Genomic DNA, 72089 nt, shown 5'->3' with positions numbered 1-72089 from the left:
CCAATCTCCCCCAACAAACAAAATTTCCAATAATATCACCCTTATCAGTCTCTTGGACTGGATAGGGATCTCAAGGATAAAATCTGCATATAATACACTTTGATGACTCACGAAGTAGGGAGCATCATACACTCTGATAATTCACGAAGTAGGGAGCATCATACAAACTGCAGTCGAGTCACTTATGATTGTTGAAAGTTCAAAACGATGGTTCTCTAACTCAGTCATTCTTTTGTTTCACAAATGAGTGATATAGGGCGAGTCAAGTTTCACTCTGATAGTGCAATGAATTCCCTTTGAGCTTGGCAAAGCCAATATATGTGATAGGAAAGGTCGTTCATAGAATATAGAAGCAAAGTGTATCGATCAACAAATCATGTACTGGCCTAAAGAGCGCCTGTTTAACACTCTTGGACATCGCAAACACCTGAGCATTACCATTTCAGGCCCAAGCAGCCCAGACTGTGATCACACTGGTAAGGAGAGACCATCAGTTGTAGGTATGAAAGCAATGACGAGTCAAGAAAGAGTAGTAAAGGAAAACACAGCATCGATATGTCCTACTTGTGTCGTGTTTTATTGACAGAATCATCTCTTCCCATAATTATGGATTGCACAAGATCAGAAATTTCTTATTTTAGGCAATATTGACAGAATCATCTCTTTCCATTCACATAATTATGGATTGCACAAGATCAGGAATTTCTTATTTTATGCATCTGTTATAATAGCATATTTTTCTTATATTTCCATTATTAGTTTCATTGTAAACTTATATATTCTGTAAAACAGAACACAAAAAGTAATATACAAAATTATTCAAATTCTTCTCTTTTTCTTTCTAACATGGTATCAAACTAGAACAAGGTCTGGCAACTCCATGGCTGAATCTTCCAACCCAACTCTCCCTTCCCTTCCTTCCCCTTATCTTCTTCATCCCTCAGATTCACCAAGCTTAACTCTTGTCAATGGACTTCTAACCGGCGACAACTATCCCAAATGGCAAAAAGCCATGACCCGAGCCCTCAATGCCAAAAATAAACTTAGTTTTGTTGATGGTACCCTCAAACCTCTTGAACCTAACACACCCGAATACACCCAATGGAACCAAACGAAGGATATGGTTCTTACCTGGATTCTCAATTCAATCAGTCCCTCTCTTGCCAATTCTCTTGAATATCATACCAACCCACATGATGTTTGGTTTGATCTTTCCTCTTGGTTTTGTCATGGCAATAATGCCAGAATTTACCAACTCAAATGGACTCTCTCTTCCCTACACCAAACCACAAATTTTGTCCATGATTATTACAACTAAATCAAACAAATTTGGGATGAACTCAGTTATCTCCAATAGAGCACTGACCTCAAAGCTTTAAAGCAGCAAGCTGATGATGAACATGTGTTCCAGTTCCTCCTCGGCCTCAACGATTCCTTCGCCTCCCTTCGCACTCAAATCTTAGCTATGGATCCACTCCCACCCATAAGCAAAGTCTTCTCTATTTTGTTTCAAGAAGAGCAACAAAGGCTGCTCAATATTCGACCATCTTCATCGGAAACCATGGCCATGGCAGTCCGATCTGGTGGACGCCCAAAACCTTCCTTCAAGTGCACTGCTTGCGGCAAAAACGGACACACCCGATATCATTGTTGGACTCTTGTGGGTTATCCACCTGGTCGCAACCTGCAATCCAAGACCCAACCATCCATTCTCGGTCAGCCCCCATCCAACATAAACCAGATAGCCACTGCTCCGTCGGACTCAAGTTCGGTACCTGGTTTGTCATCGGAACTCTACCAGAAGTTTATTAGCTTGCTCGCGCCATCTTCCTCTCCGATTGAGTCCTCTATTAACTTCATTGGTAATCTCTTCTCCCCTAACCTTGATTTTCCTCTCAATCGGCACCTTCATTAGGTGGTAGACAGTGGCGCGAGCCATCATATCTGCCACCACAAGGAAGTTTTCACTGATCTCCAACCTCTAGTAGCCCCCCACTCCATTCGACTGCCCACGGGTCAGGATATTCCTACCGAGGGTCTTAGCACATGTGTTCTATCTCCATTTCTAACCCTAACTCAAGTTTATTTTGTTCCTCTTTTAACCTTCAATTTATTATCTATTTCCCAAATTGCCCTTCACAACTCTTGCATTATTACTTTCTCTTCTAATAATTGCTTATTTCAGGACCTACAGTCGATGGGCTGTATGTGTACCGTCCTGAAACCCCTATGATTTTTGCTGCTCAATCCACTGCTAATAAGACTCTATGGCATCAACGGCTAGGTCATCCCTCCAATTTTATTATTCTTAATGTTTTAGATTCCCCTTGTGTAGACACCCCATTTTTGTATCTGCCTAATTCGACAATTCGTCACCTGATTATCGTGAATTCCTAATGATGATCACAAAGAACTCGAAGGCTTGTGAGTACTGTCATTGATTCCCTTCGTTTCCACTCTTTTCATCTCCCCTACTCGTTACGACTCGACATAGAAATTTACGCACGCTTAGGATCGCCATACGTCACACCCGATTTAGCAAGCATGTACGCTTAGGCTCGCCACACAGTTCGATAACCTAGAGATCTTGCCACGCTAGAAAAATATGAATTTGAAACAGAGAAATTTAAGAAAAATCATAAAAATGACCGAAATACCCCTCGACCTCCAAACTCAACTTAGAAATCTCGATCCTTAGGAAAATATAATAAAAATTAAAATCAAATAAAAAATTAAACAATTAAAACTTAAAAGTAAAACAAGTAACATCTAATTCAAAATTAAATAATTAAAACTTAAAATTAAACAAATAAAATTTAATTCAAAATAAAAAAATTTAAAATCTAATTCACAATTAAACAATTAAAATCCAATTCAAAGCTAAACAATTAAAATTTAACATCCAATTCAAAATTAAATAATTAAAACTTAAAATTAAATGATTAACATCTAATTTGAAATTAAATAATTAAAACTTAAAATTAAAAATTTTAAATCCAATTCAAAATTAAACAATTAAAATCAAATCAAAAGTTAAACAATTAAACTAATAAAATTCAAATTAAATTCAAATCAATAAAATCTAAAACAAAATTTTTAATCGAAACTAGAATAGACCAATCACAAGTTGAGGTTATTGTGCTACGAGTAGCGGGGGATCACGCCACCACCATCCTCTCAAAGGAAAGGACGCGTAAAGAAGAAAAAATTAGAAAGAAAAAAAAAATAGAAACTTACTTTCTATTTAAAAGGGAGATCGTCTTCTCTATTGGGGGTCAGTTTGGGGGGGGGGGGGGGGGGGGGGGCTCTCTTGGAAAAAAAGTTGAACAGCTTCATTATCTTCTTCCTCAATGTCTGGATGCTCTCTCTCTGTGTTTTTTGGGCTGAACGGCTGGAGTTCTTTTTCCATGTCTTCCCCTCCAATGGCTCCACTACAGCACATCAACTGCACTCACGTTTCATGAAACAGCAGCTGCACTTCACCTTTTCCTTCTACACTTCGTCTTCCTCTCAGCCACAACAGCACAGTCCTCTACAACACCTTCCTTCCTCTCCATAACAGCCACAACAGCAACACGACCTGGTGCTCTGAAACCCAACGCCCCAACACTCCCTTTATCTCCCTCACAGTAGCCACCCTTTCTGCGTTCATTGTAGCCAACGCCCCATCCAATCTTGCTACAGCCCCTACACATCACTTTTCTCTCACATCTCTCACAGCAGCTACGTCATCCGTACTGAAGAACCATCACTATTGTTCGATCCTTCTCTCCAGCACTCCTCCTTTCCATCACGACAGTCGCGACAAAAATTCACAAGTCTTCGCTTGTACCTGAAGGAATCGAGCCACTATTCTCGGACTAATAGGTGAGTTTGTATTTATTTTATATTTATCTATTTGTATTATTTTTTTTATATATGCATTCTACGTTTTCTTTACGTTGCTAGTCCTATACATCGTTTCTTTTTTTTTTTCTTCTTTTTCCTTTATTTATGTTTTCTTTATTTTCATATTTTTGTCAATAGGATTAGGAAGATATTTATTTTATATTCTTTTTTAGTTTTTTATTTTTTATTTTCTTTACATAGGTAGGACTACGAGTTTTTTTTGTTTTTTGTTGTTATGTAGTTTTTTTTTATATATTTCTCCTATTGATAGGGTTAGGATATTTTTTATTTTCTATTCTTCTCTATGTTTTATATGTTTTTTATTATTAGGAAGATTTCTTTTTTTATTTTGTAGTATTTTTCACTATTTGGTCGTCTTTGTATGTCAATGGCGTTCCCAAGTGTTCATTGTGTATATTTGCTTTATTTTTTTATTATTTTTTATTTTTTTTGTGTCGTTTTTTTTTTTTGTCGTATTAATAGGTTAGGGAGATATTTTTAGGTCTAATATTGCTTGTTTTTATTTGTTAGTCTTTATTTTATTTTATTTTTATTTTCGCATGTTGATAAGATTATAGGATTTTTTTAGCATGGTTATTATGATCGAGTCGGATGTGCACGATCTATGATGATGTTCGAGTTCTTTGTATTATTTTAAGGTTTTTCCATGTGATCAACGTACTTCTTGAATTGATAGTTATGCATGTTATTGAATGATTACTATTTTGGAAAGATTGAAAATCGTGAATGTATGTCCGTTTGATTATTTTGAGAATTGGTTGAATATTGGATTCTTTATTATTATTTTGTTAATTTCCAATTTGAGGATTCATCATAAATTCATAATTCCCTGATTTGGAAACTCCTATTTGTAATCCCATTGGCAAATTCATATTTGGAACTTTCTGATATAGAAATTGCATAATTGTCTATTTAAGGAAGGAATATATTTATAAATTCCTATTTTAGGAATTTTACATCTCAACAATTTCTAATTTAGATGATTTTGCAATTTTGTATTTAGAAAGTTCATGAATTTAGAAATTTTTAACTCAAAATTGTGATCTTTGAAAAATTTCTATTTTGGGAATATTCTATTTTTTAAGAAATTTCTAATTTGGGAATTCAGCATATATCTCTTGAATTTTGGTTTAGGAAATTTTATGTTCCTAATTTGGAAATATTATAAGTCCCAATTTGACAGGTTTCTATTTGTAAGTTTCCTATTCAGAATATTCTCATGATTTTCTATTTTGGACAGTTTAAGGAACACTTGCAGGTGGAGTTTCTTAATTGATCTCAGGTCATGGAGTTAATTAGGGCTTTTAAAAATCTTTCCATATTTTGTGGAATTCAAAGAAGGATCATGTGATAATCGGGATAATTTTTTAGTTATAGGATTTGGTTGGAAAACCCAACATAAATTGATGATGATGACTGGACTGTGACCTTGACTGTAATTTTTGTATGTTGACCATAGGATGATTTTGGATCATAGTAGAGACCGATCATCTTGATCGGGCGGGTTCGGTGCCTAACACCTTCCGAAACCCGTAATCTGACCCCTTACCCATCTCTTTGATCCGTGGATCGACCCATATCCATTTGGAGTTATTTATGGTTCCTAGACCTAAACTAGGTGGCGACTTCTATTTTCAAAAGTCCCCCATTTATAAATCGGACCCCTATCCACTATTGAGTGAAAACGGGTCGAGGCGATTTCACCTTGTATTCTTTCTGATTGTGATGTTTATGCTCGTTCTAAGCACACAAGATTACCCTTTCCAAATTTTGCTAATAAAAGTGTTTTTGCTTTTAATCGAATTTTTTGTGATATTTGGGGTGGATATCATACCTCTTCCTTATCTGGAGCATATTATTTTCTTACAATAGTGGATGATTTTTCCCGCACAACTTGGATATATTTAATGCGTTTTAAATCTGAAACTTACACTCATTTAATGCATTTTTTTGCTCTTGTCCAAAATCAATTTAACACCAATGTTAAAATCATTAGAACTAATAATGGACAAGAATTTCTCTCTCATCAATTTCAAACTTATCTTCTTAACCACGACATTATTCACGAACGTACCTGTGTTGAAACTCCTCAACAAAATGGTGTTGCGGAGCGTAAACATCGGAACCTTCTTAATGTTGCTCGTAGTCTTCATTTTCAAGCACACTTACCCCTTCCTTTTTGGGGTGATTGTATTCTCACTGCTGCATACCTCATCAATCGCACTCCCAGTCGTACTCTTCAAAATAAATCACCCTTCGAGGTTCTCTTTAACAAAATACCCAACTATGATCATCTTCGTGTGTTCGGGTGCCTCTGTTATGCACAAACTCTTCGTGCTCACCGTGATAAATTTTCTCCTCGTGCTACTAAATGTGTTTTTCTCGGCTACCCTAGCACTCACAAATCATACAAACTCTACAATCTTGATACACGGTCCATTTCTTATTCTCGTGATGTCACCTTCCATGAACAACAATTCCCTTTTCAGGATATTTCTGACACCTCCTCCTCACCTTCTTCATCTCCAATCATTCCTCTTCCCGTTCCTGAACTCATTTTACTTACTTCTCAAACACCTCTAAACCCTCCTCAAACTCTACCCTCTTCATCTTTAGCTCCTCAAAACCCAACCCCCTCATCTTCACCTCCACCTATCTCTCATCCCTGCCGCCATACTACACGGCCTCCCTATCTCCATGACTATATATGCCCCACCTTACATACAGAGCTCGCGGCGTCTTCACCTACTACAACGACTTCAGGTACTGCTAATCCTTTATCTGCTTTTCTTTCATATTCTCATTTTTCTCCCTCACATATTACTTATTTAAATGCTCTCACCTCCTCATTGGTGCGAGGCAATGTCCACCGAGCTCCAGGCTCTAGAAGCTAATTCCATTTGGACTCTTGACCATCTTCCACCTGATAAGAAACCCATTGGCTATAAATGGGTTTTCAAAATCAAACTCAAAGCTGATGGATCCATTGAGAGATATAAAGCCCGACTGGTTGCTAAGGGCTACACTCAAGTTGAAGGACTTGATTATCATGAGACTTTTACTCCGATAGCCAAAATGACAATTGTTCGCTGCTTATTGGCCATTGCTGCTACAAAAAAATGAATCATTCATCAGCTCGATGTCAACAATGCCTTCTTGCACGTCGATCTTGATAAAGAAGTCTACATGAACCCACCTCTTGGCTATTGCACTCAGGAGGAGACTCATGTTTGTCGACTCGAAAAATCCTTATATGGTCTCAAGCAAGCCTCCCGCAACTGGTTTTTTCAAACTAACTATTGTGCTTCTTGATATGGGTTTTCGTCAATCTCAGGCTGATCACTCCTTATTCACTCTTGTTACTCACACAAACATCACTATTGTTCTTGTATATGTTGACGACATCTTAGTTGCTGGCAATGTTCTTTCCCAAATTGAGTTTTTCAAGAATCATCTGTCCACTCACTTCAAAACCAAGGATCTTGGATCTCTGAAGTTCTTTCTTGGCCTCAAAGTTGCACGTTCTTCTGTAGGTATTTTCTTGAATCAGCGAAAATATGCTCTTGATATACTTTCTGACAGTGGTCAACTTGGTGCCCAGATCGCTTCGTTTCCGATGGAACAACATTTGAAGCTTTCCAATGAAGATGGATCTCTACTTCCTGATCCTAGCATTTATCGTCGTCTCATTTACTTGACCATCACTCGACCCGACATTGTTTATGCCGTCAACATTCTTAGTCAGTTTATGCATGCTCATCATGTTCCTCATATGACTGTTGCTACACGTGTTCTCCGTTACATCAAAGGAACCCCTGGCCAAGGCATTTTTTTATCCTCTTCCAGCACCACTCAGGTTACAGCTTATATAGATTCTGTTTGGGCCAGTTGCCCCACCACCCGTCGTTTCACCACAGGTTACTTCATCTAGCTCGGTACCAGTCCGATCTTGTGGCGTACAAAAAAACAGACTACCATTGCTCGTTCTTCCGCTGAAGCTGAATATCGCGCCATGGCTGTCACCACCTGTGAGCTCACTTGGCTAAAACAACTTCTCACTGATCTTGGCATCCCTCATCCCGAGCTTTTCCATCTCTACTGTGATAATCAGTCTGCACTTCACATTGCTTACAATCCAGTGTTCCATGAACGTACTAAACACATTGAGATCGATTGTCACATCATTCGCGACAAAATTCGCTCAGGTCTCCTCAAAGCAATTCACACTTCTTCACATGAGCAAATTGTAGATATTTTCACTAAAGCTTTAGCCCATGATCTTTTCCATCATTTCTCATGCAAGTTGGGCATTACGGATCTTCATGTGCCAACTTGAGGGGGAGTATTGACAGAATCATCTCTTCCCATAATTATGGATTGCACAAGATCATGAATTTCTTATTTTAGGCAATATTGACAGAATCATCTCTTTCCATTCACATAATTATGGATTGCACAAGATCAGGAATTTCTTATTTTATGCATCTGTTATAGTAGCATATTTTTCTTATATTTCCATTATTAGTTTCATTGTAAACTTATATATTTTGTAAAATAGAACACAAAAAGTAATATACAGAATTATTCAAATTCATCTCTTTTTCTTTCTAACATGTTTTAAGCCTACTATGCACCCTTGCTGTTCCAATAAGATATCAAGTCCTTATTGGATTGAGAAATGATCAATCTAAATTTATTCCAGTAAGATATCAAATTGGATCCTTATCAGAATCTATATCATCGATACATACCTGAAATTATCGGATTGAAACAAATCCATTGATAGGCCTAGCAAGGAATGGTAGGATTGTAATTTTATTGATTTTTTATAAAAATGACCTTGACAATACTAAACTTAAATTTAAGCGTGGGGAAATGAGCATTTGCGAATCTATATAATAAAACACAACTATAAGGCCCCACTCATTTATCCCCCATCAGTTGTAGGTATAAAAATTGTGACGAGTCAAGAAAGAGTTATAACTGAAAGCATAGCCTCAATATGTCCTACTTGTGTCGTGTTTTAAGCTTATTATGCACCCTTGCCGTTCCAATAAGATATCAAGTTCTTATTGGATTGAGAAATGATTAATCTAAATTTAATCCAATAAAATATCAAATTGGATCCTTATCAGAATCTATATCATTGATGCAGATAAAAAATTATCAGATCGAAGCAGATCGGATTTTTGGGTATGATCTGATCCATTGACATGCCTATTAAGGAATGGTAGGATTGTAATTTTACTGATTTTTGATAAAAATAACCTTGAGAATGGTAAAATTTAAAGGTGGGGGAAACGAGCATTTGCGCATCTATATATGATAAAACACAAGTGGAAGCCCACTCAACTACCCACCCAACCACGTAGGTACTGAGATTTCTTCTGTGGATCTCGAGAATTTTATATAATAAAACACAATTGTAAATAGGGGCTGAGATTTAGCCTCAGTGCGGATCTCGAGATTTCTATTTAATAAAACACACCAATTTAAGTCTTTCCCGCTCAACCCTCCCACCGAACAATTTTTCTCTCTCAAGTCTCATCACACCAACTCATACTCTCCGTATCTCTGTCACTTCTCTCTATCAAGTCGCACCAACTCTCTCTCTCTCGCTTATGGTTGTAATTACATATAATTTTATTTTATTTTATTCGGGTCCCGTTCGGCACCCTAAGTTTTACCACACACTTTAACAAACGCGTTTTGTCTTATATGGGTTAGAAGTTTCGGAATGAGCTGATTTTTGGTGAGGATGATCTCTATGGTGAGGAGATCATCCTCACCAAAAATCAGCTCATTCCGAAACTTCTAACCGATCTCTATGGTGAGGAGATCATCCTCACCAAAAATCAGCTCATTCCAAAACTTCTAACCCCATCAAAATTAATTTACAAAAAATGGACGGTCCACGATTTTTCAACATGTAAACATGGGGCTAAACATTTCGGAGTGGACTGATTTTTGGGGAGGATGATCTTCTAATCATAGAGATCATCCTCACCAAAAATCAGCTCATTCCAAAACTTCTAACCCATGTAAGACAAAAAACGTTTGTTAAAGTGTGCGGTAAAACTTAGGGTGCTGAACATTTCCCTATTTTATTCTGGTAAGAAGTAATTATGCCTCTCTCTCTCTCTCACTCATTTGACCATCAGTGTTGGAAAGGAAAGTCCAATGGCACCTTCTCGATTAATTCAGCTGTTAAGAACTACATGACTCACTCTAACTCGCCCATTTGGGCCCATCTTGTTTGGAGCAAAGCTAGAATTCCAAGACATAGCTTCATAGCATGGCTTGCACTTAAAGGAAGGCTAAAAACATTGAGAAAGCTTAAAGATTGGGGGTTAAGAGTTGAGGCTTCTTGCAAACTCTGTGGCAACCATGAAGAAGACACGAACCACTTATTTTATGACTGCTCCTATTCTAGGCAACTATGGACTGAAATCCTTAAGAGATGTATGCACAATCGTACCTCGGGCAATTGGGAAGAAGAGGTGATGTGGGCCGCATCTAAATTCAAGGGCAACTCAACCATTCAAGATATCAAAAGAGTTATTTTTTGTGCCTTCATCTATCATTTGTGGAGAGAGAGGTGTAACAGGATATTTCATAACAAATTTAATAGTCACAACACTATTGTCTCTATGATCCAAGAAGAAATTCGGTTAAAGTTTGAAGACTCCTTGATAGAGATTGAGGATACAGACTACAATAGGCACTTCCTTCAAGCTTGGGAATTTAATGCGACCTTCTCTCAGCCGAGGAGAGTTTATTGCTCATGGCCAAAACCAGACATTGGCACGTGGGCACTCAACACTGATGGCTCATACTCAGAATCTCGTGGTGGTCTTGGAGCTATCATTCGAGACCATGAAGGTATGATAATTGCTGCTATTGCTCGCCGAGTGAACCCAGTCTCAATCATTTATCACGAAATTCAAGCTATTCTTGAAGGGCTCAAGTTGTGTATCGCAAAAGGTTGCCTCAACATTCAGGTTCAAGCAGACTCATTATTGGCTGTCAATATTCTTAACAACCGATGGAGTATTCCATGGAGTGTTATACACTTAGTCATTGCCATTAGAAGGCTCCTTCCTAATTTCCACAGGTACACCTTCTTCCATGTTTTCAGGGAAGCTAACCAAGCAGCGGATTATCTTGCTTCCTCCCAAGATTCTATGGATTGTTCTGAAATAGATAGTGGAGTTCTCCCTTGTAACCTCAGTTCTATCATTGATAAGGATCGTAGGGGTTTTCCTTTCTTAAGGTTGTAGCTGGTCTGGGTCTGCCTTAACCCTGTTGACCTTTCAAAAAAAAAAAAAAAACCATTTTCTTTTAGCGAACATAGCAAGATCGAAATGAGAGTCTACGTGAAAACCACCAACCAAGCTCGAACACAGCAAGATCCGCGAAAACAACAAGATCCTCTCGCTGTACACATCAAAGAGTAAGAATCTCTGATCTCTCTCCAATCCCCTTTAACTTTCATACATGAAGAAAAAAAGATGGGTTTTTTTTTTTAATAACATAGAGTTTTTGCAGCACTGGTTTATAAAACCATTTGTTACCCAAAAAACCTTGGAATGGAATCCCCGTCGTAATCTTCACAAGCTTACCCCCCAAAAAAGAGAAACCAACCCTATCGTTTCTCCGAGTTAAACTGCTTCCAGCAAGCTCAATTACATCGACAAGGTTATAAAAGGACAAAATTCTAAGAACTGTGAAAAATATTTAAAATAAAAGTTAATTTTTTACCGTTGAATTTTAGTTTCAAATATGGGAATTCGGTAGACATTCAACACCTTCAATAAGCATAAAAATGAGTTCTTTTTTTTTTTTTGGAATTTTAAAAAGTGAGAGAGAGAGAGAGAGAGAGAGAGAGAGAGAGAGAGAGATGCTGAGGTGTATGTGTTGCCCTACTTAGGTTTAAAAAATATAGAAGAAAAAGAAAAAAAAATATTAAGGAGAATTTATATGGAGTTTTCGTTCACAAAACCCGTTTCCTTGTCCAAAAATGAAAAGGAATGAGTTATTCTTAGGGTGTGTTTGGTCGAAATAAAAATAGTTTTACATATCTTGAATAAAATTTTCCTTGATCTTGCGGTGGAAACCCTTAGCCATATTAACTTCCATGCCATTTGTCTAACACTAATTTTGACGTGAGTCTAGTTTGCATATTCTTTGTCTAATAGCATTGGATCTCATTGGACTAGCATAAATGGTCATTCTAAAATCAAAATGTTTTTTTTATTTTTTGAAATTACAATTGAAATATATAAATAAAAAAGAAGCTCAACTAAGTATGTTTGAGACACTTAAAGATATCTTAATGTTAAAAATAATGATTTAATTTGGATGGATTAGTGTGAGAAAATTGAGACGAGTCAGGTTACTTTGACTAACTTTGTAAGATTTCAAATCTTACCAGGCATCGTGAGTAGATATTATGGTATCCAAAAACACATGATTCGTTGCTACAAGGACTTAGAGAACAAAATTTTAAGAGGTTTGAAAAAAAATGGAGTTATTACTCACCATCAAATTATAATTTTAAACTTCATAAATTAAATATGTGACTGGTGGGGGGGGGGGGGTGTTTCTTGATAAGATTTCAAATATTACTAAGAAAGATTCAACAACTAAAAGAAGGATCGATTCTTTGGGATCCTTCCTTTCTTCAAAGGGAATGAATAGAGATAGAATTAGATCGATTCTCGAAATGCCTTTCAGATATTCCTTAATGTCCCGACTATTCATGAAATGTGTGAAGCAGATGAATAATCATTTGCTTCCGGAAGAAATCGTAGAATTTCTCGGGGGCCCAAATGGTTTACCATGTTGGAAAAATATTACGTCATCCCTTTAGAGTTCATGGCATCTATCGAATTTAGAAAAACAATTAAAAAAAAAAAAGAATTGATTCAAGGTGAAAAAATAATTTTTTTTAGTTTCACATTGTAGCATCCAAAAATACGATACGATGCCACAGGGATGTAGAGGAAAACATTTTAAGAACTATGAAAAAAAAGTCACTTTTCGTCGTTGAATTTTAATTTTAAATTTGGGAGTTCGATAGCTGTACAATTTCAACATTATGATGAAGCTCAAAACATGCTTTTCTTGTTGAATTTTTTTTTTAAATATGAGTTTTTTGATGAAATCGAGAAAGTTAAGGTATTGGATTGTCAATGTGGTAATTCATGTCAGCCCAAATCTTACTAAGTTAGTGAGGAAAGTGTTTCTCAAATGAAACTAGTATGGTAAATAGAGAGACGTTATGTTGGAAAGGGGAATCCGTGTGTTTCGTGAGATTTCACTTTCTCAGATTTTCTTATTACGATAACCTCATGTGGGATACACAATTTTAATTAACTTTTAAAAACGTGTGAGACAAACACTAAAGCAACGGTTTAGCCAATCCGACACTGGGGTGGTTTATTGTATACCCTAGGTGAGAAGCCATACAATTTTTTGAGAATTATTATTGTCACGCCAATTTTTACTAACACCACACCAATTTTGTACAATTCATTTGAGGATTTACCTAGGAATTTGTGTGGCAATATATATATAGGTCCTGTTCGCCACCCTATACTTTATCAAACGTGTTTTGTCCTACATTGATTAGAAGATCATCCTCACCAAAAATCAGCCCATTCTGAAATTTCTAATCCCATGTTTACAAGTTAAAAAATCGTGGACTGTCCATTTTTTGTAAATCATTTTTTATGGGGTTAGAAGTTTTGGAATGGACTGATGTTTGGTGAGGATGGTTAGAAGTTTTGGAATGAGCTGATTTTTTGTGAGGATGATCTCTATGGTGAGGAGATCATCCTCACCAAAAATCAGCTTATTCCAAAACTTCTAACCCTATCAAAAATGGTATACAAAAAATGGACGGTCCATAATTTTCAACTTGTAAACATGGGGCTAAAAATTTCGGAATGGGCTGATTTTTGGTGAGGATGATCTTCTAATTATAGAGATCATCCTCATCAAAAATAAGCCCATTCCAAAACTTTTAACCCATGTAGGACAAAACAAAATTGTTAAAGTGTAGGGTAAAGCTTAGGGTGCTGAACATTTCCCATATATATATATATATATATATGGGTCCCGTTCGGCACCCTAAGTTTTACCACACACTTTAACAAACGCGTTTTGTCTTACATGGGTTAGAAGTTTCGGAATGGGCTGATTTTTGGTGAGGATGATCTCTATGGTGAGGAGATCATCCTCACCAAAAATCAGCTCATTCCAAAACTTCTAACCCCATCAAAATTGATTTACAAAAAATGGACGGTCCACGATTTTTCAACGTGTAAACATGGGGTTAAACATTTCGGAATGGGCTGATTTTTGGGGAGGATGATCTTCTAATCATAGAGATCATCCTCACCAAAAATCAGCCCATTCCAAAACTTCTAACCCATGTAGGACAAAAAACGTTTGTTAAAGTGTGTGGTAAAACTTAGGGTGCTGAACATTTCCCATATATATATATACATGGGGTTAAACATTTCGGAATGGGCTGATTTTTGGGGAGGATGATCTTCTAATCATAGAGATCATCCTCACCAAAAATCAGCCCATTCCAAAACTTCTAACCCATGTAGGACAAAAAACGTTTGTTAAAGTGTGTGGTAAAACTTAGGGTGCTGAACATTTCCCATATATATATATATATATATATATATATATATGGGAAATGTTCAGCACCCTAAGTTTTACCACACACTTTAACAAACGTTTTTTGTCCTACATGGGTTAGAAGTTTTGGAATGGGCTGATTTTTGGTGAGGATGATCTCTATGATTAGAAGATCATCCTCCCCAAAAATCAGCCCATTCCGAAATGTTTAACCCCATGTTTACACGTTGAAAAATCGTGGACCGTCCATTTTTTGTAAATCAATTTTGATGGGGTTAGAAGTTTTGGAATGAGCTGATTTTTGGTGAGGATGATCTCCTCACCATAGAGATCATCCTCACCAAAAATCAGCCCATTCCGAAACTTCTAACCCATGTAAGACAAAACGCGTTTGTTAAAGTGTGTGGTAAAACTAAGGGTGCCGAACGGGACCCTATATATATATAGGGTGGCGTTCAAGGGCCAACTTTTTAGCAAACTTTTTGGCAAAACATTTTTCAAAACATAGGTTAGAGGTTTTGGAATGGGCTGATTTTTGGTGAGGATGATCTCTACGGTGAGTAGATGATCATCAGCAAAAATCAGCCCATTTCAAAACTTCTAACCCCATCAAAAACAGTTTATAAAAAATGGACGGTCCACGATTTTTCAACTTGTAAACATGGGTTAGAAGTTTTGGAATGGGCTGATTTTTGGTGAGGATGATCTCCTCACCGTAGAGATCATCCTCACCAAAAATCAGCCCATTCCAAAACCTCTAACCTATGTTTTGAAAAATGTTTTGCCAAAAAGTTTGCTAAAAAGTTGGCCCTTGAACGCCCCCCATATATATATATATGGGAAATGTTCAGCACCCTAAGTTTTACCACATACTTTAACAAACGTTTTTTGTCTTACATGGGTTAGAAGTTTTGGAATGGGCTGATTTTTGGTGAGGATGATCTCTATGATTAGAAGATCATCCTCCCCAAAAATCAGCCCATTCCGAAATGTTTAGCCCCATGTTTACACATTGAAAAATCGTGGACCGTCCATTTTTTGTAAACCATTTTTGATGGGGTTAGAAGTTTTGGAATGAGCTGATTTTTGGTGAGGATGATCTCTATATAGGGTCCCGTTCAACACCCTAAGTTTTACCACACACTTTAACAAACGTGTTTTGTCTTACATGGGTTAGAAGTTTTGGAATGGGCTGATTTTTGGTGAGGATGATCTCTATGGTGAGGAGATCATCCTCACCAAACATCAACTCATTCCAAAACTTCTAACCCCATCAAAAATGGTTTACAAAAAATGGACGGTCCACGATTTTTCAACTTGTAAACATGGGGCTAAACATTTCGGAATGGGCTGATTTTTGGGGAGGATGATCTTCTAATTATAGAGATCATCCTCACCAAAAATCAGCCCATTCCAAAACTTCTAACCCATGTAGGACAAAAAACGTTTGTTAAAGTGTGTGGTAAAACTTAGGGTGCTGAACATTTCCCATATATATATATGGGTCACGTTCCTAAGACTCATATTGAGACTCACATTGCGACACACCGTTTTGTCTTATATGGGCAAAAATGTTTGGAATGAGCTGATTTTTTGTGAGGATGATCTCTGTGATGAGGGGATCATCCTGGCAAAAATATCATCCCATTCAAAAGCTTCTAACCCCATCAAAATTGATTTACAAAAATTGGACGGTCTATAATTTTTCAACAAAAATTGGACGGTCAATAATTTTTCAACAAAAATTGGACGGTTTAGAAGTTTCATAATGAGCTAATTTTTGGCAAGGATGATCTCCTCACCATAGAGATCATCCTCACAAAAAATCAGCCCATTCCAAATATTTTTGCCCATATAAGACAAAACGGTGTGTCGCAATGTGAGTCCCAATATGAGTCTTAGGAACGCTGTTCTATATATATATATATATATATATATATATATAGGGTCCCGTTCAGCAACAAACATTTTGACAAACATTTTGGCAAAACATTTTTCAAAACATGGGTTAGAGGTTTTGGAATGGGCTGATTTTTGGTGAGGATGATCTCCTCGGTGTAGAGATCATCCTCACCAAAAATCAGCCCATTTCAAAACTTCTAGCCCCAGTTTACAAGTTGAAAAATCGTTGACCGTCCATTTTTTATAAACCATTTTTGATGGGGTTAGAAGTTTTGGAATGGGCTGATTTTTGGTGATGATGATCTCCTCAACGTAGAGATCATCCTCACCAAAAATCAGCCTATTCCAAAACCTCTAACCCATGTTTTGAAAAATGTTTGTTGCTGAACATTTCCCATATATATATGTGGGAATTGTTCAACACCCAACCATTTACCCAACAATTTGCCCAACATGTTTTGTCCTACATGGGTTAGAAGTTTTGGAATGGGTTGATTTTTGGTGAGGATGATCTCTACGGTTAGAAGATCTTCCTCACCAAAAATCAGCTCATTCTGATTAAAAAATCAGATTTTTGGTGGACCATCCATTTTTTGTAAACCATTTTTGATGGGGTTAGAAGCTTTGGAATGGGCTGATTTTTGGTGAGGATATCATCCTCACCAAAAATCAGCCTATTCCAAAATTTCTAACCCATGTAGGACAAAACATGTAGGGTAAAGTGTAGGGTAAAGCGTAGGGTGTTGAACGGGACCCTATATATATATTTATATGGGGACGGTTCAGCAGCCCTAGTTTGGTGCCAAACATTTTTCAAAATATGGGTTAGAAGCTTTGGAATGAGCTGATTTTTTGTGAGGATGATCTCTATGATGAGAAGATCATCCTCACCAAAAATCAGCTTATTCCAAAACTTATAACCCCATCAAAAGTGATTTACAAAATTGGATAGTCCACGATTCTTCAACTTGTAAACTAGGGTTAGAAGTTTCAAAATGAGCTGATTTTTTGTGAGAATGATCTCTTCACCGTAGAGATCATCCTCACAAAAAATCAGCCTATTCCAAAACTTCTAACCCCATCAAAAGTGATTTACAAAAAATGTTTGGCACCAAACTTGGCAAACTTTAGGGTTGCTGAACCGCTCCCTATATATATATATATATATATATATATATATATATGGGGTGCGTTCAAGGGCCAACTTTTTAGCAAACTTTTTGGCAAAACATTTTTCAAAACATGGGTTAGAGGTTTTGGAATGGGCTGATTTTTGGTGAGGATGATCTCTACGGTGAGGAGATTATCATCACCAAAAATCAGCCCATTCCAAAATTTCTAACCTCATAAAAAATAGTTTATAAAAAATGGACGGTCTACGATTTTTCAACTTGTAAACATGGGTTAGAAGTTTTGGAATGGGCTGATTTTTGGTGAGGATGATCTCCTCACCGTAGAGATCATCCTCACCAAAAATCAGCCCATTCCAAAACCTCTAACCCATGTTTTGCCAAAAAGTTTGCTAAAAAGTTGGCCCTTGAACGCCACCCTATATATATATGTAGTTTCATTGCATAGAATTTTTTAACCTTTGGAATGAAGTGGATCTTGAATCTTATATGGTTCTTGATGAAATTATATTGTTTTGAACCTCTTTTATTTCAGGATTTTTACACAAAACCAGATTAAGGTGAAAAGAGAAAGATTTGCAGCTTGGATTAGAAAAAAACACCCTAGGCTGCAAGTAGAATTAAGCACAAGAGATACCATTAATGGCACAAGTTGGAGATTTTGGTATTTTTTTTACTAGGTGTTATGTCCATTGTAGACAATTTTTGGTCATGGGGGAAGACCTAAAATTCCTTTTAACAGGGGGGATAACACTAGTACTAAACATTTTATACATCCACAAGGTCTACATTAAAAAGACAAAAAAAAAAAAAAAAAACAATAGGAAACCCCCAAAGGTTTCCATTTGATTGAACAATTAACCCAAATTGAAGTCCATCGTAATTAACTGAAGAAACTACTATAATAGATAAAATCATTTCACATGACAACTATATTTGAAAATGTGATAATCTCAAAGAAGTAATAATACCTCATTACAGGTCAATAGGGATCCTCAGACCATCATGAGCAAGCTGAACAAGGACTCCTTCTCTAAAAGAAAGACGATTAAATTAAGAAAATAAGTCAGTTTTGTAAATTAAGAAGATGCCTTATGCAAGTTTAAGTACGGAGATGTATAGAAACATAATTGGGTGGAATAATTCAACTGCAAAATTATAACGTGGCTACATCACTAGAAAAAGAAAAAAACACTTTCCTTACTAACTCAGTAAGATTTTAAATCTTACTTTATATTGGCAGTCCAACATCATAGCCCTCTAGATTTCATATCCAAAAAAAAATTGGGCTTCAACCAAGGTTTCAAAAATGGACAGCTACGGAACTCCTAAATTTGTCCTCAACAATACTGAAGAATCGGATCATGTTTTTTGATGCCACAAGGTGAGCCCAAGGACCCTTAGTAAGGGTTGAAGGAATCCTTACTGACTAGTCGAACTGAGAGAAAAAATACTTTCATGAAAAATGCTACAATAAAATAGTGAAAGTCTAGTTTCATCCCAAGTTAAATAGAGTAATTTACATTGAATTGAAGGAGTTGTAATTTTCTACCTTTTAGACCATTCAATAAGAGCCTGGTTGTCGACATGGTGATCAAAGTCATGGGCCATTCCGATTAGCAGAGCTTGTTTAGGGCATATCCTCTTAACAGCGTCAAGTGTCTGAAAAAGGACATTTATTTTTATTATTAGATGCTGAGAAATACTTTCTCCATTAAGTAAAGCTTCGAAGGACCAACCTGAGGCAAGCAAAAGTGAACATTATGTGATCCAGTCTGCACAAAGTGGGGAAATGTACATAGCATGAGAACAATACCCAGAACGAAACATATAAGAAACATATAAGGCTTTAATGATGATGATGATGATCATCGTCGTAGTAGTCATCATCATTATCACCATTGATTTGAATCATAGATGGGTCTGACCCACAACCTGAATCCAGATAAAAATATGCCAGCATATATTTTTTCTTTTATAAAAAAGACAATTATGGAGATAGTCCACCTTAGAGGTTGGTCGCCTTGGCACTAATCTGACTTTGTGAACCACCTCACCCACAACAATTGCAATTTTACAATCCTAAATTCCAGTTATAGAAATTATATGACATAACCTAATATAACCACTTAATTGCTATAACAATTAAGTTAAATGGTTTAGTCAACAACATTCAAATTGGTGCATCTATGAAAAGGGACAAATGATGTTTAGTGGGGCTTATGTACTATGTTAAGAGGGTAGAACCATATCAAACATTTATAGACTAACCCTGCGTAGTGTGTCTATGATAAGAAGATCCAACTGTCCAGCTCCAGTCTTTGATATAACTGCAGAACCAGAATTGCCCTTATTAAGGAAGATAATGTGAGTATTCACTTAACACAAAAGCTTCAGATCAAGGACCATGGTTTTAAATTTTCAACGGAAGATAATGTGAGTATTGACGATTGCTCCTTACTCATCCTGAGGCCAAGGAATATGAAGACCACAATGAAGTAGAAGCAATGCACTCATTTTTCCATTTCCATGCTGACCCGAAATACACCAAAACCAAATTTAATACCTTGGTAGCAATTTATATTGTTTGTGATTTTCATGAATTTCATCAATGTTTTTCTGAATATTTTTTCAAAAAAGAATATTCAGTCAAATTTTACTGTTTATTGGAATATTTTTGCCGAAATCTTGCATTTTTTTACATTTAAAAGTTAATTGTCTAGTAGAAGTCGGAATTTACTGTTCATCAGAACATTATGTGAAATGAATATTGATTTTCACCCATATGTATACTAAAAGAAAATGCCAATTACATTTTCTGTCAAACCTTGTAAAAGTGGAAATATTTTGGTATATTTTGTGGAAAGAGGTTGAAATTTAATTCTAGGACTTTGGAGAGCTGGGGCATTCGGAAACGTCTGAGGTGACTTGCATATGCCATAGATAAAGTTGGGGACTTTTAGTGTGAACAAAGAAATTCCATAGCCGTAATTATAAGAGTGCTGATGACGTAGCCAATTAATTCAGCTCAAAACAGGTGTAAACATCATCATCAAAGCGCTATCACATTATCATCAAAGCTTTATGCTTCAGTTTGGGGTCATATGAACAAACTAGCTTCCTTGTTACTATATTTTAATAAAATCTTAACCATTATCGAGCTGGAAAAAAAGGAAGAAAGAAAGTGTGAGTGTTATAGACAACATGGTTTGGATATGAATCAAATCCAATGAGTGGTGGGCTGAGTTCCATGATTATTAATCAAAAGTACAACGATGCCATCATTAAACTTTCTTTATGGTCTACCCATGTGCTTTAATGAAAGAGCAAATTACCAAAACAAAGCACAAAAATTGTAAATTTCCCAAAATGGTGAACTATTTAAATTAATTCCGAAAATGGTAATTTACCTTTTAGGAAATAAGTTTTTTTTAACAAAATGGTAAAAAATAACATGAATTCATACAAAAAATGACATTTTCTCTTTCTTGTACCTTTTTACCTTTCACATTGATCAAAACTCAACTCTTTTATGTAATAAAGATAAAAATGGTAGAGGCGGAATCGAGTTTTACCTTGATCAACTCTGCTCTACTGATTCAAAGTAGCTCCTAAGTCCCTCCTGTAAGCACTAGAATAGTACTTGCCAATGATCCTCCGATGCCCAAGTTCGAGTTGCAGAGAAAACAATATTAAAGAAATTTTTTTTCAGCCGTCGTTCTCCAAGTGCCCCCCTATTTTTTCTTCCTAAAAACAAATCATTTTTCCTCCATTGATTCCTCTATTTATAGGTTCTTCCTTCAGAACAGGGTTTCCCCTTTAATCGAGATTTGATTATAGAGAATCCCCTAATTACAAGGATCCTAGATGAAATTTGAATATCTGAGATTGAGTCCAAGATGTTTAGGAGATCTCTTTCGAGATCTTCGGACTTGACATACATAATCCAAAATTATGCAAATATTCGGATTAGGTTTGCCTTGCTAAGTAGGCCAGGTCTCCCCTTATGTTGTCCTGCCTTATCAGTCAGACTAGATGCTACTACCTTGGTCTACCTTGCTGTTGGGCAGGATTGGATTTACTAGTTCGCTCAAAGTACTACTTACTCGGCTAGGAGACGTGTATGGTCTAGATAACGTACGATTATTACCCTCCACATTTAACCCTTTTTGAGGAGAAGGGAAGCTTCATCGTCTTCGCGAGGCACATATCTCTCTTTTAATTGGTTGCCATTATCTCCCACCATTACTTCTGTAGTTAACATCTCGAAGCATTAAATGTAACGTTGTTTCAACTTTTTTTTAAATAATTGAGACGATCGTCTCTCATCTATAGTCGTACTTGTGTCCCATTAACATCCTCACTAAACCCGAGGGCTGTGATGGTTAGGTTAGAATAGGTTACCCTCCACAGGCGTACATCCTCCTTCTTACCCTATTATAAATAAGGGATCCCTAGTCACTTTCTCTTTCTATTGTTCTTTTACCTTGGCAAATTCGTCTTCGGGTGCCTCTGAAGTTTTCCAAACCTTTAACCATGTTTTACTTCTCTCGTTCAAAGGTAATTTTCTACTTTCCATTTTATTTTTTTCTCTTATTTAATTTCAAGCTCTTTAATGGCCATCGACATTGCCCAACTCTATAAGGATTTTTTGATCCCCACCTTTGTACTTGTTAGGGTTTGCAAAAACCCAAACAGCCCTAACGAATGTCGCTAGAGGAAAGTTTTAGTTTATGTTGGCCAAATTAAAGAAGACTTAAGCTTCCCTCTCTCTCCATTCATAAAAAAAGTGCTAAGCAAAATCAATCGGGCCTTAGTGTCACGGCCGTGTTCTTTCGAAGCGAGGTTGTGTGGTTCAAGGGTGCTAATCCACAAGAAAACCTGTAAAAATTATGGGCAACACGAGGCAAAGCTCGAAGGTAACTTTGTTGATATAGTATGCAAATTACACGGAATAACACGTTACGAAAATAAATAGAAGTGTTACAAGCAACTATTAATCTATGGCACGCGGGACTCCACGTAGTTTGGCGTGAGGACTTGAAGTCAATGTAGGTGTAGGTCGGGAATTGGGATACTGGACATCCTTCTTACAAAGAGTATGCTAAGTCTTTCTTAGAAGAAAACATCAAAAGTAGAAACCGGTCATACTCTTTTATTACTAAAATGCCACAAAACTAATAGATATGCCATGGCATGGGGCAAATATGGCATCATATGTGAGCTTTACATAAGATTACATGGCCGGGTGATTCCGAGGCGAACTACACTTAACTCTAGGGGTTGAAGTATATGGCCTTCACAGTCTCCCCCACTTATTCTACAGACGTCTTCGCCGCATTATCCCTAAGAAACTCTTCAATCTTCTGCTTGAAAGGTAATAGGTTTTTTGTACTCTCCTAGGTAACTTCACATTCTGACATGTTTTTTCATCTAACTAAGTACTCCACATGCTGCTGCTTGCTTGAACTGCTATTAACTTGATGCTTTGTGAGAACTTTTTCGACAACACGCTTTGGTTGAATCACTGAATGAGAAGGTGTATATGTTGGAATGTGGCACGCGAGATCTGGATGAAATGGCTTGAGACAGCTGGCATATAAGACAAAGTGAATGTTGCGTAACCAATGTGGTAACTGCAACTTATATGAGACTTTGCCGACTCAAGAGAAGATGAACATTGGACCTTCATAACGTTGTATTAGGCCTCTGTGTGCTCGTTAGGCCTTTGTGTGCTCGTTAAACCTTCTCAACTAATCTATCTTGAGTAAAACTAAGTCACCAATTTTGAAAGTATCTGGTTGACGACGTTCATCAGCCCATTTTTTCATTCACTTAAACTCTTTTTCAAGGTAAGATCTGGCAATTTCATTGTTGTCTTGCCAAAACTTAGCAAACCTACATGCCTTTGGCGTTGTCCCTAGTAGCCTAAAACAATAGTGTGAGGTGTTAAAGGTTGTTGGCCGATTGTTGGAGGAAGAGTTCTTCTAAAGGTTAAAACATAACTACGTGACATCAAGAAGATTCATCCAATCTTTCTAGTTGGCAGCGACAAAATGCCTTAAATACTCATCTAGCATGGCATTAAATCGTTATGTTTGCCAATCTATTTGAGGATGCCCGTTGGTCAAAAAGTCAAGTTGAGACCCAAGTAATTTGAACAGTTCGGTCAAAAACTTTCCTGTGAATCTTGAATCTTTGTCATTAACAATGTTCTTGGGCACACACCAATACTTGATGACATTCTTGAGAAAAGTGAATTGTTTTCTCTACTGAGCAATGTGTTCATACCGGGATAAATGTGGTGTATTTAGAAAAATGATTCACAATCATTAGGATAGAACCATACTCTGCAACTTTTGACAAATTTGAGATAAAGTCCATAGAAACACTTTCCTAGGGCCTTTGAGGAATTGAAAGAGGTTCCAACAACCCAATAGGTTTGTCTCGTTCGATCTTGTCTTTCTAGCAAATAAGGCAGGTCCTCACATAGTCTAACACATCATTTTGAATGTTCGACTAGTAGTATCCTCATTCCAAGAGAGCTAATGTGTAGCGCCATTTTGGATGGCCAACCCATAGAGTGTTGTGACACTCTCTCATTAGTTCTCATCTCAGCCTTTCTGCACGTGGAACATACATGCGGTTTTTGGTGGTACATAACAATCTATCTCGAAGTTAGAAATGGTGTGTTTTTCCATTCTTCTCCATATCACGTATGGCCTTTGCTTGGGGATCATTTTTCAAACCATTCTGAATTCTCTATTGTACAGTGCTGGTGACATGAGAAATATGTCGTTGAAGGGCTGCTAGCTCTACTTTGCAACTTAAGGTATCAACCACACTATTGTTCTTCCTTAGCTTGTATCCAAGGCTAAGTCGAACTTTGCAAGGAAGAATCAATAAGTCTATTTTGGGGTTAACTTCTTTTGAGTCAGGAAATGGATTACGGCTACATTATCAGTCTTCACCAGAATTTGTGCTTCCAGCAAATAATGTCTCCAAACTTTCAAATAGTGGATGACATCTAACAATTCTTTATCTTGGGTCGTATAACGTCTCTCAACATCATTGAGCTTACGACTTTCATAAGCAAGTGGATGCCCCTTTTGTAACAACACTCCACCAATAACAAAATCAAATGCATCAATCTGAACTTCAAACAGCTTGGTGATGTTGGGTAGAGTTAAGACAAGATCTTGTATAACAGAAATTTTGAGGTATTAAAACGTCTTATGACACTTTTTTGACTAAGATCAAGTACTATCTTTTTTTAACAGGTCTGTGAGAGGTGCGTCCCGTTTGGAATATCCTTGGATGAAACGTCATTAGCAGTTCACAAAACCAAGGAATGACTTAAGTTCTATGACAATTGAGGAGGTTTTTTATTCATCAATAGCCTGTACTTTCTCCATATCCATCCAAATATATCCACTGTCCACTACCCACAATATGGCCAAGAAATATGATCTGTTATTGTGCAAATTAATACTTTTCTAGCTTGGCATACAACTGATTGTCGCGAAGTACTTGGAAAACCTTGCGTAAATGCTGAACATGTTATTTAAGAATGGAGTTATACACCACAATATCATCAAGGTATACCACTACAAACTTGTCGAGATATTGTCTGAAGAGGTCATTCATCAAGTTGCAGAACGTGATAGGTGCATTAGTTAGGTCGAAGGGTATTACTAATAACTCATAGGCATAGGTAGTTTTCAGCTCATCTCCTTCTGCAACCCGAACTTGATAGTAACCTGATTTCAAATCTAACTTTGAAAAGTACTTGGTTGCCCCAAGTTGATCAAATAAGTCGGCAATCAGTGGGATATGATACTTGTTCTTGATTGTAACCTTGTTCAATACTTGGTAATCAACACAAAGTCGTAATGACCCATCATGATCCTTCTAGAACAAAACAGGCACCCCATAAGGTGCCTTGGAAGGTCTAATAAATCCAGAATTTAGAAGCCCATCAAGTTACTTGCTTAGTTCAGCTAGTTCTGGAAAACTCATCCTATAAGGTCTCCTCGCAAGAGACGTGGTACTAGGTACTAATTCAATTTGATGGTCAATCGAGCTATGTGCTAGTAAGGCCTTAGGAAGTTCATTCGGTATCACATCATCAAATTTTCTCAATACTTGTTTAACCGGAGTGGAAGTTGAATTATGGTCATGATCATCAGGTTCAACTCATAGAGTAGCAATATACGTTTGCTCTCCTTTCTTCAACTGAAGGGCTGAGATCATCTTTCCCTTTTCATTGGCTATGAAGATGGGAATAAAGCTTGGGCATTCACGTAACATGCCCAATGTGCTGGTGAATGACATCGAAACAGCCCTATTCTATCATAAGAAATCCATCCCACTGATGACTCTGAATTTATCGAGTGGAACTGCGAGCAAGTCAAGCTTACCCTTAAATGTACCTATTTTGATGGATACAGACTTGGCCGACCCTTTGATAGGAGTGGTCTGGGAATTAACATCTTTCATACGGTTAGAATCTTTCTTGAGCCGAATATTGATGTGTTTCACCTCTATAGGGGAAATGAAGCTATGTGTAGCTCTTTTATCAATCATTGCCTGAGTGGTCTTACCACCAATTTTGATGTCCACATAATGAGACCCTTCCATTGACGGATCTTTTGAGTTTTAGACGTCTGCTTGAGTGCATTCAACAAATGCATTGCTCCCATGTGAGAAGAATTATCATCTCGCCCACTTGTACTTTTGTGATTAGGATCACTCTAGGAGGTTAGTAGTGCTTTCAACTTGCTTCGTTGTGGGCACTTGAACGTATTGTGAGAACCCCAACACAAATAATATTTAAATTTGTTGTGGTGCTTGGTAGGCGAGGTACTTCTATTCTTTGAAAAGGAGGAATCCTATTGGGATCCCTAATTAGAACTGTGTCTGTGCCCTTTATTCTTACCTTTAGAAGACCTATTGGTGTGCTCAAGCTGCTAGGAGTAGCCCTTCGATTGAAGGTATACCTATAATCCATCAACCGTTTGATTGTGGTGATAATAATCATAAGATCTTTCACACGTTGCCTTTGGAACTCTGTTTGAGTACAATGCTTGAGCTCTTCTTGGAATGAGAATAGTTTGTCCTTCTCGGACATGTCACATATATCAAGCATCAAGACAAAAAATTGCTTGATGTAGTCGTGTACTGTACTTGTCTGGTAAAGTTGCCTGAACTTTCTACGTGCAATTAACTCCACATTCTCTGGTAGAAATTGATTTTTAGCTCCCGTTTAAGGACATTCCATGTATTGTGGACCATTGGCCACTTTCCATCTCTGTGTACTTGGTTCCTCACCATAGTTTGACATCGCCTGTGAGATACATAGAAGCTATGGTGACCTTTACCTCTTTTGAATCCGGATGACCTACACAGAAGTATTGCTCCATATCAAAAAAAAAATTCTTGAGCTCTTTTACAACATGAATACCACTAAAAGTGCATGGCTTAAGGACTCGCAAGCGCAATGGAGGAGCTTTACTACTGGTAGGCCATTTAGTACCAACGACTCTGACCAGGAGACTTATCTTGGTAGTAAGCTCTGTAATCTATTTTTGTAACTCTACTAGGGATCCTCGGGTATCTTCCTCGGGGTCAACTAATTTAGCACTGAGGGTCACAGATTCGTTGCCCAGCGTGTTCTGGTGATCATCTAGTTGAGCAATACCATCAACGAGACTCGATAGCTGGGCCATCTTATCTTCGAGTAACTCAATACATTCTTTGTTTATACATGGGGGTGGTAGAGTTGGAGCGGGTTGGTCCGTGATACTTTTCTCTTTTCTTACCATTGCTCGTGTGAACTAAATAGAACTGGAGAAGAGTTGGACACTAAAACCCACTTGGTACTGATACCAATTGTCACGACCATGTTCTTTCGAAGCGAGATCGTGCGGTGCAAGGGGTGCTAATCCACAAGCAAGCTTATAAAAATTATCTTCACGTATAAAATGTTGCTAGCAAGCAAGAAAACAGGGGGGGCAACACGAGGCAAAGTTTGGAGGTAACTTTGTTGATATAGTATGCAAATTACATAGAGTAACATGATACAAAAACAAATAGATGTGTTACAAGCAACTAGTGATCTATGACACATGGGAATCCATGTAACTTAGCATGAGGGCTTGAAGTCAACGTGAGTGTAGGTCGGGGATTGGAACACTAAACACTCTTCCTACAGAGAGAGTACACTAAGTTTTTCCTAGGTTTCCAGAAGGAAACATCAAAAGTAGAGGCTGATCATACTCATTTATTACTAAAATGTCACTAAGCTAATAGATATGCCCTGACATAGGGCTGATATGGCTTCATATGTAAGCCTTACATAAGATTACATGGGTGTTCCCCGGTGACTCTGAGATGAGCTACACCCAACTCTAGGTGTCGAAGTACATGGCCTTCACACCTAGGACATATGTCAGGTAATTTCTATTGCCTGATAGAGAAGGTGGAGGAATTGGGGATAACCCCCAATCACTTCCTTTTTAAATATAATCTGAAGGCCATCCCTTAGCGCATTGGGTACTACTTGCTGTCTTCGAAAAATGCAACTGTCGCTCTGGTGCATGCCCATCTCAATGTTGACAAAGGGTGGTATAAAGATTCCCTAATCATCTCTCTAGAGATTGGGAAATTGGCCTAGGTATCTCTTGTGAGGGATTTAGGGTTCCTCAGGTCTTTCAAGGTGTTTTGTCTTCGGTTTCTGATAGTATTTGCTTTTTCTACTTCACTTTGGTTGTGCAAGTCAGTCTAGTATGACTTTGGCTCTTTTACAGATTCTTCTGCCATTTCTACGGTAAAGGCTAGGAAAGAGTAATGCCGAGTGGCCAAAAAAAGAAGGAAGAATCCATAGAAGCCCAAATAAGGGTGATCGAAGAGGAATTACCAAATCTTTCTCTCACTCTTTTGTCTCATCTTCTTGTTCAATATGCTTCTGCTCATCTTTCCGAGTAGGTTGCAGAGAGCTCCCTCTCACACTATGTTCTTATTCTCTACCAACTTTCACTTTCCTCTATAACAAACCCCCATTCTGATGCCATGAACATCGACTTTTCGGACTTCCTCGTTCTGCCAGAGCCCACCCATCTCCCAGCAAACATAATAATAAGAAGAAGAATATGACCCCTCCTAAAAGGTAGGGTAGTACGTGGACTGCTGAAGCTGAGTAGCTGGCTTTGGTTTGTAGTGAATAGGCTGTAATTGTTGAGCTGCATGAAGGGGCCCTCGCCCAAGAGGGGCAGGTTTTAACAAAGTCAGGGATGTCAGTTCTATTCATGAGCTTTAGTTGCATAAGAGGCGTAAGCTCAGGAGGAAGAGCCATTCTCCTCCTCTGGAGGAATCATATCAAGAGGGCCTCAATGACTATAAAACCCCCCTCGAGGATTTAGCTTTCCACTGGTCAGGCAGGGGAGGACTTCTCGATGATGGGAACGAGAAATTGATCTGACAACCTGACTTTACTATGGGTGTTAGCTTGGTTAGCAATAAGGACAACGGAGTGAGGAACCCTATGATCGCTACCTCACTCATCTCCCATTCCATTCCTCCCAGGGACATAAAGCTTGTTGATTGGGCCAACCCTGATCTGGCCTTTGGGAAGTTGACCTAAGGCTACTACCAAGTAATACTCTACTTTATCTTTATATATCTTGCTTTATATCTTATCAATTTTTTTGATTGCTTTCATCTTTGCAGGCCAACATGTATGAATCCTTGGCCTTCCTTAGATGGCGTGAAGCTTAGAGCCATACAGTTGCCTGATCGGGGAGTATGAGGAGAAGCTAACTTTTCTTAATGAGGAGCTAGCCTCCTCTAATCATGTCACTAAGGAGGCCATTAAGGACCTCAAGGTGAACTTGGCTCAGTTGTCTAAGGCAAATGACCTTTTGGACGCCAATAATAAAAAACTTTTGAGCTTCTAGCAGTCTCTCCAACTGGAGCTCACTAGCAACAAGGAGAGAGTGGAAAAGAGGGATGTAGAGCTGGCGGACCTCCAAGAAAAGGTGAAACAACAAGAGTACGAGGCGAAGCAGCGGGACCTCAAGTTGGGCTCCTTCAAGGCTAACTTTGAGCAACATTTGGAAGTTGCTATCAATTCTACTTTAACGACTCAACTTGAGTCAGTGCAGGTGAAAGCCAGAGCAGAACTGGCTAAGGAAGACAAGGTAAAAAAGAAGTTGTGGGGTCAACTACAAGCTTGTTATACCTAGGTCGGGAAGAAAGCAACCACCAAGGCTTACCATAAAGGTTTTGAGGCTGCTCGACTACAGTATGGAGATGATGAAGAAAAGAAAGAGTTTGAAAGTGATCCTACTATTTCTCCTCTCGGGCATCTACCAATATGGATGGGTACATTCAGACAAAAACCCCCACCCCTTGAGTTGAATGAGAAAGATTTGCCTGTCCTTAGCCAGGCCAATGCTCCTGGTTAGGTTCATGCTCTTGACCATGTCATTATTCCTGATCAGTTCAGTTTGACCGATCAAACCAACCTTGCTGAAGACTTGCTTTATCTTGCTAATCAAACTCCCTATTGAAGACCAAGTGCTTTCCCTCTGATTTTTCTATGCTTGCCTTTCCTTATGTAATCTCAAATTTTGGGACTTCACTATGTAATCAATCTTCATATTTAATGAAATTTTTGCTTTTCATCTGAAAAATTTTGCTTTTCATTTTAACTTGTTCTATCTCACTGAACCATTGCAATACTTTTATTCTGTAACTCATACTTAATTCTGATCTTGGAATTCTTATTTGAACAATATTTGTTCTGATCTTGTACCATACTTCTTCTCCTTAGGTGCTACTTCAGGTTTTTTTTTACCTTGGGTAGCACATTTATGAGATGATAAGTATATTATGCCACCAAATGGTGCTTAATACTGTTGAGATTGACTTAAATATCCACATACTAGACGGTGTCACTCTAACTCCTAAGTATTCGAGGTAGGATTTCATTATCTTGGCCCAATGAACATGCTGCCATTCTAGGCAATAGAAGTCACTTAGGACATTGAGTTGCACAGGCTGAACTTTTCTTACTTAGATACTCAGGCCATACTGCTAAACAGGACAACAGAGGTCACTTAGGACTTTGAGTTGCACGGGACTAGAATTTTCTCACTTAAGCACTCAGGCCATACTGCCACTCAAGCTAATAGAGGTCACTCAGGACCTTGAGCCACATAGGGCTAACCTTTTCCCACTTAGGCACACAGGCCACACTGCCACTCAGGACAACAGAGGTCACTCAGGACTTTAAGCCATATAGGGCTAAAATTTTCTCACTTAGGAACACATGTCACATTGCCACTCTGGATAATAGAGGTTACTCAAGACCCTAAGCCCATGTCACACTGCTATTCTGGATAATAGAGGTTACTCAAGACCCTAAGCCATATAGGGTTGAACTTTTCTCACTTAGGTACATATGCCATACTACCATTCTGGACAACATAGGTCACTTAGGACCTTGAGCCACACAGGTCAAAACTTTTCTCACTTAGGCACATAAGCCACACTACCACTAAGGACAATAGAGGTCACTCGGGACCTTAAACTACACAAGTCTGAACTTAGAGCACGTAGAATCAACAACGCTTCCTTTTATTGATAATATTTTTTGAGATTACATGTATTCCAAGGTCTAAGAAACTCTTGACCTGAAATGGTGGCGAAATAATAGATGTCTTTTTGACCAACTTTTATCATTCTGTAAGGCCCTTCTCAATTTGGTCCTAACTTCCTGCAATTCAGTTCTTCTGTATTCTGGAAAATCCTACATAGTATTAGCTCCTCCTTCTTTGAATTTCCCGAAACAAACTTTCTTGTTGAAGTATCTCTGTAGCTTCTGATTATAGCTTCTTAGTCTTACCAGTGTTGCTTCTCGTTTTGCTTCAAGCAAGTTTAACTCTGCTACTATCTATTTATTGTTCTGGTCAATCTGAACCACTTTTGAATGTGATATAGGAAAATGATTTTCGATAGGTATCACTACTTCCATTCTATAAGCCATAACGAATGGAGATGACCCAATAGAAGTTCTAGTAGTTTTCCTATAAGCCAATAACACTCCATGCAACATTGTTGTCTACTTACCCTTTGCCTCTCCCAACTTTCTCTTTAGGATATTAATGAGTACCTTATTTGTAGCTTTAGCTTGGTCATTTCCCTATGGATACTGAGGTGAAAAGAATAATTGTGTTATCCCATGCTCCTTATAAAAATGACTTGATCAGCTCATCTGAGAACTGTTTCCCATTATTTGACACTATTGTATGAGGCAGACCAAACTGGCAAACTATGTTCTCCCAGATGAACTTCTATACTTCCTATTGGTAAATTTTGGATAAAGGAAGTGCTTCTGCCATTTAGTAAAGTAATCTGTTGCCACTAGAAAGAAGGTTAGATTTCCAGTGCTTTAGGCAATGGACTAACCAAATCTATCCCCTATTATGCAAAAGGCCATAGGCTGACTATTGAGTTGAGCTGAACAGCTGGTTGATGGATGATCCTCCTATATCTCTGGTAATTATCACAACGTTTGACATGCAGGATAAAATCTTTCTATAAATATGATCAAAAATACCCTTGAGAGAGTACTTTATTTGCTAACGACCTAGTACCTAAATGATTCCCATAGTCTCCTTCGTGGATTTCACTCAGTACTTCTTCTACCTCTTCCAGTGTTAGACAATGTAGAAATGGCCCACCCACAGATTTTTTTTACAATTGCCCATCTAAGAGGATATAACATTTTGCTCTATCCTTTACTCATTTTGCCTTCTTAAGGTCGTCAGGCAGCTGACCTGATTGGAGGAAGGTAATAATTAGATTCATCTATCCCCGATCCCTTATTGCTGCTACTAGATTGACTTGTTCAGGCTCGTTGATCGATGGTCTTTCTTGGAAATTGAGTGCAACTTTTCTCCTATCTTCTCTTACTAGCATCGAAGTTACATAGGCTAGTGCATCTGCATGTCTGTTATTTATTCTAGGTAAATGTTTTACCCTTATTTTCCCAACTTAAAGTTTGGTGGACATGATCTTCTCAAGGTAGAGTTGTATTCTGGGGTCTCGTGTCTTGAATGTTTCGTTCATATGGTTAATCACTAACTGTGATTTCCTTGACTCCTAATCCTGTTAATGTATTTAGACTTAGCAGCATTGCCTCGTACTCTGCTTCATTATTTGATTATTTGAACCCTAGTCTGACTGTCTTTTCGAGTTTGGTAGCGTCTGGGGTAAGTACCACTATAATTCCAAAGCCTTCCATGATTGAAGATCCATCCACATAAACCTTCTATCCCAGCTGGATGTTTGATTCTTCCCATTTCTTTATGTTTTCCAACTTTTCTATTTGCAAGTCTGCCTTTTCTTCTGTTGGGAAGTCAACTAAAATATCGACAACCACTTGTCCTTCAAAGATATCGTAGGCTTGTATTCTAGCCCAAACTTAGCAAATTGAACTACCTATTTTTCCATTCTGCTCAACCTTTTTGTCTTTCCCAATACTAATTTCAACGGGTACTCTGTGACTACATGAAAATAAGGTCTCAGTTGAAGAGTTGTGTAGACTAAGGCTAGACCAAACTTTTTAATTTTTGAGTACCTAGTTTTCACACATGTGAAAGTTTTACTAAGGAAATAGGCTGTTTTGCTACTGTCCCTACTCTGACCAAGATTGAGCTGCGCATTCTGAAAATGCAAAGTATAGTCTAAGCTCCTCCTTAGCTTCTGGCTTTGAAAGGATTGATGGTCCTCCTAAGTACTTCTTTAGCTTAGCAAAAATCCGGTCACATTCCTTTATTCATTTAAATTTTCTATTCTTCTACGACTAGTAGAAAGGTCTGCAATTGTCTGAAGATTTGGATATGAATCTATTCAGAGCTGCTACCTTTTAGCAAGCTTCTGGACCTGCTTATGGGTATTCAAAGAAGGCATCTCGAGTAGTGCTCTGATATGGTCTAGGTTAGCTTTTATCTTCCTTTTCGTAATCAAGTAACCTAAGAATTTTCTCAATGTCAACATGAAAGTACACTTTTTTGGGTTAAGCTTCATCTCAACCTTCCTCACTAGTGAAAATACTTCCTCCAGATCTGTGACGTGGTTTTCCTTTTTTTTTTATTCTTTACCAACAAATCGTCGATATAAACTTCCATAATTTTTCCTAACAAGTCTCTGAAAAGCTTTGTCACTAACATCTGGTCTGTTGCTCCTACATTTTTCAACCCGAAGGGCATGACTTTATAACAATAGAGTCCTTGTTCAGTGATGAAGGTCTTCTTCTTTTGATCTTCAATGCAAAGCTGAATATGATTGTAGCCATAATAGCAGTCTATAAAGGACAATCTCTAATGGCCTGATGTGGCATCTACTAACTGATCAATTATGGGGAGTGAGAAGTTATCCTTTGGGAAGGCTTTATTTAAGTTCGTAAAATCGATACACACCCTGACCTTCCCGTTCTTCTTCGATACTGCCACAATGTTGGCTATCCAGTTAGAAAATTGTACTTTCTTGATGAATCCTACTCTGATTAGCTTTTTTACCTTTTCATTTATCGCTTCCTTTAGGTGCGATGCTAACTTCCTTTGCTTCTACTTTACTTGCCTTATGCCTGACTCAACATTTAAGTGATGACAAATCACTTTAGGGCTGATTCCTAACATCTCCTCTATCGACCAAGTGAAGACATTCTTATTTCTCTTCAAACAATCTGTCAGATTTTCTAGTTCTTTTGGACTTAACTCTGCCCTTACTCCGATCTGCCTTTCTTCCCCTATATCAACCATTCTTACGTTTTCCAAGCACGAGGGTCCATTTTGCTTACCTCCCCCAATTGGAATTACTATTGTTGACCTTCTCTTTTTGTGCACTTCTCTTAACCCAAAATATACACTTGAGTTGTTATTTGGTCTCCCCTGATGTCCCACATCCCTTGTGATGTTGAAAACCTTGATAGTACATCGATGAGACAGCCCTCATCTCATGCATCTACCATCTCTAAAGAATGGCTTTACACGGTGAGCTTGCTTCATTAACCATAAACCTGGTTATTATGGTCATAAGTCTTGTCTGCATAGGCAAAACTATCTCTCCTTAGGGCTGGTTCGATCTTCCATCAAATCCAATCAAAAGAGCTCATGTTTGGGTTAATGTACTCCTGTTCAGCCCCATTTTCTAGAAAGCTGAGGCGTACAAGATGTTGATTAAGCTGTTGCTATCAATCAATACCCTCTTAAGAGTATTACCACCAGAGCATCATAATGTTACCTAATCATACCTTCCAAGTCCTTCTCAGTGAAGGCCACCGTTTGCTTGCCGTATGTTTTGCTCTACTCTATAGGTCCATTCCTAGTCGTGTAAATGTGTATGAAATGTTTTGCCCGTCGCATTTTTACTCTCTTATCGTTCTTGTTCTGTCTTGACTACTTAGGTTCCTACTTTAAGACAACATGAATCACTATAACCCTTCCATCCTGACCTTTCGTAGGAGTCTGCTTTCGCCTTTGACTCCCTTCTTGAGGATGGTCTGGCCTTTCTCTTCTCGTTATGTCTCCCAGTAAATCCTGCTCTGTTAATCTCTACAACAGGCTTCTCAGAGCTTGACATTTGTTGGTAGCATGAGCTCGAACCTTATGAAATGCGTAGTATCTCTCATCCTGCTTTATTTGATCTCATGGAAGTGACCCTGGCCATTCAAAATAGGGTTCATTTGTGATAAGGGGCAGGATCTCGCTAGGGGACATGATCTTTTTTTTTTGGAAGAAAGATGGGAGGCACTTGGAGAATGAAGGCTAAAACTATTTTTCTTTAATACTATTTTCTTTGCAACTCTAACTTGGGTGTTGGAGGATTATTGGCAAGTACCACACTGGTGCTTACAAAGGGACTTATGAGTTATTTCATATCAGTAGAATAGAGTTGATTAAGTTAAAACTTGATTCTACCTTTACAAGAAGGTATAAATATAATTTGAAGATAAATTAAAAGAAGGGTAATTAAATAATTTCAATATAAAGTTAAAAAAGGGTATTTTGGGCATAACCATTTTGGTAAAAAAAAAACTTATTTTGAAAATGGTAAATTATCATTTTCAGAATTAATTTGAATAGCGCATTGTTTTGATAAATTATCTTTAATGAAAAGTGTGAGTGTATGTGTAACAGAAAATAAAAAGACAAACTAAAAGAAAAACATACCATATTCAGTGCTTGGAGGGATTCGTGAAACATCCGAAATATATGCAACTTTAGATTTTTCACCGAAAAGAAAGCCCAAGCAAATATAATCCTCCCCATGCATCACCTACGTTGAGAAATAAGAAATCAAAAATCAAAAATCAGAAACAAGCAATGTAGGCAAAATAGTAGAGCATGAAGACCGAAGAGGGGATTGAGCAAGTAACTGGCAAAGGAACAAATTGTAGGCCTGACGAAACAAATGGTTTCTCACAGTCACTCTTGATTATTTTCCAGTCAAGTTGTGAAACCCGCCTCACTTCTTGGCCTTCTTTAAGCTTTTTCTGAACCAAATATGGAAATTTTTTTGCAACGCTGTTTCAAACATACAAGGTTTATGTCATGGAAAATATCACAATAGAGATAAACAACAACTAATGAGGTTGGACAAAACGGAAGGCTTTGAAACCCAACACAGTATAATATTCTAGTTGGCTACCACAGAAAATTACAAACAATTATCTATTCTTATTTTATGGGAAAGTGTTAAAGGACGATCGAATGTATTAGTTTTTGGGATTTCTTGAATTGATCTAAATCCTGGTAGAATTAACAAGACAACTCAGTTTTAGTAATTGAAATTTTCTACAAGTCATTCTTGTAGTTGCAAAACTTAGTGGTGTGTACACCCATGAGCATAGTATTAAATTTCTTCATATGGTTGTTTATTGAAGTTTCATGGTATACGAGTTTACTTTCATGCCTATGGTTTCGACGAAATTTCTTCATAATCTCCATTATGAAAAATTACTTAAAAACACTCCCTTACTTCTGGATTGTAACTTAACAGCCTAGTTAGTAAACATTTTCTTTCAAATGGTTCTCACCCTAACAAAAGTTTTGAAGGACCCAAAAACTTACCTGAGTTTTCAAACAATGATTGCGATCTATTACGGCGATCTGCGATGTTAAATGACGAAAAAGAATTATTTCCTCATAATTTTTTTATAGGCAAAGTAAGAAATTTTATTAATAAGAAAAGAGGAGAGAAGTGGACATGGTAGCCACCACTACAAGCAAGCTAAAGAAGAAAAACGAAAAGAACAACAAGGAATCCATATCCTCAACCCCCAAACAAAACAACCCATCTATACACAAAATCCTCAAATAAAGTTTCTCTAAATTCTGAAAAAAAGTGTGCTCCACGAAAACAAGAAACCCAATACTGAGAGAAACACTTATGTTAAGGAAGGCTCAATCCCTTTGAACGCCCTACAGTTCCGTTCCAACCAAATGGCCCAACAAACTGTAAAAGGGATTAGTGGGCAAAGAAATATTTTTCTTTGAAGAGGATAAGGATGTGATAGACCAATTTCAAACAGTACTTGTACAAATGTAGGGAAGCACTAGGAGATGCTGAATAAGGATAGGAAATGGGCCCAAACTTTTCTAGCAAAAGGACAATGAATAAGAACGTGGCTGACAGACTCCTCACAATATTTACACAGAAAATAGAAGTTGATAGAAATATTACCCCTTGTCCTCAGCTAGTTCAAAGTCAAGATTTTTCCAAGGGCCGTCGCTCATAGGAGAATAACTACCTTTGGACCCCAAAATGCATAACTAGGAAAAGAACAAGATGGGTTGAACACAATGGATTTGTATAAGCACTAATAGGGAAAGTCTTTTTCTCGAGACTAATTTGGAGCTTTTTCTTCAATAAGTTTGGATTGTTGGGGTGCTTTCCTGTTTCTATCATGGATTTGTTTCAATCCTAGTAAGAGTAGGAAAGCTCCTGCTTTGATGCTAAGAAAATGCTTTGAAGGCTTGTTTTGTTTGGAGTTTCTTGAGCGATTTGGAAGGAGCGAGATAGTAGGTGTTTTGAAGGCAATGGATTGGATGTCCTGGTCGTTTCTTTGTCAATCCTTTCTTGTTCCTTTTTTTTTTTGGTGTGAGGTGTTTAATGAGTTTAGGGAGTGTTCTTTGATGATTTTTTTGCTAGATAGGATTGGGTCTATTCTATTTCCTGTTCTTAGTTTTTTCCTTGTATCTTTTTAGTTGGTCATCTCAACCACTTTTTCAATAAATTTCATTACTCATAAATAAAAAGACTTTTTTCTTATTACCTCCCGCTCCCTTGTATCCACCAAGAAGCCATCTACCCAAACACTTGATTAGCTTCTAAGAAGACTTGCCACATCTTGGATCTCCCAATCACTTTCCTAAACCCGAGATCCCAAGATAATTGATCTCCAATAGGGACCAAGAATTCACTAATTGGTGCCTTTTTTTTTTCTTTTTCTAGAAAGAGTGTGTAAGCTTGGGAAACATGTTCTGATTGAGGAGATTCCATTTTAGCGATCTTCCCAAAATGTTATCATTTTCCCCTTCCCTACTTTGAAGATGATCCTCTTTCAAAATTCAACCACATTCTTATAGATTCCTTTCCAACACCGACATTCATGAGCACCTTGTATTAGTTTACTTTCCCATCCAAGTTGTCCACTCAATATTTTACATTTATAACATCTTTCCACAAACTATGACCCTTTTCCCTGAATCTCCACAACCACTTCCCTAATAAAGCCAAATTCATAGCCCCAACCTTTCTAATACCCAATTCACCATTCTTTTTTGAACTACGTATTTGACCACTTAACCAAATGAAATCTCCTCTTTCCTTCCCAATCGTTCCACACAAAAAAAAAAAAAAAAGAATTTTTGCATAAGCTTGTCAATCTCCAACTCAATATATTCCTAGGAATAGAAAATAGGGAAAAGAAGTAAATGGGGATACTGGAAATAGTACTTTCAAGAAAGCCACTTTTTAGCCTTGTGATAGACATCTTGACTTCCAAAACCCAATTCTTCTACCAATCTACTCAATGATTGGGTGCCAAATTTGCTTCCTATTGTAACTTTCTCCTAAAGGGTGGCCCAAATAAATTGAAGGAAAAGAATCCTCTTGACACCCTAATGATGCAGCAATAACTGACAAGTTAGTGGATGACCCCACCCCAAAAACTTGGCTTTTTCCAACATTTATCGATAAACTTAGATCATTTCAAAACACACTAGAACCTCCTAAAAAACCTTATTTGTTCAACTAAATCATCCATGAAAAAAATTGTATCTTCCGCAAAATACAAGTGGGAAATCATTGATCCCTCATTTATCTTGAAACGAATGATCCAACCATATTAAATAGCTCTAGACAACATCCTACTCAATGCCTCAGCCACCATAACAAAAAGGTAGGGAGACAAAGTGATGGGGACATCAGATCATCACCCTTTAAATATTACCATAGGAGAAGGAAGTCACAAGCTTCCTTGTGGATTGGTGATAGCTACGGAGAGGACTTGAAGACCTCATGTGCAAGATCTTTTGAAGACTCCACATTAGAGAGTGCATATGGATTGCATTTGGATTGATGAGTACTTGTTGGTTGAATTAGAATGACCAACACATGACCATAGTGTTAGAATACTCAACATTTATTTAATTTTTTATTTTGGATTCTTTTATGTTTTAGACTAATTTTTATGTTTTATTGACCTATGATCATAGTATAAATTCTTGGGGCTAGTTTAGTAACTTTAGGTTGTCTTTTATTTAAGCTTTTAAAATTTGAGATTTTAGGAGAGAGAAAATTAGATAATTTTTGTAATTTATCTTCTACTTAAGGGTAGCTTAGGTTTTTTCTCTTTAGGATATTACTTTTATTATTTAAGGACATCTTTATGTTATTTTATGGAGCTTTTTTAATACAATTTATAGAATTTCTGATTTTTCTATCTTAAATGTTGGGACATTCATCTTGCTGAGCAAGAATCATCTATCTCTTCTATTTTCTTCTTGGTTTGCAAGTATAATATAATTTTCTTCTTCTTTTCATCTTCTTTTCATCTTCTTTTCATAGTTTTCTGTTACTAAACCCTAGGTGAGCCCTTACAAATGCCTTTTTAAAGATCCTACATATACTATAAATTACTAAAACCCCTCCCAAAACTACCATGTTGTTACTTAGCCTAAACTAGTCCAAAAAATCCTTGTCTAGTCGACCTAAATCAACAACAAAATCATTCCTAATTAGTGTCCAATAATTTACAACAAGCTTAGACCAACCTAAAATCTTTATTTTTATTAATTTAATCTTATCCCAGCCCTATATCTAACCTTAGGAACCTTACTTATCTAGATCTTCTTAGATATTATTAGACTAATACCCTAGGCTAGTTGGAAGTTCTACCTTCCATAAGAACTTTCAAGATTGAGACTAACGAGACTTAAAACATTGTCTATAATTATTTATTAGCTATTTACTAGATTTTTCTTATTTCTTTGTGGTAGAATTTGGTAGCTTTTAATATCCATTGTCCTTGATATTTTTTTTCGTAACCTCAGAACCATCATTTTAGCTAGTTCATAGTCCTGCATCACAAAGAGCTCCTGAAAAAATATGCTTTGATGTATTTTGTTATTATTATGTATGCATTTCATGTATTTCGTGCATATTTATCTAGTAGCGAGCTCATCGCTTACTAATTTTTCAAGTGACTAACTCGTTGCTTCTTGATCTTTTAACAAAAAAACTCTCCACTGGATAGATCGTCATGAAATACCAAAAACTCTATATATATTATTAGCGAAACAAATATTAGAATCACAACTTATGCTCAGATAGGAGATCTACCATAGAGTTATACATTCTTGGGGTGGTAATCTTGTGACATAGAAAGTAAGATATAAACAATTGTTGGCAAGTCTAGTATTGAAACTAAGGATAAAATTATGTCATATATGCCCAGTGAGCTAACCTAGAGAAACACTTTATTTAGGAAATATGATTTATAGTAAAAATACCTATTAGTCTCTTTTGTGATAACCATGCATTCATACACATGGCTTCTAATCCAGGGTTTCACGAGAAGATGAAACATGTTGAAATTGATTACCACTTTACTTGTGACAAAATCCCAAGTAATGAGATGGCCATTCCCTATGTAAAATTTGAAAGATCAACTTGTTGATTTGTTTACTAAGTCATTGGTTATAATAACGTGGATTATATTTGTAACAAGTTAGGATTATATAATACATATTCTTTAGTTTGACGGGAAATGAAAGAGTAATAAGTTATGATTAGTAATGGTAGGAGTCAGTTTCAACTCATCCTTTATCTTCTCCACAATCTACTCTTTAGAACATTGGGGAAATCCAATGAGTTGGCAAAATAAAAAAAGAGAGGATGAAATAGGAAGGAAGAGGTAGAGATGGGGATTAGAAAATAAAAAATTTGACTAATATCATTTTCAAAGAAAAATTTGAGCTTAGAACTTGGTGTATCAACAAACAAATAGAGAGATAAATGAAGTTTGGAGTATCAACAAAAAATTTAAGCTAAGCATGATGTTCGGAGCTTAATGTTAGAACAAGCACATGTTATAAAACCCACAGAGTGGAGCTTATGCTCTACATAAATGAAGATTAACCAAACATTGATCCCCTCCCCCTTGGGTGCCTTTTATAGGATTAAAACAATATATTCTTCCTACCAAAATAGAAAACAGAAAATAATAATTGTTAATCTCAATCATACTTTTACTCAAAATAGGCGACTTCACTAATTTGTGATCAAGAAAAGAAATGAAACCTATGCAAAATGGTTGAGAAAAGTACATGTCTATCAATCTGGCAAAGAAGTACCTGTCCATTGCAAATTGTGTGAGGAAAATGGGAGTGGGATTGATATCATTTGTGGGACTATATGGTTGTACTGCACGTAAATCATCAAGACCAAGAACTGCATCAGCATGTTCATGTGTCAAAATTATCTGCAAATATGATAGAAAAATAAGCCCTCAACTGGTGGGTTTCCACTTACCATGAAAAGTAGTTGATATTTTATTGATTGAAAATAGATAAGCTAAATATTATAATTTGTAAACACAAGGACCAATATGACCTGATCTGTATATTCCTACCAAAAGTGCAAGGCAGACATCCCTAAAAGCAACCTTAAATGTCCCTTCATTTCGTCTTCTTTATATTTGATTTAAGGACTATAAAATAAATAAGCATGGGTACAACTTCTAGCTTTGAAATGTTTTTGATCTCCGGTACTCTGTTAGGTTTGTTGATGATCATTAAGATATACTTAGATTTACCATCCAGGGATGATATGTACCATATTTTCATAGAATTCTACAAAATGATCTACTCAATTTGGGAAAAGCATAAACGTTATTCGATATGACCAAGGTGTAAGGTCTATGTAGGGGTTAAAAGAATATATTGTTGAGAATGATATCAAACACCAAAATTCATGTATATAGCCCCCGACATAGACAATAGAATGGGGTGGTGGAACGAAAAAAATTGATACCAATTAGAAATTATAGATCTCCTTTTAGGTACCAATGTTAAAAATTATTGGTCTGATGTTGTTATTAATGATGCCTAACTTATTAGCCGAATGCCTTCTTATGTTCTAAATTTCAAAATCCTACACTAGATTCAGATACCAAATCAATCTCCTTTTTGGTGCCTCCAAAAGCATTACAGTGCATATGTTGCGTTCATATTGTGGAACCACATCGTACGAAGTTGGTTCCCAAGGCACTTAATTGCATTTTTCTGGGTTACCTTCTCAAAAGGGTATAATCTTTTTTTTCTTTCTTTTGAAATAGGATGTAAGACCGTGAATGTTACCTTAGGATGATAAATCTGAGATCTGACTGAATTAACATAAGCAATGCAAATATAAATCATTAGCTCATACATTCATGGATATGCAAGAGAATCCAAGCGATAATCAAAATAGTCTTAAGGTTTGTCACAATCTCATAGTAATAGCTATTCAAGTACTAACAATAGGTTCCAATGGAAGACAAGTCTTTCTCTAGCCTAGGATTTTAGTTAGATGTTCAAAACAAATTTTTAGGCTCAATTTTAATGTAAAAATAACCAAATAAGTGGTGTTGATTTATGGGGCTGCAAGTTCACAACATTTGGAGAAATTATAGACTAAAAAAAAGGAAAGCGATTAGGGTTTTGGGTGTTAAGGAATGATGTGATTCGAGTAGGAAATGATTAGGTAGGATTTTTATGGGTATTAGGGTTAGGTGTCAATGAAGAAAAGAATATCGATGTGGTTTTGGTTTATAGAATGGATTGGGTAGGGTTTATGAATGTTTTAGAGGTTCAAAATAGAAATTTAATAACGAAAGTGAGAAAAAATATGTTAAGAAAAAAAATCCACCTTGATTGAGAAATTAATAGAGAAAACAAATGTTACCTTGCACTTAGTCCAAAATGGTCTCACACCATACCATTAATGCGAATATCAAAACTTCAATCTTACTATCGCTTCGGTCAGGTTCATAGATTTCTTTATTACTTATCTTGAGTTTAAGTGTATGGACTTTCATCACATTTGCTTCATTATCCCTATGCGAGCACTCCAATTTAAAGTGTCAAAGAAGATTGCACTTGGAACACAAGTTTTGTTGTTTGAATTCATGCCATGGATCAACGTAATTTTGACAACATATTTTTTAGCTCCTCTGAGAACTATTGGAAATAATCTAGTTATTTTAGCTCTAGTTGTTATCATTTTTTATTTAGCTTTTATTTATTTTTGGTATGTAAGGATACTTTTGTCTTTTTATTTTTTACTAATATAAATTCCTGTTAAGCTCTTACATAGAGACTTGACAATTATCTTTTTACAATTCTTCTTGGTATCAAAGCCTGGAAGACCCATCGATATCTTTTGGGTTCCCTTATTTGGTTCATGGGATCTTGAAGTCTCCTCTTTCCCTTTTTTTTCTTCTCCCCCCCTCCATCAACAACCTTAGATTTTTTAGACCTAATAATCTAGATGGAACTTCGTTAGAAGGTATTCACTTTGGGGTTTTTTTTTCTCATCTTCTCTCAATCGTATGTAGCGATAGGGATTCTATAAAAAATTTCACATGCTGCGATAAATTTTTTTTGCGTCGTGCTTTTACTTTACGATAGGGTTTCAATGTTTCAATGTATTGAGTTGAGATTTTTTACCCACATTAGGGTTTCTACCTACGAATGGCTTGTAGGAGTGCTACCTGCTACTTGCAATAAGTTTCTATGGGTTGGGGTTACCTGCGACAACATCATATTTGTTCTTTGAGAGTTATGATAAGTCTGTGGGACCTTATTAAGGCTTGCGACAACATCATATCTATTCTTTGAGAGTTACAATTGGTCTATGGAACCTTGTGAAGGGTTGCGACAGTAATAGGGCTGCTTGTGAGGGCTTGTGACACTGTGCGATAGACCTACGAGGGCTTGCAAAACTCTGTGACAAACTCATGAGGACTTGCAACATTTTTGGTTACTTAAGATAGTAAAATATCTATTTTTTGAAAGTTAAAAAAGGTTTATTAGACCTTGTGAAGATCAATGACTGTAGTATAATTACTTTGGATTGCTTGTGATAGGTCTGTGGAATCTTGTGAGGGGTTACGACAGTAGTAAGACTACTTGTGAGGGCTAACAACATTGTGCGATAGGCTTGTGAGGGTTTGCGACAGTTATTGGACCTTGTGAAAATGTGCGATTGTAGTAGAACTGTTGTGGACTATTTACGATAGGTCTGTAGGGCCTTATAAAGGGTTGCGACAGTAGTAGGGTTGCTTGTGAGGGTTTACGAGACTTTGCGACAAGCTTGTGAGGGCTAGCGATAGACTTGTTGATCTACGACAGTAGTAGAATTGCTGTAGATTCCTGTTTCCATTGCTAAGAGATCTGTGACAGCACTGCTACTTCTTCTACCTGTGATTTCTTCCACCTCAGATTAATATTATGTGAGATTTCCCTTCGATCCAAAATTTTATTATTTATAATATGCTATGACAACAAATCACGAGACCAAGGATTCCAACATAACTTTTTGGGCAAATTCCTCAATCCAGCGTATAACTAATACCTTACTAGATGGTTAGAATTGTTAGTCCTGATCTTGGTCTGTGTGATTTTATTTGGGTAGAAGAAGTAAATTTGGATGGCTTTTGGGAACTGTTACTAAACCACCCCTCATTGATCCCAAATTTGAACAATGAAAGATCGATAACTGCACTATTCTTAGATGACTATTTAATTCAATGGAGCAGTGGATCTATACAATATTTATGTATCATGAAATTATTTTGTCTTTGTGTTTATCCTTCACTAAGATATATGCTCACGTTAGGAAGGACTTTAGGATTTATGAGCTTTACCGAGACATTGCCCAGGCTACCCAAGGAACACAGAGTGTAATTGATTATTTTGGGTTCCTCCATACGCATTGGGAAGAGCTTTCTCATTATGAGTCTATGACTGAACTATCCGTAGAAGTAGCCAAATTTGTGGTAAGAGGATTACTTGACAGCAGATATATCAATTTCTCATGGGTTTACGTCTCGAGTTTGAAATACTTTGGACCCAGATCCTTAATGCCACTCTTTTACCTTCTTTATTTGAGATATTTGTGACCATTGACAGTGATGAGTGTCGTCATCGTATTATTCTTTCTCAAACTCAGGCACTTGATATTCTCTCTGCTTCCACTATAGATCAGATGGCTCTAACAGCTAATTCGAGTTTCTCCAACATTTGGATCCTAGGACCAGGAAGTCGTGGTCGTGGTAAAGGGAATAGCCTTACTTGCAGTCATTATAGAAAAACTGGTCATGAGAAAACCCGCTGCTTTTAGCTCTATCCGTATTTGATACCATGATTTTCTTCCACTTTATTTTTGAGACAGTCTGTTCTTCGTGGTGTTACAGTAGTCATCATCATCCATTCCTGTCACTAATCATCATTCCTCACCTGGCACAATTGATTTGCAATGGCTATAGACTTAGATTGTTATTATTGTTCGGGATCAGATCTATGCTCACACCTACCCATCAACGATGGCCTCAGTTACTATGCCTCCAAATATATCATCTCATTTCCATGTCACTCAGTTTGGCTCTGCTCCACTGACATGGGTTATTGATTCTGGTGCCTTTGATCACATGACTGATGAGTCTAGTCATTTTACCTCTTCTACTTTTCCTACCATTCATTGGAAGATTCGTCTTGCTGATGGATCTCTTACACCTATCCACAACAACGGTACCATCCCCTTATCTTCTAAGATTTCACTAGATTCTGTGCTTCATGTCCCTCATCTATATCTTAATCTCATGTCTGTGAGTAGTATTATTAGATCACTAAATTGCCCAGTTACTTTTTTTTTCCTACTTATTGCATTTTTTAGGACTTGACTACGATGAGGATTTTTAGTAAAGGGTATGAGAGGGATGGATTATACTTATTTGGATCTAAATTTACTACTGTTCCGACTTTTGTGCTTCATTCCTCTGGGAATCATACATTTTCTTCTCATACTATAGATTTATGGCATGCTTGCTTAGGACATGCCAATTTTTAGCACTTATGTCATTTATTTCCTATTTTAAACACTGCTTATAGTAGACACAAATTTCGGTGCTCTATGTGTGAACTTTCTAAATACACACATACTTCTTATATTCCTTGTATGCATCAAGGTAATAAAATATTTGATTTAATTCATTCTGATGTATGGGGGCATTCTTCTATTACCGCTTTTAATGGTCAAAGATATTATTACATTTCTTGATAACTATTCTTGTTGTAGTTGGGTTTATCTGACGCGATCTCATTCTGAGGTACTTTCTATTTTTGTTAATTTTTTAGAAATGATTCAAACTTAGTATAATATTACTATTAAATCTTTTCGAACTAATAATTGGGGGGGGGGGAATATATATCTGATGGGATTCACTATCATTTTCATAAGCATGATATGCTTCACCAGTGACTTGTCCTTATACTTTTTAACAGAATGGGGGAGGGGCAGAACGTAAGATTCGTCATCTCATGAATGTTGTTCAATGTCTTTTCTGAGGAATGCATGTTCCTAAGGTATATTGGAATATGACAATCCTCATTGCAACTTATCTTATTAACTACATCCTTAGTTGAACCTTAGAGGGACAAATGCCTCTTTACGTTCTTCAACCTAATAGTATACTTTTTTTCATTTCACCTCGGATATTTGGGTGCACGTGTTTTATTCAAGATAGGGCACCCAATAGTACCAAATTGGATGACAAATCCATTCGATGCATTTTCTTGGGTTACTCCTTTATGTCCAAAAGGTATCGGTGTTATGATCCAATTTCTTGTCGTGTCATACACTTTCTTGATGTTATTTTCTTTGAAAATATTCCATACTCTCATGCCACATCTACTTTGCAGGACTATCTTACTTTGCAAGATTCATTTCTTATAGAGCTGTCATCTCCCATTTTCCTCCATCTTCGCCAACGCTTAAGGTCTACTTTTGTCACCCTCGCTTCTTATACCCTTGCTAACCTCCTCCTTGGATTCATATATCTCATCTCCTACCTTTACACATATACCTATTTTTATCCCCTATATTTTTGATTCTCACTTATCTATTGCTCTTCGCAAAGATAAGCGAGGGTGTGTTATTGATCATCCTATTGCTCAATTTATTTCCTATGAGAGTCCCTCTGTCTGTATTGGAGGCTTTGCAAACCCTCAGTGGACTAAAGCTATGACTGTTGAGATGGATGCTTTGCAGAAAATAATATTTGGGAGCTTGTCACTTTCCCATCTAGGGAGCGAACTGTTGGTTGTAAATGGGTCTTCATAGTGAAATACCTTGTCGATGGTACTATTGATCGGTATAAGGTTTGCTTAGTTGCTAAGGGGTTTACACAGACTCTAGGAAAAGATTTTGGTGCCACATTTACTTTTGTTGCCAAATTCTTTACTATTCGATTTTTTGTCTTTCTAGCTGCATGTAACTCTTGGCCACTTCACCAACTTAATGTGAAGAACACCTTTTTAAATGGCAATTTGATTGAAGTTATTTATATGGACCTTCCTTCAGGATTTTATTTTCAGGGGGAGTATTCTGGAAATGTATGTTGTCTTCTTAAATATCTATATGGCCTGAAGTAGTCTCCGAGAGCCTGGTTTCAATAGTTTTCTAAGGTTATTTTATTTATGGAATTTTCTAAATGTCACTCAGATTATACTTACTTTTTTAATCGAAGAGTGGATGGTCGTTGCACATTGTTTTGGTCTATGTGGATGACATTATTGTGACTGGGGATGATGCATAGTGGATTGACAAAGTTAAGGTGTTATTAGATCTTATTTTTTAGGTTAAGGATTTGGGTCTACTCAAGTACTTCTTGGGGATAGAAGTGGTCATCGTGGTATTTTGCTCTCTCAGCGTAAATATATATTGGATCTTTTTCAAGACACTGGGATACTTGGCTGTCATCCTACTTTCTTACTTATGAATCAGAATCATCATTTTAATGCTGACTCTGGTGATATTTTATCAGATCCTTTGTTTTATCAGAGACTTGTAAGCAGTTTGATTTATCTGAATAATACTAGACCAGACTTGTCCTTTACAGTTAGTATGGTCAGTAAATTCATGCATACTTTGCGTACTTCTTACCTTGATGTCGTTTATCGTATCCTTCGTTACCTGAAGTTGTGTCTTGGTCTTGGGTTTTTCTACTCTTCCACTACTTAATCGTATTTTTCTTATTTTACAGATGTTAATTATATTGGTTCTTTCATAGATAAGAGATTTACCTCTGGTTTCTGTACTTTTTATGGTGATAACCTTATCTTGTGGAAAAATAAGAAACAAAATATGGTTTCTTGCTCTTTTGTTGAAGTTGAGTATCGTGCTGTGACTCTTGGTACATGTAAGTTAACTTGGCTTCGTTCTTTGCAGGCAGAGTTGGGATTTCTTGTCTTAGGTTCTTCTACTTTCTATGACAACAAGTCTGCTATTATGTTGGCTTTTGACTTAGTCCTTCATGAAATAACTAAGCATATTGAGGTTGATATTCACTTTCTCATGGAGAAAGTTTGATCTGGTGATCTTCAGACAGTCTTTGTACCTTCTTCAGATCAGCTTGTCGACATGCTTACGAAGTCTGTTAGTCCGTCTATTATTAATTCTCATCTTGTCAAGCTGGGTTTAGTTGATATATTTGAACCAGCTTGAGGGGGAGTATTGAAAATAATCTAGTTATTTTAGCTTTAGTTGTTATTTAGATGTAATTTTTTATTTAGCTTTTATTTATTTCTGGTTTGTAAGGGCACTTTTGTCTTTTTACTTTTTTACTAATATAAATTCCTACCAAGCTTTCACATTGAGACTTGATAATTATCTTTCTACAATTCTTCTAGAACATCTCTGAGTCCATCTCCCATCAACGCGATCTATTATTTTATGTTGCTTGAACCTAGGCTTTGATATCAATTTGATGCAAGACGATGATGGAATATAAGAAAGTGGAATTTGATTTAAGATTGGGTTAATGATTTGGGCTAGGATAGGGTAAATTCAAAATTAAAATATTTTTTTTCACAATTACGACGGAATAGATGAAAAAGGTTAAATGTTAAGGGTAAAATGAAATGGGTTAAAGATTTGAGGTTTAGAGGTTTTAAGAATCAAGAAAAGGAAGGGGTTTCAAGAATCAAGAAAATAAAAAAACAAAGGATTAAAAGAAATTCAAGAAAAGATGATTCTTGATATATTCAAGATTTCAAGAAAGTTAAGAAAAATAAAAGAATAAAAAAAAGATTAAAAGAAGAAAGAGAAAGGGATATAAATATAGAATCTTAGAATCACACCAAAAATGGTGGAGAACTCACTTCACTCCATCAAAGAAACTCATTTTTTATTCATCAAAATCTTCATTGTTCATTAATAAAAAAATCCTAATACAATTTATATAAAGAAAATAAATTTAAGAGTCCTAATCAAACTAAAATACTAAATAAATAAACCTAATTTTAGTAATTTTTTATTTAAGTTTATTAGGGTTTGAAAATTAGGAGAGAGAAACTTATGAAAATTAGATTTATTTATTTGGCATTTTAGTTTGATTAGGACTCTTAGATTTATTTTCTTCATATAGATTGTATTATGGTTCTTTTTATTAATGAACAATAAAGGTTTTGATGAATAAAGCAGGAGTTTCTTTGATGGAATGAAGTGAGTTCAACATTTGTGGTGTGATTTCAAGATTATATCTTTTTATCTATTTTTCTTTCTTTTTCTAATCTTTATTTTCTTTTTATTCTTTTATTTTTCTTGATTTTCTTGAAATCTTGAAATCTTGAATCCATCAAGAATCTTCTTTTTTTTTAATCATTTGTTCTTGATTTTCTTGATTCTTGAAACCTACAAATCCCAAATCTTTAACTCATTTTATTTTACCCTTAACTTTTAACCATTTCATCTATCTCGTTATAGTTGCAATTTTTTTTTACTCTTGGGTTTGCCCTATCCTAGCCCAAATCCTTAAGTTGGTGTTTGATAACGCTTTTAAAAGTGCTTTTAATCGTGTTTGAATTGTAAATCTGCATTTTCATCGATAATCACCATCTGATTAAAAAAGTTGCGTTAAAAATTTACATTTTTAAACACAAATATGAAAAGCTGTGTAGAGTTGTTTTTATTTGTGTTTGCAGGAGAAGCAAACACTGAAAAATGATTCAACTAAAAATATCGTTATGCCCCCGATCTCATTTCTTCTCTTCTTTTCTTTTCTGTCGATAAAACCTCACACAACTCTCTTTTTCTCACAACTCTCTCTTGCACAAATCTCTCTCTCTTCTTCTCTTTTTTTCTTTTCTGTTGACAAAAGCTCGAACAACTCTCTCTTTCTTTCTCTCTTTTCATCTCGACAACACCTCACACAGCATGCAATTGTCCTAGACAGAGCGTTACACAACATGCAACTGTTCTCGATAGATCCTCACAAAACCCTAACCTCGAACGGTGTTTTTACTCTTTTGTTATCGATGGAAGGTCACACAACCCTAACCCTTAGATAACCTACCTTCAATAGCAACCAATCTCGATATCAACTTCTCCTATGGTGATCGTTCAGGTATCCTCTCTCTCTCCTCAACCTGAGCTAAAGAAGCCATCGATTTGTATGTAAAAATGATTGATTTTTCATCTTCAAAATGAAGGGTTTTGGATTAGGTTTGTTATAAGTTTCTAATTTTTTTTTCATCTTCAAAATCAAGGGTTTTGGTTGATTGATAATCGAATATTATCGGGGATTCAATAATCTAATTTATAAATGTATAATTTTTTTTTATAAATCGAATCAAATGTTATTGGGTATTTGATAATCTAATTTATAAATTTATAATTCTTTCTTTTAAATCGAATAAAATGTTATCGTGTATTCGATAATCTAATTTATAATTTTATATTTTTTTTATTATAAAGCGAATCAAATGTTATCAGGTATTCAATAATCTAATATATAAATTTATAATTTTTTTTATTATTATAAATTAAATCGAATACTATTAGGTATTCGATAATCTAATTTATAAATTTATAATCTAATTTAATTCATGTGTTATTTTACTTTATAGAGACATGCTGGGTCTTTTGTGTGGGCAGATGAAGTTGACATTATCAATGATAATGTTACTCAAGATAAAGTAATGGGGGCAAATAAGAAAATGAAAAATATATCTTGTATGCATTTGTTGGATGTATATTTTTTATATTTTTATTTATTTCAATTTTACTTATTATATTAGCTATGGTTATTATGTTTAAATGATGTCAGAATATAAATGATATGTTATGTATATACTATATAATGTGGATGTGGGATTGCGTATTATGCATGTATTTTGTTTATTAGGAAAATTTCATATGTCCATTTTTAAGAGGAGATGCTGCCGAAATTTCTATAGAATTATAAATTTTTTTAAATTAAAATAATTATTTTTATAATTTTTTTAATATAAATCTATTATATTTATATTATTTAGTGTAATTAGATATTTATAAGGGTATTTTGATCATTTTTGGTGCATTTTGGGTGCATTATCAACATTAAGAGTATTCTGATCATTTTACCCTAATACAACAAAATCTAGCAGCTGTATCAAACAATAATTATCAATTTTGGTAAACAACATAACACTTTTACAAGACTCTATCAAACAAGCTTTTTAGTGTTTCAACTTTTTGTAGTTGTTTTTGACAACATCTTCTTATAGTAGAATTTGACAGCAAATTTTGGCAGCTGTATTAAATTGGGCTTAACCCAATCCTAAAAAAAATTCCATTTTCTTATCTTCCCTTATCGTCCTATGTCAAAATATAATTTTATTGAACAAATAAAAAGGAGGATGAGATGGCTCCCTTGCAAAACAAATAAAACAAAAGGGTAACCTAGAAATTTGTTTCCATGGGCACCTTATTTTCATTTTCATAAGTTGGGGTGCCAAACATATATCAACACCTTGACACTTGGCACCCATGTCACATGTTTAGGTGATACTATCTGCCAGGTAAGTTGCTAACATGACCCTTTAAGCAGAGTATGGATATCATCCATGCTAGCTTGAACCATTTATCGGTGACGCTCCTAGTTTGATGCCTAGGTAAAGATATCAGATGCTTGGTTTTGTGATGACACATGGAAAGATGATTTCATATTTGGAAACATTTTCTTAATAAAATGATAGTCCACTTTTATATTTGTTCTTGATAAAATAGCAAATCTTAGAACAAGAGGAGAAGAAGAGAAAAATAAAAAAAAGTGTTATATTAAGTGATTCAAGACCTTAATCTCCAGAAATTGTAAAGAAAGCTAATATAGGCTTACTAAAATGCCCCTAAATACTCCTATTTAATACTCCAATATCCCCCGCTCAAACTCACAAGATGGTAGCAAGCAAAATTGAGAGTTTGTCAAGAAGGAAATAAAAGCATTGTATAGTAAGCGACTTCATACAAAAAAATCTGCCAGTTGCAAAGAAGAAGAGAGAAAAGACAAAGAGACAGTCCCATGCTGAAGAAGATGACGAGTGAAATGACAATCAATCTCAATGTTTTTGGTGTGTTCATGAAATACAGAGTTGTGGCAATCTAAGTGGCACTCCAATTATTGCAATACATAGGAGTTGCGGTGGAAAGGCAAACACCCATATTTGTAGGCATCTGATGCAACCAAACTATCTGTACAGTAGTAGAGGCCATAACGCGGTACTCAGCGTCGGTAGAGGATCAAGAAACAACATATTGCTTCTTGCTTTTCTAAGAGATGAGAAAATCATCTAGAAAAATATAGAATCTAGTGGTGGACTTTTGATCTGAAAAGGTCACCAACCCAATCAGCATCAGAGTATGCACAAAGCTCCAGGGCAGAAGTGGAGGAACATAATAAATTCTGATGAATAGTGTCATAGAGATAGTAAAGAATGCATAGAATGACATCCCAATGAACAGAAATAGGTGCAGAAACAAACCAACTGACAATATGAATTGCATAGGCAATATCAGACTAAGTGATAGTAAGATGAACTAAGTTACCAACAATAGTGCGATACAAAGTCGGATCATGAAGAAGAGAACCATTAGAAGAAGTACACCATGTATTGAGCTCAAGAGGAGTTTCGACATATGATAGTTAGTTAAGCGAGCTCGATCAATGATGTCAGCAGTGTACTTGAATTAGGAAAGAAGATAACCTTAAGCTAACTCAATGCTAAAAAAATAATGAAGGTAACCCAAATCCTTCATCTCAAACTGTTGATGATGCTAAATTTTCAATAGTGCAATCCCATTATAGTCATCCCCAGTTAGAAAAGATCTTCTCTAATCTAGGGTTTGGTGATGGCATCGGAAATGGAGAATAATCAGTGGAGCATAGATTATCAAGGAAACATCATTGCATCTTAGGAGATCAATCGGTAGTAGATGGAGATCAATTAGTCTCTTTCGCTCTTCTCCTCCTTATTCTTTCTCTTTCTCCCTCCGCTTTTCTCTCCATGGAAGTCTAGGATTTAGTTGGATGGATTTTGGGGAAGAAAAATCAAATCATATGGATCGGATTGGATTTGGATTGCTTGCATTTTCATCGAATTGGATTCGTGTAAAAAATTTGTTGATCAAATTAGATCGGATTGTATCTAGATCACATGGCAAAAGTTTTAGATTGGTAATAGGTTGGTACTGATTTAGTATCGAATCAATCCATTGCCAGTCCTACCCAACAAAAGTTTAAGATGCAGTAAGGACATCACTCAAATAGAATTTGGGAGTTTGCACTTGTAAAAGTAAAGAACATGCAACTCCAAGTAAATTTCTATTTTTCCTATCAACTACTCCATTTTGTTGACATGTGTGAATACAAGAAATTTGATGCAATATTCCACGACCATTTGATGCAGGACGATGAGGGAGGAAGAGAAAAACAAATGGGGGTTTAAGGAAATTGGTTTGGATTGGGTTAAGGATTTGGCTATAATAGGATTACCTTAAAAAGTTTTGGGTCAACCCCAAGGGTCTGGTTGCGAGATCACAATCACAATGGCTATATGTTGTAAAACACAAAGTTTCGCAATTATAGTACTTTCAATAGAGTAAAGAAAAGGGTTAAAGGGTAGGAAAATGATAAACGGATTAGGGGTTGAGGTTTGTAGGTTTCAAGAATTCAAAAACTCAAGAAAGTTAAAAGAAAAGAAAAGAAAAAACAAGAAAATTCAAAGAAAATCAAGAAAAGAAAAAAATAAGATTAAAAGCAAAAGAGATGGGACAGAAGGATCGAACCTTGGAATCACACCAAGAGTATTTTGGAATCACATCAAGAATGGTGGAGAAACTTACTTCAAGAAACTCATTCTTTATTCATTTGTTTGTTAAAAATTCTAATAAAACTATAATAGCTAATAAATACCTAATTTTCGTAACTTTTTGTCTCCTAAATTTTCAACCTTCATAAGTTTAAATAAAAGACATTATAAAGTTACCAAACTACCTCTAACTCTTACACTAAGACTATACGCCAATAAAACATGAAAATAAGTTCAAAAAACATAAAAATAAAATTCTAAAATAGAAAACTAAATAAAAATAAAATCTACTCTTCAAGTTTTGATGTCCACATCACTATCTGTTGGTTGTTTTGGGCGTCCATGTGAACCTAACTTATGTTAGTCACGTATTAGAACTCTTCTTGGAGTCAGAGTCTTAATAAGATTGAGTCCCTATTGTACTAGGATATTGCAATCTTATTTCGTATATTTATCTATATAAATAGATAAGAAATAGGGACATGAGACATATAGCAAAACAGAAAGAATATCATATTCTCTCAATAATTTTCTTATCTCTAAGAAGACAATTTTCTGGGTTTCTATAAAAAAGACCCTAGGGTTTAAGGTGTGGAAATGGCAACTGCTCTAGAAACGTCGATGTGACAGGTATTTGGATTTTCGATCTTCGACAATTGACTCAACGTGACACGACTCAAGGTTTGGATCTTCGTTGCAATTAAAAGGAAAAATCCTAACACTATCAGAATGCAAGATATGGTTGAAAAGTAAGCGAAGTGTTGGACAAAATTATCTAAATGCGAAATAAAACCGGTGCTTAATGCAATCAAGTGATTAAATACATGGAGAAAAAAAAATCAAAGAGATGTGAGCTCACAGAATCCACTTGAGGAATCTTATGTCGAGTAAACCACCTAAGTACTTGCTCTCTGAATGTTTTTCCAACATCAATCAATATATAGTTGTGTTTGCCATCACCATCACAATAATCAATGAGGAGTGACGTATTGCACCTGTAAAATCCCAAATCAGTAAGTTTTTTGGTTGCAAATGTTTAGATATTGGAAGAAAAGAACAACAACAATTGAACTTCCTTATGACAAAATTTTAAAGTATCCAATATCATTTTTCACGTACCAAATGCTTTGAGCAACATATAATCCACAATCAAAGTCCACTAAATTATTATGTAAACCCAAAGCAATTTTAACCATGCATCAAATTGGCATAAAAATTCAACCATAGTTCACTGTTTATTGAGAAAATTCCAAAAACATGCTCAACTTTTAACAAAATTCCCGTTCCGGCTCACTATTCATTTTAGTTCCCAAAACATTAACACTGAGATTGCAAGTATTTTAAAGTAAGATCACTGATTTTTATTTGAAAAGTGACAATTTCGCTGCTAGTTATTCTAAAAGTGATGATGTCATTGATTTATAGCGAGATCGTTACTTTAAAATCCCTGCGATCTCGTTGTTCATCTTTTGGGAATTAAACTGAATAGTGAGCCGAAATGGGAATTTCGTTATGTCCAACGCACAAAATCGTAATTTGCCCTTGTTTCTTTCGTGTGACAAAAAAGGAATGAGTTGTTCACAATTTTACATGGATTCAAAACTCGGTTAGACATCTCATCTCGTCATGAATGAGACCGAGTTGTCTCGGACGAGTCAATCCATTCAACTCAATTTAGATTGATTGATTCACATATGTTTAAATTAAAATAATTATAATTTTGTAATAAAATAACATGGATAAGGAAATATTTAGTCATAAAACATGGTTTTATGTATATAATAAATATTTAAAATTTTGAAAAATATTATAATCAAAATCTATAAAATCCCAGTTGACTCGTCCCAGATTTTCAAAAATCGTCTAGGACATATCTTTTATCTCATGAGATGATGTGAATGTTAAGACATTGTGTATGTCCGTACCATTTCTGAATGAGACCAAGATGACTCAGACAACTCATCTCAATCTTCGACAATATTTAAAACCATGGTTGTTCACCTTGTGATCCAAATGTAAAATAAAAAAACAGGAACTTACAGTTTGATCCAAACTTTAAAATTTCATTGCAGTGCACATAGCACAAACAAATATCTCATAAAAATAAGAGTTGTGCTGGGGTGACACAAGATTTACTATGATTCTCACAATTCTGACGTGGATATGAATATATTATTGGAAAACTACGGGAGTAATTCGATGAAGAAAGAAAATAACTTCTAGGCTCGAATTTTATTCGATCTCTCTTAGACAAATATTCTCCCCTACTGGTTGAACCAAAGTACATAAGGGATCGATGGACAAATGCCTTCAGGATACAAAGAAGCCTTATACTCAATATACTAAATCAGATTATGTACGATCCAATTTAGTTTAGAACACTCAAAAAAATAAGAAATTGATGATGCCTAGATCTTAAACTTAGAGAGAGGAGAATACAGAACTTTTCAGTGAAGAAATCTGAATTCTAGTTGACTTTTTATAGCCATTTTTGTGTTTATTGACCAAGAGTCATGATTTAATGTCTCTTGGTTTAATAGCTGTTAGATTGTGACTGATCTGAGATCTAATGATCCAGATTGCACCCTATCGAAGGCATGTGTCTCATGCCATTTAACTAACACCTTTTAGTTGAATCTGTTTGATCTAGTGGCTTTGATCGCGTCCGATCAGGTTCCATTTGATTTAACGGATCCGATTATTTCTGATCGGATACCAATCATGAACCAACACACCTGATCGATTCTGATCAGGTACAATCATGAATCAATGCACCTGATCGAATCTGATCAGGTACCATATCGATCCATCGCACCTGATCGTTCTGATCAGGTACTACCTTGATCCAACGCATCAGATCGTTCTCGATCCGGTATTATTTCGATATATCGCATCCGATCGGTTCTCGATTGGATACTAACTTGATCATACGGTGCTGATCGCAACCAATCCATCATACATGACGGATCAACCACAACCGTTGAATATTTTCGTATCTCAAAAACTTTAAGGTTCCCCAGCTCCTCGCGACGATGTACATGTGCGAAGTGCAAAGTGCGCCTCAAAGCGTCCAATGCACCCTAAACGCCTAATCGCCCTGTCGCACGTGCGCTTGCGTGTGCGCATGTGGTGCTTCGCACCACTTCGAAACACTTCGAAACACTTGATCGAAGCCTAAAGGTGTGATACAAATACAACTAACTATGTTGACTATTAGTTATAAGGTACTCCACTTTCTTACTTGTGAGTGATGTGGGACTAAACCTTATATACACAAAAAATCTCAAAATCTAACTTAAGGAAAACAAACCAATAAATCACAAAATACTAATTTTATTTTGAAAATATTCAACAAATCCCACTATTTCAAAATATAAATAGTTGATATATTTATATATATATATAATATTAAAACAGCTGCATCACTTCAAGTAGCCGCCTATGTACCCAAATAGGGATAAAGCTTTTTTAGTTCTTACAACTAAATAACGATTAAACAAATACATCAGTTTACAAAAAATTGGCATCATCATAGAGACTAGTACGTAGATGAGAGGTATCTTTTGGATTTGAACCTTCACTTAGTATAAACAACCCGAGCTTTGTCAAGATGCTGTGGTGAACGAATCTTGAACCAAGGACCCTTAAAGACGAGTCGAATTTTTCACATATACTTTTTTCCATGAGGTTGAGTGTTCTATTTGCTTTGCATATTAATGGCCATGCGCTATATCCTATTTTCATGAGTGCTTTTAGAAACGGTCTAGTTTTCATAGGAAATGGCCTGATTTCCTCACTCATATAGGTAAGTTCATTTGTAGTGATTCTGCGAGTCACTACTTAAAATTTTAGAACTTATTAAGGATTTACATCCATCATTTATCTTGTAGAAACCAACACTAGATTTAGAAAGTGGGGTAAATTAGTTTTAGTGTCCTGTTAAACCACTTATTTGTCTTGTTTGTACCCATTGAACCTTGTCTATCTATTTCAAGACAAAGGTTGGGTTCGCATTAAAGGTGATTGATTTATTTTATAGACCTTAGCCCCATTCCTTTAGAAGTTTTAGATATCATGTCTCTTGGAAGTCCTTTAGTTAAAGGATCCGCTAAATTCCTATTGGATTCCACATAGTCGACTGTAATTACTTCACTTTTGAGTAATTATCTCACAAAATTGTGTCTAAGGCTTATATGCCTTGATTTTCCATTGTACGCTTTACTTTTAACTTTGTATAATGTTGCCTGGCTATCACAGTTGATTATTATAATTGGAGTGGGTTTTTTCCATAATGGTATATCTATTAATAGATTTTTAAGCTACTCTGCCTCTTTACATGAATCTGCCAATGCTATCATTTCTGATATCATGGTAGAATCTGAAATACAAGTCTGCTTCTTAGATGCCCAAGAAATAGCAGTTCCACTTAACGTAAAAATCTAGCCAGTTGTAGACTTTGAATTTGACTCAACATTATTCCAACTTGCATCACTGTACCCTTCAAGTACATTTAGATATCCTTGATAATGTAGTCCATAGTCTAAAGTTCCCTTTAAGTACCTTAAAACTCTAGATACATCATTCCAATGCTCGGTACTTGGATTACTAGTAAAACGACATAACACACCTACTACGTGTGCAATGTCAGGTCTTGTGCAATGCATAAGATACATAAGACTCCCAATAACACTAGCATATTTTAATTAAGCTTTAGCACGACCAGTGTTCTTCATTAACTTGATACTAGGATCCATAAGGGTAGGGGCTGGTTTATGATCAAAGTAACCATATTTCTTCAAAATTGTCTCAATATAATGAGATTGTGACAAAACCATTGCATTGTCTTTTCTTAGGATTTTAATTTCTAGCATTACGTTAGCCTCCCCTAAAATTTTCATATCAAACTTAGTAGATAAAAACCTTTTGGTTTCTTCTACACATTCAATGTTAGTTCCAAAAATTAACATGTCATCAACATAGAGACAAATTATGACACCAACATTATTTTCAAATTTGCAGTAAATGCACTTGTCAGCATCATTTATTTTGAAACCATGAGATAAGACTATTTTATCACATTTTTCATGCCATTGAAGAGGAGCTTGCTTTAAACCATAAAGAGATTTAATTAGTTTGCAAACTTTCTTTCTTGACCAGGTTTAACAAAACCTTCCAGTTGCTCCATATAAATTTCTTCTTCTAAATCACTATTTAGAAAAGTTATTTTTACATCCATTTGATGGATAACCATTTTATGAATAGAAGCAAGAGAAATTAGTAGTCGAATAGAAGATATCCGAGCTACTAGAGCATAAGTGTCAAAATATTCTATCCCGTGTCTTTGTTTAAAACCTTTAATAACTAATCTAGCTTTAAACTTATTTATTGATCCATCTGTATTCAATTTTTTCTTAAAAATCCATTTACACCCTATAGGTTTCGCACCTGGGGGTAAATCTGAGATAACCCATGTTTAATTAGAAATAATCGAATTCATCTTATCATTAATAGCTTCTTTCTAAAATAATGAATCTCTAGAGTTCATAACCTCAGAAAATATAGAGGGTTCATCTCTCTCTACATTAAATATGAACCTAGTAATATTCTTGACTTCCTATTTATCTTCTTCAACAAGATAAACCAGAAAGTCAGGTCCAAATGTACGTTCAACTCTAGTTCTCTTACTTCTCCTAGGTTCAGGATCTTGTTGATCAGAATCTGGGTCACCACTAGTGTTATCTTGAACAGGTTGATGAATCTGTTTATGAATAAAATTTTAAGAAATTGGATTATGAGAACTTGACTTAGTCAAATTCTCAAAAAATTCTACATTTACAGATTTAATGATATCACCAGTTTCTAGATCTAGAAAACGATAAGTTCAACTATTCTGAGAATAACCAATAAACACATACTTGTAGGTTCTAACTCCTAACTTTGGTATCTTAGGACTAGGTTTTCTTACATAGACAAGACACCCCCACACTTTAAGACAATTAAGATTAGGCTTCCTTTTGAACCAGAGTTCATAAGGGGTAACATTATTTTTCTTTGTTGGAACTCTATTCAAAATATAACAAGCAGAAAGAATTGCTTCACCCACTAACGAATAAGATAAACCTGAACTAATAATCATAGTATTTATCATTTCAATTAAGGTTCTATTCTTTCTTTCTGGAACTCCAATTTGTTGCAGCGTGTAAGAAGCCGTAACTTGATGGATAATGCCATGAGTTTCACAAAACTTAATGAACTCATTTGGATAGTATTCACCACCCTTATCAGAATGTAGAATCTTAATTTATGGTTAAGTTGATTTTCAACTTCTACCTTAAAGATTCGAAATTTATCAAAAACTTCATCTTTAGTTTTCATTAAATAGATATATGCGTACATTGAGTGATCATCAATGAAGGTAACAAAATATTTATTACCTCCACGTGGCTGACTATTAAGGTCGCATACATCACTATGCATAAGTTCTAAGATAGTAGAAGTTCTTTCAACAGATTTAAAGAATTTTCTAGCTATCTTGGATTGAACACAGGTTTAGCATTTAGAAATATTCTCTAAGTTACATTTAGGAATAAGTCCTAGATTGATCATACGTTTAATTGAACCATAATTAATGTGTCCTAATCTACTATGCCATAAACATAATGAATCAACAATATACAAAATAGAAGAAATTTCATTATCTAAATTTAGGTGTATCATGCCATTACAAGAATAACCATGTCCCACAAATTCATTGTTCTTGGACAAGGTAAGTTGATCCGATTCATACATAAGCTTGAAACCTGATTTATCAAGCAGATCTCCTGACATGAGATTCTTTGAGAGTTTTGGAACATGGAAAACATTGAAAAAAAGTATAGTTTTCCCAGAAGTGAATCTAAGACCTATAGTCCCAACTCCGAGAATGTTGGAAAGAGAACCGTTTGCTATTTTCACTTTTGTACCTTCACCACAAGGTTCATATCTTTTGTATAGAATTTTATCATTACATAAGTGATCTGTTGCTCTAGTGTCAACCCACCAACCACTTTTGTTTGACACAACATTTGCAAGTGAACGAGTATGGGAAACTGTTGCAACCATTGGTTCCTTTGTTACTACTGTATTTGTTTCTTTCTTGAATTCCTTCTTTCGATGTCGGCATTCTCGTGCATAATGACCAGGCTTATTACAATAAAAATACTTATTATTTTTCTTCTTGTTTTTATCAGATTTCTTCTTGAAGGAGGAAGTTTTCTTAGGTTTTAACCTAAAATCAACTTTCTTGGGCTTTTCACCCTCAATCAAGTTGATTTTCTCTATTTCTTCATCTTTATATTCTCTATTACGAAAATCTTCTTCTATACGAAGGTTACGTTGTAGAAATTCCAAAGTATACTTCTTCTCCTCATGCTTCATCTTCTTCTTGTAACTTTTCCAGGATTGAGGAAGCTTTGATATGATAGCTCCCACTTGAAAATCTTTTAGAAGATCGATTCCGGCAATCTTAAGATCTCCAACGATTAATTGAAGTTCATGTACTTGTGATAGAACCGATTTGTCGTTGGACATCTTAAACTTAAAATAATTACTAATAAGAAATTTTTGATTACTTGCCTCTTATATTTTGTATTTATTTTTCAGGGCTTTCCAGAGATCTTTGGCTGAGTTGACCGTACGGTAGATATCGTAAATTGAATTGGGGAGAGCATTAAGAATGTAGTTTTTGTACAGAAAATCATCTACCTTTTGTTTCTTACATCTTTCTTTCAATTCCGTACTGTCTTTTAGAGTAGCCTCAGAAATGAGTTCTAGATCATCATCTAGAACGTAGGCTATGTTTAGTGTAGTTACGAAAAACAACACTTTCTGTTGCCATCTAGTAAAGTGTTGTCCATCAAATCGATCAAGATGAGACATGTCTTGATTCATCATTTGGAGAGAATGAAAAGTCGAAGTCTCTATCGAATAAAGAGGATATTTGTGTAAAACTGTTGAAAAACTACGGGAGTAATTCGATGAAGGAAGAAAATAACTTCTAGGCTCTAATTTTATTTGATCTCTTTAAGACAAATATTTTCCCCTACTGGTTGAACCAAAGTACACAAGGGATCGATGAATAAATGCCTTCAGGATACAAAGAAACCTTACACTTAATATACTAAATCAGATTATGTACGATCCGATTTAGCCCAGAACACTCGAAAAAATAAGAAACTGATGATGCCTAGATCTTAAACTTAGAGAGAGGAGAATACATAATTTTTTAGTGAAGAAATCTGAATTCTGGTTGACTTTTTATAGCCATTTTTGTGTCTGTTGACCAATAGTCATGATTTACTGTCTCTTGATATAAAAGCCGTTAGATTGTGTATGATCTGAGATCTAAGATTCAGATTGCACCCTATCGAAGGTCTGTGTCTCATGCCTTTTAACTAACACCTTGTAGTTGAATCTGTTTGATCTAGTGGCTCTGATCGCGTCCGATCAGTTGCCATTTGATCTAACGGATCCGATCGTTTCTAATCGGATACCAATCATGAACCAACACACCTGATCGATTCTGATCAGGTACAATCATGAATCAACGTACCTGATCTAATCTGATCAGGTACTATATCGATCCATCGCACCTGATCGTTTTGATCAGGTACTACCTTGATCCAACGCATCGGATCTTTCTCGATCCGGTATTATTTCGATCCATCGTATCCGATCGGATACTAACTGAATCATACGGTGTTGATCGCACCCGATCCATCATACATGATGGATCAACCACAACCGTTGGATGTTTTCGTATCTCAAAAATTTTAAGGCTCTCCATCTCCTCGCGACGATGCGTACGTGCAAAGTGCAAAGTATGCCTCAAAGCGCCCAATCGCCCTTTCGCACGTCGCATGTGGCACGTGCGCGGGTGGTGCTTCGTACCACCTCGAAGCACTGGATCAAAGCCTAAAGGTGTGACACAAATACAACTAACTATGTTGACTATTACTTATAAGGTACTCCACTTTCTTACTTGTGAACGATGTGGGACTAAACTTTATATACACAAAAAACCTCAAAATCTAACTTAAGGAAAACAAACCAATAAATCACAAAATACTAATTTTATTTTGAAAATATTCAACATATATAATTGTAGATGGTTTTTACTCGTATCGCGAGGAAACACATCTATGGTTATTAGGTGCACATCCCACGTCAGACTTTAGGAAAATGCTGGAATGACATAGGAATTTATTGCGATTCTCACAAGTCTGACGTGGGATGTGCACATAATAACCATAAATGTGTTTCCTCGTGATATGAGTGAAAACTAGAATTGTGAGAATCACAGTAAATCCTGTGTCACCCTAGTACGACGCAAAATAATAATAAATATCTCATAAAAATAAGGAAAATGCGAACGTGGGATGTGCACATAACCATATATGTGTTTTCTCGTGATACGAGTAAATGTATGCATGTCCACGTCAGAATTGTGAGAATCACAGTAAATCCTGTGTCACCATAGCACGACTCTAAAAATAATACTAAAAAATGCTCAAATCTTGCCAAATGTAAATCTCTTATTAGAAGAAAGAATCTCTTTCTTCCTTAAAAGTGCATTAATTGAGTAAAAATTTAAGATTTACACCTTATATTTATTTAGCTAAAAATTGTAAAATCAAGGAGAAATCGAAACAAAAACCAAAAAAAAAAAAAAAAAATTATAATTTTTCAATAGATAAAATAAAATAATGAACAAACCTGTAATTAGGATTACGTTCTGGAGGAACCGAAATAGACTGAGTGCAAAACCTGCAGGGCGGAACGGTAGGTCTAATCAAGCACCTTACACTTGGGACTGAGTCTGAACAACCTGTTCCCAAAAATATCAATGAAGAACGATTCTCATCTCTTGATTCGGATACCAAATAGTTTTCGGTAATATTTACAGTCTGCATTTGATGCCTTCGATGGAATTTTATTTTTGCAGATAGTAGAGAGAGAAAGAGATCTATGAACCGAAGAACGAGCGCACCGCAACTTATAGGTAGAATCTCCGTCCCAACGGTTTTACCGATTGTCACTGTTTCCACGTGCTACACATTGTTATACTTCTTTAAGAAAAAACAGGAGAAAATAAGCGCTCAATTTCTTTGATGTCTTTACTTGTAGTTATTAAAAAGGACAAGTTTTTTCCAACAAAAAAAACAATAATATTCCATAGGTTTCTTTAAGGTAAAAGAGTAGGTAGCACGGGTTTCTAAGCCCTGCTTTAGAGATGTTATTCACACTCCAACTTTTACTTATTACATTATTCATTTAAATTTTCAAAATATATTTTACTAGTGAATTCATCACCGCTAATCTTTATCATCTACTCAAAATCGAAGTTATCATATCCCTTAACGACCCTAGAACGGAATTATGGTATTGTTATTTATTAATTATTTATTTATAAAAATGACGTTGATAATACAAAATTAAATTTACAGGTGGGAAAATAAAAATTTGTACATTATTTACATATTCTAGTATTCTTATAAACATATCATTATCTGTGTAGACACCTTAAAATTATATATGTATGACAATACAAGAAATAAGGAGAAAAGTATTGTTCAATTTGTCTTTGATCTCTCCTGAGACATCTTTTTTTCAAAATAAAATAATAGTAATCCATAATTTTTATTAAGGTCAAAAAGTAAATGGAACCAAGGCACACGTCTTCTTTGTAGACACCCCCAAACTGACATGTGTCCCAAAATAAGAAGTAAGGAGAAAATATTGTTCAATTTGTCTTTGATCTCTCCTTCACCAACCAAAAAGGAGGAATTTTTTTCCAAAAAAACAATAGTAATCCATAGAAGGTCAAAAAGTAGGTGGAAACATGGCACACGTCTTCTTAAGATTATTTTCATTAGTTCAAAATTGGGTAAATTACACTTTGAACTCCTATGATTTGTCATAATTTCATGTTGATCCCTTAACATTTTGACAATTACACTTACATCTTTCACATCTTGTGTTAAAATTGAGATATTTTACTATTTTACCCTCTCATTTTATATTTGTTTTATTAAAAAAATGAAATTCGAAACTATAAAAATATCCTTGCCTAAGTTATAACACGTATTCTTTTGTTTATAAAAAAGAATAACATTTTAAAAAGAGTAAAATGGGCTTTATAAAAGTAAAAAAGTCATTTTTTTAATTTAGGGATTTTGAAGACAAAATATAATAAAAATATATTTTTGTTAATTTCAGAATTTTTTCTTAGCATAAAATTGATTAACTTGACTATAGGGAATAGGACTGTCTATGGATTGGGTTCAGGTTGGTTCAAGGTCAATTAGATAAAGATTGAATTAGATTCAGAATTGATCTGATAAGTACTAGATTGAGTTCTTAACAAATTGAGTTTTTATCAGATCTCAATATTAAGATCCAAACGTGACCAAAAAACCAACTGGATAGGGTTTAGATCAGACAAATTCGATTTGATGTACAAAATCTATAATATTTTATAGGCTTGAGTCCTTATTGGATTGAGCCCTAAACATTCTCACAATTCATATTTTATAGGATCGAGTCCTTATTGGATTGAGAGATGGTCAATCGAGATTCGACCCAATAAGATATCAAAATCAGATCCTTATCGGAATCTATATCTTCAACTCAAACCTGAAGTTATTTGATCAGAATAGATAGGATTTCGAGTCTGATCTGATACATCGACAACCCTAATAAGGAATTGTGAGATTGTAATTTTATTTATTTTTGAAGGTAGGGAAATGAGCCCTAAACATTCTCACAATTCTGATCCTTTTTGGAACCTAGAAACTAAGCCCTAAACATTTTTGGAAACCCTAAGTGATCATTTTCGAACCTTTCTCGAACACTTGAATATTTTCCTTGCAGAATCGCATGCCTTGTCCCAATTTTCAACAAAATTTTGGGAATTATCAAATTTCTCGAACATTTCTTGGAAGTCCCAAATAGACCCAAAAGTCCAAGCCCAGCAATGCCCAAAAACCAAACTCATTTACTCATTTCTAGTCCAATCAATAGATTTGACCAGGTGCTACCGAGATTGGCTTATAAGACTGGTCTGGGCAGCCCTGATTGATAGGACAACAACTCACCCACTCTCTCCACCTTTTTGTATGCACTTGTCATTCTCAAGATAAGGCCAGACTGACCTATTAGGTCGATTTGGCAAGTCTTATATAAAGGGGTGCCTCATCCCATTCCACACTTGGCAAGTCTTATATAAAGGGGTGCCTCATCCCATTCCACACACCTCAAGCATTTTCTTGTTTGCTCTCTAAGCCTCATAGCTCTAACTTACTCCCCTCTTGCTCTTAGTCTAAAGTTCTTACAACCCCGACCCATTTTCGACTTTCTCAATTTTTTGCCCAACCTTCCCATCTTCTTAATCACCAACTCAATAAGCCTTTTGACCTTTCGCGTAGCCGAAGTAATATCCACAATACTTCTCAGAGATCATAGCCCTGTCGATGCACTACCTGACTTCTGTCAAGTCTACATGAATATAATTTAAATAAAAAAAATATTTTTTCTTGACAAATCTTGGTGGAGTTACCAACCTTAGTTCTCACTCTAACAAAGTATATTGAAGCACCTCATTATGTGTTACACCTTAGGATAGACTAGGAAAAATGTCGAGAGACTGTCTGTTTCGAACCCTAACCTAGAATCACCTTTCAAAACCGTAACCTTTATAATAAATTCTAACCAACTCCCACTAACCATGTACATCAAATAAACCTTTTTAAAACATGAATCGTTTGCGATGCTTTGACTACTTAGTTAGAAATCCCACAAAGTCTAGAATTCTTGAAAATAGAAATAATAAATTAAAAAAACAGCCATCCTTATGATGGGGTATTGGGGCGCTTAACACCTTTCATTCTCTTAACCGAACAACTTACCCTGAACCTTTAACCCATGTAACAAATGAGAGTAATTTTCCAATCTATGAGTGATTGTTCACCCCCTTGAAGTTGACTAGTGGCAACTTTCTCCAGCCTGTAACAAAATTGATTCATACCATGATCTTCTATAGAGGGGTGGGTGAAAAATGGGGGTGCATGACGCTACAACTAGCGACTCCACTGAGGATTATTTTAAACTTGCAAATTCATTAAAATTCTAGGTTCAAGCTTTATATTATCCTTTTGTTTAGCTATCATCACACTCGAAACTTTGCATTGCTAACAATCACATTCTAGCCCTTGCATTGCGTTCCCCTCACAATCTAAAGTATTAGACCCCAAATATATGCAATCAAGGTCATTAACTTTGTTAGCGGAGAAGAAAGTATCCAACCCAATCACCAACCTGGGATGTCTGTACATCGATACTTATAGAGGTTTGAAGATCGAGTAACCTTCAACATACTTCTTAGAATCACAGTCATGGCCTTAACATTCCATCAACAAAGTCATCATCCTCCATATGATTAGGGGCAACTAGCCCAAGTAAAAAAATAAAATAAAATGTCACCTTCCCTATGATTAGAGGTGATTAGCCCAAACAAAAAATTAAAAAAATGTAAACTTCCCATACATGGTCCAAGTTAACCATAGTAATTCTATTAAGACCCTATTAATTTGTAAATTAAATTAAAAACCAATTCAAAAAGGGGAAAAATATCACGTTACTCCATTTGAACAATAACACAAACTAACAAAATATAACTCAAGCAAAAGGCAAATGGGGTATTGAAAGAAAGGAAAACACTAACATGTGTGCATAATCATGCATAAATTCATTTAACATGTCTCAAAACTCTACCCATGAAGTACCTCATATGAACTATACTTGCAAATCTACTCAAGTGCTCTTGTACAGACCCTCAAGGAGATAGAAGGAAGCAATGTAACCTGGCAAACTCCTTCTTAAAGCACCTCTCTAGGCTGACGAGTACCGATGAAGGCTCATGAATCCAATTCCTACCATTTTGTGTCCAATTATCCAATAATCTTCACCCTATGCCCTAAATCATTGAGCCACTGTTCTTAGGGTTTCTAAGGGACAAACTGACTAGGTTCCGCAGGCTGAGCTCAAACATGAAAACGGGTCGCAACTTCAACTTCGAGGCCATTTGTGATTTTCACATGGGAGCCCTTGGGCACTACACTTATCAATGCTATGCCCTGTAGCATGTCGTTCAGAGCTGGTGGAGTAAGGAAAGATTACCTTCAAGCATGTCATAATCTCGAGTAAGTGGGCAAGGAAAGAAACTCCTACAGGGAGCCCAACATATACTCCAACAGCTCTTCCTGACATCCCAACTTACACTCCTATGAATCTTCCAGGTAATCCGACATCTCTAGCCACCCCACAAGATAAGATACAGAACAAGGAGAGCTTTCGAATATAAATTAGATGACCTCAAACCCCTTTCCCCTTTTGTAATAAGGGTTACGTACTGTATACAACCCCCATTACCCAACCATCATTGTAATTTCCAATTCAATTACTACAATGTTTTTCATTTCAACCATGCTCATCTCAAGATTAATAGCTAACCTTTTCTTAAAATCCATATTCTTCAAAAATACTATACAAAATGTTTCAAATCTTCTTCGAACAATTTCAAAATCAAAATACAATTTTCTTCGAGTATTGAAATACTTGCACTTCCAAAGATGAGATTGAACAAAGGTCAAATATAATAAAATCAAGTTTTAGTTGAGTATTTGAATTCTCGCAATTCCAAATATGAGAGCGAGTGAAGGTCAAGTCTATCAAATTTTACTTTTAATCGAGTATTTCAATACTACGTGTTCAAGCTGTAATTATGAATCAATAAAAATAATAGAATAAAAATATAAAAACCTTGGCAAAAAATGGCCGATCCATAGAGATAATGTTATCCAATTATCCTTCTAACTTAAAACCAATTAAAGACTATAAGTAACCAATTAAAAATTAATTTAGTAATATTTAATTAAACTAATGAAATATATAAACTATAAAAGAAAGATTAGATCAGTCAAATCCACTCTAACAAATGTACTAAATAAAACAAGTTCGAATAATTTTTATTTCAATCTACTTAGACAAAACTAATGCCCATAGATCAAAAAATGAATCTGGTTTAACACACATAATAATTGAAAAGTATGATTCTTTTCTAGATGAACAAATATAGACATTTAAAATCAATTAACGGAACTAAGCATGATTTAACTTGACCTTATCTAAGATTAAACCATCAGAACTCTTAATAATTTAAAAGACATTCAATACTTAAAAAACAAAAAGTAAATTAATTAAGAACATGAAAACATAATCAATTCAGAACAAGTTCGTTCATTATATTTTTCTTCAGTTTCATTGACCTCTCTAATGGAGATTTAGTTAAGAAACATTGCAAAATCAATCAAAGAAAAATTAAATGAAAAGGGGAGAGATGAGAAAAGAAGAATTTTTTTTGATTGATAAGCCCAAGAACACTACTATCGAGTGTAAATACATGATAAATATTCCTCTACAATTATCACAAGATCTTGAGGAACAATAGTCGCATCTTCAACAACATAAAAATCATTCGAGAAGGACCTCAATTTTGCTAGAAAATCAGCTGTCCTGTTTGTTTTTTTTCCACTGAAATTCAAAAGAACATTCCTCAAACCATTGGATTTGCTCTGTAATTTTTAGCAACAATTCTTCATACTTCCATGATGTCTCGATTTCCTTTTTTATACATTTGATTGAGTATAACAAATCTGAAGAAATCAGAATTTGATTGAAATCCTTCGTTCTTGCATATTTCATTACTTCCGATATTGCTTGAATCTCAATTTAAATAATGTCCTCTGCCTCCATGTTGCTCCAGCCTACAAATAATATATCTCAATCCTTATTTCTGCCAATGAAGCCAAATCCAGTTCCTTACATCGATCTAGCACCATTTGTGTTTATCTTCACCACATTATCTTCTGACCTTACCCAAATTAAATATTTAATGACCATCTTCTTTACTACTGAAAAATAACATTTCCAGTTATTCAAAATCTGAACATTAATTTGATTAGAGGTGTCTTCAATAGTTACTCCATCATATCGATGTTTTAACATCTTTTCTACCTGTTGCAATATCTTTTCTTTTGGCATTTTAATTTCAACAAATATTCTTTGATTTCTCTTTTTCCAACAATAATAAATTACTACACACATGGATGAGTAGAGTATTAACGTTATCTCTTTATCTTTATATCGCACTCTCTTGATCACCTGCACTTCATTCTCTATACTCCCCATTCATTCTCTACTAATCTCAAACTTCATCAAACACTGTTTCCAAATCTAGCAAGTAAATGGGTATTGAAAGAATAAGTGCTCGTTGGTTTCTTGATGGTTGCAATACAAAACGCATCGAGACACCCATTTATACCCCCTCTTGTTCAAATTTTGTCGATAATTTCCGATGAATTGCTAGCCAAGAAATAAAAGAGAATCTTGGAGTACAATTCTTATTCCACAAAATTCCCTTCTATCCCATTGAATCTTGCTCTTCACTTAACACTTCATATGTTAATTTTGTGGTAAATCGGCCATTAGTTGTTAAGCTTGATATTATTCTATCCTTCAGTTGCATCGTAGGAATTGGGTTAGAAGAGATAAGCTCAATAATAGCTTGCTTGCGTTTATTATATGGCCTTGGAAACACCCATCTTTGGTCAACAATAAAATCTCAAATCACTGCATTCATATGACTATCAAATTGGCGTACAATTTGATTTTTAAATCTGGAGATAATGCTCCTCTCCTGTAACCAAAGGTCTTTCCAAATATGAGTGCCTTCGCCATCTCCAACTAAAATTCGCACATGTTTTCGAACAAATTCCCTCTCCCTTAAGATGCCTCTCCATGCCCAAGAAGCATTATTTGGAATTTGACTACCCCATATATCTACATCCCCCACATATCTCTTCCTTATCCACTCTGCCCAAAGAGTATTATTTTCCACCAATCTCCAGAACAATTGTCATACCAATTTTGTTTATATCCCTTAGTCATCAAATGCCAAACCCTAATTTATCATATGATTTACAAACTCTAGCCCAACTAATTTGATGAATAAAATGTATAAGAGAATGACCACCCCACAAAAACTTGTTAGGGATATTCTTAGTTTTTTTTAAAACACTCACCGAATTATTAAAAGACGCTAACCAATACATTTAGAAACTAGATAACATTGATTTGATTAATTCTAGTTTTCCCGCGTAAGATAACACATTTGCTCTCCAACCCTCAACCATTCTAATGACTCTATCAATCAACAGTTGACACAGAGTATGGGTTAATCTAGATGAGAATATTTGATAGGAAGATTACCTTTCGAAAATCCCAAGATAGAAAGAATAAGATTTTGATGTTTGCAAGATTCAATAAAAAAATATATGACTTTGATTCATTTATTTGAAGATCTGAAATGTTGTATAATAGATTTAGAACATCTCGAATCGACAATGCTGAAGAGATATCACTATTTGCAAAAATTAGGACA

General features: G+C 35.7%; 1 protein-coding gene across 1 annotated transcript; it reads right to left on the bottom strand.

Annotated features, from left to right (window-relative positions):
* Positions 1-18431: 18431 nt before the first annotated feature.
* Positions 18432-64593, bottom strand: LOC147410816 (putative hydrolase C777.06c). The gene is made up of 9 exons (XM_086446683.1): positions 64307-64593; positions 55413-55548; positions 41522-41649; positions 36040-36187; positions 35834-35939; positions 19869-19927; positions 19337-19372; positions 19150-19259; positions 18432-18630 (listed from the first exon to the last, which is right to left on the bottom strand). The coding sequence occupies exons 1-9, from the start codon at positions 64501-64503 to the stop codon at positions 18573-18575; spliced, it is 978 nt and encodes a 325-aa protein (XP_086302809.1). The 5' UTR covers positions 64504-64593; the 3' UTR covers positions 18432-18572.
* Positions 64594-72089: the final 7496 nt, after the last annotated feature.

Source organism: Akebia trifoliata, chromosome 1 (assembly GCF_017979445.1).
Source record: "Akebia trifoliata isolate Shusen 1 chromosome 1, ASM1797944v1, whole genome shotgun sequence".
NCBI classification, from domain to species: Eukaryota; Viridiplantae; Streptophyta; class Magnoliopsida; order Ranunculales; family Lardizabalaceae; genus Akebia; species Akebia trifoliata.
Note: the sequence above shows the minus strand (reverse complement) of the source record. Positions and strands in the feature narration are given on the sequence as shown.

Coding starts and splice junctions, on each gene's coding strand:
- LOC147410816 (XM_086446683.1), bottom strand. CDS start 64,503: ATGCAGACTGTAAATATTACCGAAAACTATTTGGTATCCGAATCAAGA. Junction 55,549..64,306: donor GAACGTAATCCTAATTACAG/GTTTGTTCATTA, acceptor GGGATTTTACAG/GTGCAATACGTCACTCCTCA. Junction 19,260..19,336: donor TTCACTTTTGCTTGCCTCAG/GTTGGTCCTTCG, acceptor GTCCTTTTTCAG/ACACTTGACGCTGTTAAGAG.